We start from the raw sequence: 72,089 nt of genomic DNA, 5'->3' as shown, positions 1-72,089 counted from the left end.
TATAGGGTATTTCTATATTCAGGCTTTTTCTTTTTTTCTTAAATTAATATTCAAATTTTGGGGGGGTCCTCTTAATACGGTAATTAAATGCCCTGGAGTCCATACAAAATACTCTTTTAATGTAGCAATACACACTACATAGTAATCAATATTAAAAAAAAAAACATCTTTTCACACTGCTAAAATAATTTATTGCAACGGTAATTGCTTCATTGTTACAAGTAATGAAAGAATTTCTTTTATATATATATATATATATATATATATATATATTTTACAATAAGTATATAGTAGTAGATTAAAAGGCACACAAAGTATTTGTCTAACTCATTTTACTTATTTATATTGATTTTTTAAATTTTATTATAATGCAAGCAGCAAAAAAACATTTATAGTAAAGTGCAACAATGACAAGCATTTAATAGAGCACACATGCAAGAAACATACTTTTGCTATAAGTAGGAAGACTCTTTAATGAAATTTTAAATGTAAATTATGTTATGCCAATATTGCCTCGCACAGAAGCACTGGTACTAAGGTGAGGAGATAGAGAGACTGGATAAAGGTCTCTAAAGAGGGGAAGAGATGGAGAAGGAGAAGTAAGAGTGAGTATATATATGTATGTGTTAGACCATGTGGGTGTGTTAGGGTAAGGTGTAAGCATGCGTGTTAAGCTTGAGTTTGTCTGCGTGAGAATACAGTGTTAGGGGTGGAGCCTAGGGATAAGTAGCCCACGTAAGGAGACAGAAGGTTTGTGTAAGTGTATGGTCCTAAAAGTAATGTTGACAATTAACTTTCTGCATACATTTAAAACTGAGAAGACTTTACAACATTATCTAAATTGTAATATAAGGAAAAATGCAACCTGTATAAGGCACAGTAATACAATACTCTTCAGTGTTTCTGATGTCCAACATTGTATTGCTACAAAGCATGCTGCAGCAAAGGCCTCATTGATTTTACAGCTCCCAGAGAATCTCTGAAACTGAGCCATGATCCCTGGACAGTGAGGCAGCTATCTGGAACCGAGTCCAAAAATCAGTACTCTCCTGCTAAATTGAGGGCTGATGCAAGGTATGTATTTGAGCATTAATTTAAGTACCCCTATCTATCCATGGCGTACAAAATATTTATATGTAAAACACTTCAGGACTGGGGACGTACTAAACAGCATATTGGGGATGATGGGATGATGGGATGATTGGCTGCAATATTCAGCACTATCAATAGGTGTCAGTATACTTTTTACACTCATGGTAAATCACAGTATGTTCTTTTTGGTAGTTCTTGATACTAAGTTGCAACGAATACATTGCAAAAAGAAGCTGCAAATGTTTAACTATTTATTTGCTGAAATATATACAGTTTAATAACGGAATCATGGTAAATTCTATAGAAATAATAGAAACATTTTAAGTAATCAACATATTGATATAATATGGTACATGTATGTGCAAACACCATATTTTACCTGTTTTGATTGGCACAATATGGGAATATATATTATTATTATTTTTATATGGGGATTATGGGTGGAATATTATAGTTACACATGCCAAGGAACATTTGACCCATTTCTGATAAGAATATGGGAATATTATTATTTTTGCATGGGGAATATGGGTGGAATATTATAGTTACACATGCTAAGGAACACATTTGACCTTTTTCTGAAAGGAATATGGGAGTATTATTTTTATATGGGGATTATGGGTGGAATATTATAGTTACACATGTTAAGGAACATATTTGACCCATTTCTGATAAGAATATCGGTATAATTATTTTTTTACATGGGGAATATGGGTGGAATATTATAGTTACAAATGCTAAGTAACATATTTGACCCATTTCTGATAAGAATATGGGTATAATTATTTTTTTTACATGGGGATTATGGGTGGAATATTATAGTTACACATGCTAAGGAACATATTTGACCCATTTCTGATAAGAATATGGGTATAATTATTTTTTTACATGGGGATTATGGGTGGAATATTATAGTTACAAATGCTAAGTAACATATTTGACCCATTTCTGATAAGAATATGGGTATAATTATTTTTTTTACATGGGGATTATGGGTGGAATATTATAGTTACACATGCTAAGGAACATATTTGACCCATTTCTGATAAGAATATGGGTATAATTATTTTTTTACATGGGGATTATGGGTGGAATATTATAGTTACAAATGCTAAGTAACATATTTGACCCATTTCTGATAAGAATATGGGTATAATTATTTTTTTTACATGGGGATTATGGGTGGAATATTATAGTTACACATGCTAAGGAACATATTTGACCTGTTTTTGATAAGAATATGGCTATAAATATTTTTTACATGGGGAATATGGGTGGAATATTATAGATACACATGCTAAGGAACATATTTGACCTGTTTTTGATAAGAATATGGCTATAAATATTTTTTACATGGGGAATATGGGTGGAATATTATAGTTACAAATGCTAAGTAACATATTTGACCTATTTCTGATAAGAATATGGGTATAATTATTTTTTTTACATGGGGATTATGGGTGGAATATTATAGTTACACATGCTAAGGAACAAATTTGACCCGTTTCTGATAAGAATATGGGAATATTATTATTTTTGCATGGGGAATATGGGTGGAATATTATAGTTACACATGCCAAGGAACAAATTTGACCTTTTTCTGAAAGCAATATGGGAGTATTATTATTTTTATATGGGGATTATGGGTGGAATATTAAAGTTACACATGCTAAGGAACATATTTGACCCATTTCTGATAAGAATATGGGTATAATTATTTTTTTACATGGGGATAATGTGTGGAATATTATAGTTACACATGCTAAGGAACACATTTGACCTGTTTTTGATAAGAATATGGCTATAAATATTTTTTTACATGGGAATATGGGTGGAATATTATAGTTACACATGCTAAGGAACATATTTAACCTGTTTTTGATAAGAATATGGCTATAAATATTTTTTTACATGGGGAATATGGGTGGAATATTATAGTTACACATGCTAAGGAACATATTTGACCCATTTCTGATAAGAATATGGGAGTATTATTATTTTTACATGGGGATTATGGGTTGAATATCATAAATACAGATGCCAAGGAACAAATTTGACCTTTTTCTAATAGGAATATGGGAGTATTTTTATTTTTACATGGGGATTATGGGTGGAATATTATAGTTACACATGCTAAGGAACATATTTGACCCGTTTCTGATAAGAATATGGGTATAATTATTTTTTTACATGGGGATTATGGGTGGAATATTATAGTTACACATGCTAAGGAACACATTTGACCTGTTTTTTATAAGAATATGGCTATAAATATTTTTTACATGGGGAATATGGGTGGAATATTATAGTTACACATGCTAAGGAACATATTTCACCCATTTCTGATAAGAATATGGGTATACTCATTTTTTTACATGGGGATTATGGGTGGAATATTATAGTTACACATGCTAACTAACACATTTTACCCATTTCTGATAAGAATATGGGTATAATATTTTTTACATGGGGATTATGGGTGGAATATCATGGTTGCAGATGCCAAGGAACAAATTTGACCCATTTTTGATAAGAATATGGGCATTTTATTATTTTTACATGGGGATTATGGGTGGAATATTATAGTTACACATGCTAAAGAGCATATTTGACCCATTTCTGATAAGAATATGGGTATAATCTTTTTTTAAATGGCGATTATGGGTGGAATATTATAGTTAAATATGCTAAGGAACACATCTGACCTTGTTCTCATAAGAATATGGGGGGGTATATGGGGATGATGGGTGGAATATTATGGTTATAGATGCCAAGGAACATATTGGATCTGTTTCTGATAAGAATATGGCAATTATTTTTCTACATGGGGATTATGGGTGCAATATCAAGGTTACACATGCCAAGGAACATAATTGACCTCTTTCTGATAAGAATATGAGTATACTCATTTTCTATATGGGGATTATGGATGGAATATTATGGTTACACATGCCTAGTAATGTATTTCACTTGTTTCTGATTAGAAAATGTGTATGGTAATTTTTTTAATAGGGATTATTGATGGAATGATATGATTGCATGTAACATATTTGATCTATTTCTGTTAATAAAATGTGTATAAATGTTTTTCTAAATGGGGATTATGGGTGAAATGTCATGGTTACACACCCCTAGTAACATTTGACACTTGTCTTAATAGAATGTTGGTATATATATATATATATATATATATATTTATTTTTTATTATTATTTTTTTTAATTTATCTCAACAAATTTTGACCACTGAACATGAATATAAATACCTTTTACAAGGTAATTTAGCTGCTATTATTTAGATAATTTAATCTGTTTTTTTACTAAAATTGACGGTACCATTGACACATACTTTATTGAATTTAAATTTGAATAATTGCAAATTGAAATATTTTGTGTTTTCTGATGATAAAGCTTCACATTTTGAATGAACTTTTATAGGTCTTTACTAGGTATAATCTGTGCTCATTGCAACTCTTTGCTGGCCGATCAATTTTGATGATTTAGCTACTGGGTTTTTTTTGTTTTTTTTTACGAATATTCTTATAAGGCGATTTAGCTATCACTATTTAAAAATTAATAACTTCACTTTGAACAAGCGGAAACTGAAAAGTTTTGTGTTTTTTGATGATTAAGCTTTAGATTTTTAAAGAATTAGCTTTTTTTTTTTTTAATTAATTTTGACCACTGAACACAAACATAAATATTTTTATAAGGTGATTCAGTCCTTATATAGACAGTGTATTTTCTATTCACTGAAAATTTGATAGAATTTATACATGATTAATTTCACTCTAATTAATTTGAAATTGAAACTCTGTTTTTTGATGATCTCATTTTTACTTACTAAAACTTTGGTGTCATTGACATATAGTTTATTGAATTTAAACACGGATAATGTATTAATTGGATTAAAAACTGTTTGTAGATGGTCACCTTTTAGATTTTGAATGAATTTTTAGAAGTTCCTCATCAGGTATAATTAATGTTTATCATAGGATACTATATAGATAAACTATGAATGTCATATGTATGTCATATGAATGTCATATTTATAGCCATATTCTTATTAAAAAAACAGGTCAAATATGTTCCTTAGCATGTGTAACTATAATATTCCACCCATAATCCCCATATAAAAATAATAATACTCCCATATTCTTATCAAAAATGGGTCAAATATGTTCCTTAGCATGTGTAACTATAATATTCCCCCATAATCCCCATGTAAAAAAATATTTATAGCCATATTCTTATCAGAAATGGGTTAAATATGTTCCTTAGCATGTGTAACTATAATATTCCACCCATAATCCCCATGTAAAAAAATAATTATACCCATATTCTTATCAGAAATGGGTCAAATGTGTTCCTTAGCATGTGTAACTATAATATTCCACCCATAATCCCCATGTAAAAAAATAATTATACACATATTGTTATCAGAAATGGGTCAAATGTGTTCCTTAGCATGTGAAACTATAATATTCCATCCATAATCCCCATATAAAAATAATAATACTCCCATATTCTTGTCAGAAATGGGTCAAATATGTTCATTAGCATGTGTAACTATAATATTCCACCCATATTCCCCATGTAAAAAAATATTTATAGCCATATTCTTATCAGAAATGGGTCAAATATGTTCCTTAGCATGTGTAACTATAATATTCCACACATAATCCCCATGTAAAAAAATATTTATAGCCATATTCTTATCAGAAATGTGTCAAATGTGTTCCTTAGCATGTGAAACTATAATATTCCACCCATAATCCCCATATAAAAATAATAATACTCCCATATTCTTGTCAGAAATGGGTCAAATATGTTCCTTAGCATGTGTAACTATAATATTCCACCCATAATCCCCATGTAAAAAAATATTTATAGCCATATTCTTATCAGAAATGGGTCAAATGTGTTCCTTAGTATGTGTAACTATAATATTCTACCCATAATCCCCATGTAAAAAAATAATTATACCCATATTCTTATCAGAAATGGGTCAAATAGGTTCCTTAGCATGTGTAACTATAATATTCCACCCATAATCCCCATGTAAAAAAATAATTATACCCATATTGTTATCAGAAATGGGTCAAATGTGTTCCTTAGCATGTGAAACTATAATATTCCACCCATAATCCCCATGTAAAAAAATATTTATAGCCATATTCTTGTCAGAAATGGGTCAAATGTGTTCCTTAGCATGTGTAACTATAATATTCCACCCATAATCCCCATGTAAAAAAATAATTATACCCATATTCTTATCAGAAATGGGTCAAATATGTTCCTTAGCATGTGTAACTATAATATTCCACCCATAATCCCCATGTAAAAAAATAATTATACCCATATTCTTATCAAAAACAGGTCAAATGTGTTCCTTAGCATGTGTAACTATAATATTCCACCCATAATCCCCATATAAAAATAATACACCCATATTCTTGTCAGAAATGGGTCAAATATGTTCATTAGCATGTGTAACTATAATATTCCACCCATATTCCCCATGTAAAAAAATATTTATAGCCATATTCTCATCAGAAATGGGTCAAATGTGTTCCTTAGCATGTGTAACTATAATATTCCACCCATAATCCCCATGTAAAAAAATAATTATACCCATATTGTTAGCAGAAATGGGTCAAATGTGTTCCTTAGCATGTGTAACTATAATATTCCACCCATAATCCCCATATAAAAATAATAATACTCCCATATTCTTATCAGAAATGGGTCAAATATGTTCCTTAGCATGTGTAACTATAATATTCCACCCATAATCCCCATGTAAAAAAATATTTATAGCCATATTCTTGTCAGAAATGGGTCAAATATGTTCCTTAGCATGTGTAACTATAATATTCCACCCATAATCCCCATGTAAAAAATATTTATAGCCATGTTTTTATCAGAAATGGGTCAAATATGTTCCTTAGCATGTGTAACTATAATATTCCACCCATATTCCCCATGTAAAAAAATATTTATAGCCATATTCTTATCAGAAATGGGTCAAATGTGTTCCTTAGCATGTGTAACTATAATATTCCACCCATAATCCCCATGTAAAAAAATAATTAGAGCCATATTTTATCAGAAATGGGTTAAATGTGTTCCTTAGCATGTGTAACTATAATATTCCACCCATAATCCCCATGTAAAAAAATATTTATAGCCTTATTCTTATCAGAAATGGGTCAAATATGTTCCTTAGCATGTGTAACTATAATATTCCACCCATATTCCCCATGTAAAAAAATAACTATACCCATATTCTTATCAGAAATGGGTCAAATATGTTCCTTAGCATGTGTAACTATAATATTCCACCCATAATCCCCATATAAAAATAATAATAATATATATTCCCATATTGTGCCAATCAAAACAGGTAAAATATGGTGTTTGCACATACATGTACCATATTATATCAATATGTTGATTACTTAAAATGTTTCTATTATTTCTATAGAATTTACCATGATTCCTTTATAAAACTGTATATATTTCAGCAAATAAATAGTTAAACATTTGCAGCTTCTTTTTGCAATGTATTCGTTGCAACTTAGTATCAAGAACTACCAAAAAGAACATACTGTGATTTACCATGAGTGTAAAAAGTATACTGACACCTATTGATAGTGCTGAATATTGCAGCCAATCATCCCATCATCCCATCATCCCCAATATGCTGTTTAGAACGTCCCCAGGACTGTCAAACTCCTCACCTTTCTATGTGTACATTAGTCTATCTACCAAACAAATGCCTAAAATAAAAAAATACAAATGTTTAAAAGATATATTTAAGTTGCTGGTAAGTATTTACCTTTAGTAGACGATGTAGAGTGCTTTCCTCTCTGTAGGCCCAGAGAAGCAGCCTATTAGCGGAAGGGAAGTGCTGCAACTAACATAGAAGCACTGTTAATGTTATACTCATCACCATCCTAGGGACTCTTGCATGAGCCAGAGGTGGGTAGCAATGAGTATAACACACATGTGCTTTGGGAAGCAAGAGATGTGCTCAGGCAAGCCTATTAGCTGTGATGGGGTGGGGGGGCAAGGAAAGATGAAAATTATATTTTAAATGGGACATTCATATTATATGCATTAAAGTGAATATGGTGCCTAGCGTGTCCCTTTAAGAGGCTAAAACAGGAAAGGCAAAGCTGTGATGAGAGAGATGCACCATGGTACATGGTTATTTTTAAATATAGGGTGTCAGAAACTGATTACCATAACTCTGCCAGTAAGTTTCCCTTTAAGAGGTCGCTCTGGCGTTGAACTCCTCTCCACAGCTTGCTGTCTTCATTTGTTCATTTGTGTCTGTATTTTATGTGCCTTTGCCATCTTTCCCTTATACATCTGAGGATCTCAGCTCACTCCATCCCCTGAATTCCTTGCCTTGTTCCCTGTCCTTTGTGGCATCCTGTACCATGTTTGTATTATCTGGCTATGTATACAATCAATGTTCTGTGTATTTATGTTCAGCTGTGTATTTATGTTCAGCTGTGTTTTGTTATACCATTACCCTGCCTCCCTCACCTGAAGCCTACACAACTCGCACCTGATCTAATGAACAGGCTTTATATCCCTGCCTCCCAGTAACAGAGGTGTGAGTTCATTAAGTTCTTTGGAGCCATAGTTCATGCCAGACGCTGGATTTACCTGCCTGCCTGTTACCTCTTTGACCCGGACTGCCTTTTGGATTTACCCTTTTGCCAGCCTGCTACCTGTTTGACCCGGACTGCCTACTGGATTTCTCCTTTTTGCTTGTACCTGTCCCAGACCCTTTTGAATACTTACCCTCATACTCCCCAGCAGTCTGTATACATGATATGCCTCCTACTCTGCTGCTTCTGGTGAGATGTCTTGCTTTGTGTAATATAACCTATAACCAAACATTCCACTTGTGTCATTTGTGAAGTTTGTTTCAATCACTGCATTTTACACTCCTGCGCTCTGGACTCCAACATCTAATTAAGGGCTGCAATATGAGCCTGACATCTATTTACTGGTGAAAGACTGCTGTAGCTATTATCCTCAAGTGCTAGAGTCCAACATTACTGTTTTGAAAAATCATAGACATATGGGGTACTGTATGTATTTGTATTGCTCCTTCACTTAAAGATTACACTTTGAATAAGAATTAAGAAAAGCCTGTCTTAAAATGAAAACTGATTACATTGATCTTCAAGGAAAAGAAAAAATGTCGGTGCGCTAAGCTAGTCACAGGCTCAAATAATACAAATGTATAATACGAGGTCTACCAAACAGGTGTAAGCATGCTGCAAAAACATGTTTTTGCAGCATGCTTACACCTGTTTGGTAGGCCTCGTATTATACATTTGTATTATTTGAGCCTGTGACTAGCTTAGCGCACCGACATTTTTTCTTTTCCCTGTTTGCACATATTTGAGGTTGTTGGCTCCTCATTAGTCTGGTTGCAGCTTGCTGTCCAGGGGTTAATAGGGAGGAGGTTTAATTGCACCTCCCCCAACACATTAATAAGGTTTTGGTAGCAGTATAAACTGCTTTGTGTGCCCACTATGTAGGAGGTGAGAGTAGGTTCTCACCCTATTGAGAGTGTGCCTTGACGTGGCGGGTGAGCTTAATTATGCTTTGGCCAATTCATATAACCAAAACCTCTCATTTATATTATGTTTATATATTTGTTGCCAACTTTATTAGGGTAAGAAGCGCAGACAGTTTTTGCTTTTTGTATACATTGATCTTCAAAACAGAAATACTTTTTTTAAATGTAGCTTGTGTATACATATTAAAGAAATGAACAGAGCCATTTTTCAATTCATACGTAAACTTGACTAACGCTTCTAATCATGACATGACTATGTTCTGATAATAAGGTAATATTGTATCACTATAATTCTGTCCTAAGGAAATGCTGTCCAATAGATAATAAATATACCGTATTGGCTCGAATATAGGTCGCACCCTTAAAGTTTGGTGCTATTTTAAAGAAAAATATTTTTTTAAAAATACACATTATTGTAATGTAACAGTATTTTATCTAACTAACAGGAATACATGTATTAACATTTTTGGTATCTATTATACAGTTTGTCAGCATATGTTACATACAAACAGAAAACCAATAGTGATTTTAAGGCCCCCCCCTTAATTCATAATGCACCTTACTTAATTCAGAAATGCCCACCTGCCCAACAGATATGCTTTATGCCCCCTAGAAGTGCCACCCCCCCACTTACCAATGCACCCCCAGACTCCCAGGTGTCTAGTGGGGCCAGCCAGTGGACGTCTGTGCGATGTGCGCAGACAACCTCAGCTGCCGGCACTTCCACTGCGGCTTCTAGGACGGAAAAGCACCGGTGTAAGTGCCAGCAGTAGAGGTTGTCTACTCGCATCGCGACAACCGGTGAAGTCTGCCCGATGCACTTAGACCTCCGCTGCCGGCACTTCCATCGCGCAGACGTCCACGGCTGCCGGAGAGGTGGATCCAGCAGGGCTAAATGAAAAAAAGAAAAAAAAAACCATGCGCCCGGAACTGCATGTCCCAGGCGTCGGGCGACGAACTGCGCATTCCTGCGCTAAACCTTAAATATAGGCCACACCCCCACGTTAAAGACCTTAAGTGTGTGTATGTGGGGTGGTGCGGCATATATTCAGGCCAATACGGTATTAGTTTACTTGTGCATTAAAATGGCACTAGATCTGATGCTGTATAAAAACTCAATATAATGATAATCCAGCATACTCAGATATTTCCCATGAATCCTGATTTAAATAAATTTGTCATAAACAGACTATTCTTAAAGGAATTAAACAAAAATATAGACTTCAATAAAGGTATATACCACAGAATACATGGGTATATTTATCAAAGTACTAAGACATTATTTCATAAATACTATGCCTCTTCTAGTCTCCAAACAATTGTGATTGGCCTATCAAGGGTCCTTCAGTTGTGGCATCTAGATAGGTTCAAGATGAATAGACAGTTAAATTAAAGTGGTTAATCCTAGTTTGTAAACATTTTTAAATCATTTTATCCTAAAAGCACTCCCTCCAATATTTTTTTTTTTTAATCTGTTTATTAATGTTGACATTGGCACAGTGGATGGATAGAGACAAAGGTACAGCCGGTCACAGAACAAATTGCAGAGCACATGCAAAATATGTAAAGGCTGTCAGAGAAGGTGACGCTAATCATTGTACAGAAATAAAAGATTACATACAGAGATGACTGGTACAGTATGTATGTTAACAGTATGTGGAACAGCTGATCAAACAGTAATCGACAGTGTTTTTGTTTTCTTGATTGCTTATAGATAGTGTATGCAGTGGTGTATTGACAGGGTTGCCGCCGATTGGCAACAACCAACAGGGGCTGGGGGGGGGATAAGAGGGGGACAAAGGACTGAAAGAAATTGGGGAAGGAGAGAAGAAAAGAGAGAGAGAGAGAGAGAGAGAGAGAGAGAGAGAGAGAGAGAGAGAGAAAAAATATAAAGTATTTCCCAGTAGGGTAGATCTCCATGGGGGCGTTGGTTCAGAGAGAAACTAATGGCAGTACTGCGCTCCCTCGGGAAAAGGCAACGATCAGTGTGCAATAACCTTGTAGGATCCCTTATGACCGTGTTAAAAGTGAGTCGGTGTGTGTTAGTCGCTGCCTTGCACCAAACATCGTCTTCAAAGGTTTGTTGTAAGGCTTCATGCCAGCAGGCTCTGTATGATAGGGGAGAACCGTATGTCTTGACCATGAGATGCGAATAATGTAAAGAGATAGAGCTTTCCAATCTGCAGCGGGTAAGGAACCTCTGTTCGAAGAGGGTCAACTCGGAGACACCTACGTCCCGTATCAGGGTTTGCACAAAGTGTCTAATCTGAAGATATCAAAATCTCTCGCTTTGGGGGATATGCTTGTGATGTAGTAGCTCTTCGAAAGTATCTGTCCTCTCCATACTAATGTGCCTAATCTGCTCAGCCACGCCTCAATCCACCACCCAAATCGTTGAGTATCCATGCCCTCCGGGAAGAGGGGGTTGAAGAAGATTGGAGTCAGTTGGGACACTCGTCCCTGCAACTGGTACTTAAGTCTGGACTTCTTCCAGAGAGAGCAGGACACCTGTATAGTGGAAAGAAGTGGGGAGCCCGGCAAACGATCGTGACCGTGCCATAAGCGTAACTGTAGCTGGTGGTTAGGAATACAACTGCGTTCAATGTCAACCCATGGCAATGTGCCGGCTGGAAAAGACCAGGATTTCATCTGTGAAAGTCTAGAGGATACATAATAAAGGTGAAGGCATGGCACTGCCAGACCGCCCCGCTCCTTAGGCATGTACATTGTCTGTCGGTTGATTCTGGCCCTCTTGCCATTCCAGATGAATTGGTATATGCTTGATTGAAAGGATTCAATGTCGCGGGTGTTGACAGCAATTGGTAGGGCACGAAATAAGTACAGCAGACGTGGTAGAGTGTTCATTTTTGCCGCATAGGTTCGGCCCATCCAGGAGATGTAGTTCTGAGATCACGTCAGAGTAGTGTCAGAAAAGGGGGATAGTTAGCAGCATAAAGTGTCTGAGTGTTGTTGGTAATGTTGATGCCCAAATATTTAAGCGATGAAGATTTCCATTGGAATGGGAAAGTGGCTGCAACAGTCTGTTATGTCCTAGCATCAAGGCTGACATTCAAGGCTTCACATTTGGCGGTGTTAATCTTGTAACCAGAGATCTGGGAGAACTCATTCAGGACTGTGTATAGGTTAAGCAGAGAGACGAGGGGCTGAGACAGAGTCAGTAGGATATCATCCGCGAAGAGCCTCAATTTGTATTGGTGGTCCTGGACCGTGACTCCGGCAATATCGGGATGTTTGCTGGATGGCTATCGCCAGGGGTTCCAAACATAGAGCAAATAATAGGGGAGAGAGCGGGTACCCCTGTCTCGAAGGACCGGGATTCACAACCCATCAGTGCAACCGAGGCCGTCGGATTGTCATAGAGAGCGCGGATACCTTGCACAATATTGCCGCGGAAGCCAAACCAGTTCGGGGTCTCCCACATGTAAGCCCAATCAATTCTGGCAAACGCCTTTTCGGCGTCGAGCACTAGCAACATAGTCGGTTGGTGGGTGAGCGTTGCCAATTCAAGTAAGTCAATCGTGTGTCTGATATTATCTGGCGCTTCCCGGTGTGGAATAAAGCTGACTTGATCAGGGTAGACTATGGAGGAGATGATTTTGCCCAAGCGGGTAGCCAGTATTTTAGCGTAGAGCTTTATTTCCACGTTAATAAGCGAGATTGGCCTATAGCTGCCGCACCTAGAGGGATCCTTTCCGTCCTTGTGGATGACAATAATTTTGGTCTGCATCATTTCAGGTTTGGGGACAGAGCCCTCCAGGAAGCTATTGAAAAGGCGCAGTAATTGTGGCTGCAGCTGATCTTTGAATTTCTTGTAATAGGATCCTGGGAGCCCATCCGGCCAGGTGCTTTGGCTGGTCTGACACTGGAGATGGCTGCGAGTAGTTCCTCTTCCGAAATCTCTTGATTCAAGGAATCAGCTTGTTGGTCAGTGAGTCTCGTGGTGGGTAGAGAGTCTAGGAATTGGTGAATATGGTCTCCCCTAAGTCGGTTCCTGGGGCCTTGTTGCCGTCATATAGAGTGCTATAGAAGATCGCAAATTGTTGAGCAATGTCCTTGGGGGATTGTTGTTATTAGAGTCAATGATCTTATGGATATTCTGTGACTTCCTTTGAGAATCTGCGCGCCAACATAGCATCAGGTTTATTAGTGGACTCGAAGAGTTTTTGTTTGGTATGATTCAAGGAGTGCAGAACGTCGTTGAAAAGGACGTTTAATTTGCCTCGTAGTTGGATGATGTCTCGAAGAGTAGTGGGGTCCAGTGTTTGCTTGTGAATCTGTTCCAGTGAGGAGAGTTTAGCAGTGAGAGAGTCGATAGCTCGGCGCCGCAACTTTTTCCTCCTAGCCACTATTCGGAGGAACGAGCCACGGATGAAAGCCTTGTGTGTAACATTAATTTAATGTGTGTAAAAATGACAGCCATAAAACTTTATATAATTTATTGGATCTTTTGCTTCAAGCTTTTTTTAATTACATTTTAGACTAAGATACACTATATAGACAAAAATATTGGGACTCCTGAACGTTACAGCAGCAGGGACATTACATTCGAAATACGTAGATTATTATGTAGTTAGTCCCCCTTTTGGAGCTACAACAGCTTCCACTCTTCTGGGAAGGCTTTCCACAAGATTTTGGAGATTCATCCAGTAGGGCATTTGTGAGGCCAGGCACTGATGTTGGATGAGAAGACCTGGCTTGCAATGTCATGCTGGAATAGAGAAGTGCCTTCCTCAAACTGTTTTCACAAAATTGGAAGCATAGCATTGTCCAAAATGTCTTGGTATTTTGAAGTGGACATACCAAGATATTTTGGACAATGCTGTGCTTCCAATTTTGCGAGAACAGTTTGGTGAAGGCCCTTATCTATTCCAGCATGACTGTACCCCAGTGCACAAAGCAAAGGCCATAAAAGACATGGTGCACGGAGCCCTGACCTCAACCCCATTGAATAACTGTGGGATGAACTGGAACAGACATAGCAAGCCAGGCCTTCTCATCCAACATCAGTGGCTGACCTCATAAATCATCTACTGGATGAATGGGCAAAAATTCCTACAGAAACACTCCAAGATCTTGTGAAAAGCCTTTCCAGAAAAATAGAAGCTGTTCTAGTTGCAAAGGGGGAGCGAGCTACATATCAGTGTCTATGTATTTAGAATGCAATGTAATACAAGTCCCTGTTGGTGTAATGGTCAGTTGTCCCAATATTATTGACCAAACAGTAGACATCTATTTCTCAAATCAGTAGCTCTAGGCTTGTTTTAATTCAAGGAATTCATGTGTCAGAAGACCAAACTCCTCTTTCTGGATGAAACAGAAAAGGTTTCTGAGGATGCTATGTCCTATTATGTTACTGTGACACAATAAAAAAGGCTTTTAAAGTATGGTTTCTTTGTTATCTGTGTAAACCAATCATGCCTTTGCGTGACTGGTATATCTCATTCTAAAAAAGTGGTCTCTTATTTCATTATCGTTGGACTCCTCCTTGCTAAGCCAGATAACTTTGCTATTTGTAATATCTTCTTTTAATTTCCTTTTAGAAACAGACACTGTGCCAAAGTTCTCCGTTGTTTTAGGTCCAGTCAGTAAGACGTAGCAAGCATGCCGACTTTTCTCGAACAAAAAGGCTTGAGGAAATATAATAATAAACAGTGATTAGCTGCATTTGAATTTTACATCACATTGACTGCTGAAAGTAGCAGATGCTTGAAGCACACATCTCAAAGCAATAGAGTTCTTCAAATGACAGGTCTAGAGATTAAGCAGAATTAGACTCCATAGTTACCTAATTAACATACTAAAATGTGTAATATGTCTCCGGTCTGCAGTCTCAAATAGAACATTATTTCAAATGGGTTATATAGTTAGAGCTATTCTGGTGCATAGTGGTAAAAGTGGAGAAATTGGCAGAAAAATTTTAAGAGTTGCCACTTTTAAAGCAACATTTTCTTCCATTGTCTTGGGCTCTCCCGCTCTTTATAGATACATACGTCCACACTGAAAGTACACTGGATAAAATACATGTAGAATACAAAATAGGTACACATGTCATTTACACAAGTACTTACCATCAAACAGAACTATGTTTTCCGTATGATTGTTCAGCTGAAGAAGAACTGTTGGGTATGAAGGATGAAACATGTACAGTATTTCTTTCCTCTCCATCTAGTGAAAGTAATAAAAGTATATTTTTAGCATGTTTTTTAAACTTTGTTCAACAATACTTTAAAATATCGGTGCCTGTATTATGATGATGACATCTGCCTTTTGGGAGCTTCCAATAGTAACGTTTTCAATGCAGTGGTTATGCTAAAGCTTAGTAAATATATTTCATACACCCATTTACTGAGCCCTTGAAGTTATTAGGTCAGTTCTCTTTTGAGCGCTAACCGCAAGGGTGCACTAAGGTAATTAGTAGGAGTTAGCAGGTAAGAAAAAACAGGGCTAATATATTGAATAAGTCTAACACAACTAAGCAGTCATGCCAGTTAGATGCCATACACCAACACAGAATTTCACAAAGTAAATTTTTACGGACAGTATTTCTTATCCATGAGTATAAATACAGATGCATAGTATAATACTATAACTACATACGGAAGATTTATTTTGTCCATTCTTATAGTTTTAAACTGTTGATTTGATTACATTTTTAGTGAAGTCTTTAGAGCAGAAAATTAAGATGAAATATGCTTACTGAATTATTGAATTCAAGAGTATGTTCCCCCCAAAACAGGAAGATAGAGCGGTGATCCCCTGTATTAAGCGTGACAGGACTTGGATTGGTAATTCCCAAATTCATTTTCACTTCCCACTGCACGGTTCCGCTGTTGCTGTCAACAATTATTACCTAACAATAAAAACAGAACAAATAATTCAATATTCTTTCAGAGATCTCCTTGGTACACAACAACAAATATTTAGCCACTACAAGAAACCCACAAACCGTGGCATGCTACGTGAAGCAGTATAATTCCCTTAATTTACTGAGTTTTGTTAGAGCAGAGGTAAATCAATTTTTACAATAGACTCTAATAATGAGTTTTAAATGTGTTAATTAACCAAAATTACAGACTTTCTTCATTTTCAAATGTATTTTATAATCATACTAAACCTTTTTTCTTCCATTTCTGATCCCAAGCTCCATCATTATGGATAATACATCTTTCTTGAAGTAACCCAATGCTGGTTTGCTATAAAGACATTTTTGGTTAAGTAGTATAAGGAGAAGAGGACACAAGCAGCAAAGTACAAGACTAGTTCAATAATGTAAAAAATGTATTTGTAGATTTGCAACAAAACACAAATATTCATCATGTTGAGTGCCCAAGCACGGACACACACACACCAACATGACAGTACCAACTCAGAATGTAGTGCATATTAGTTTGACAAGTTTGGAAACTTAACAAAAGTTAAGAATGTTGCATGCAAAAAAGTTCTCCAGCTTGGTAGCACAGATTTAAATTGCCAAAGTATTTTATTTCTTTACATTTACCTTACGATGTTTGTTGTATTTACCGACCACAATGAGTTAAACTTTTGTCCGTCTAGCAACTCAGAAACCTCTGATTTCACAACCAGTATATTGTCATAATATTTTCCAGGAACTTTCATCAAAAAGCGGACATCACCAGAACTGTAATGAAATACATAAAAGACAGATTTCAAATAAATCTATTAACAGAAACATTGGACAGAAGTCTATTAGCCATTTACTTCTTACTTAGTGTTAACGGTGATTGAAAATCAATAGTTTGCAATGCAACTACATGTCTAAAAAGAAGTTCGCAATCATACAGTTTAGTATGCAACACTTTAACCCCTGAAGGATAGAGGTGTTTTTTAACCCCTTAACATCCATTGCCGGGTCAGGCACGTCATGCAAAACGGTCACTTAACGACCTATGACGTGTCTGACACGTCATGAGTCTTAAACAAGCTTAGAAATTGATCGCTTAAACGTGTTGCTGTAATGCCTCGATGTCGAGGCATTCAGCAACACCGAGATCAGCATCATGGGCACAGACTGACCAAAATGGGGGGGGGGGGAGTGCACTTCCAAAATGTGGCATTTTAACCCCAAACACCAGACAAACCCATGCATGTGGGGTATGACTGTACTCGGAAGGTGTTGCTCACCACACATTGGGGTGTTGTTTGATAGTGACGTATTCCTGGAGCTATAAATTTATACCCAAAGAACAATTTGTGTGAAAAAAAATACTACCACAAAGTGTGACAAAGGCTGGTGGTAGAATCTCATGCATGGAAAGGGTTAAATACTACCATTTTAAATACCTTTTTTGAAAATATTTTCAAAAATATATGGTTTGATGGGGTAAATTGTAGTGGCCGGCTCAAAGATAGAGCACAGGCACAGACTGACCAAAATAGGGAAAAAAAAGCACACTTCCCAAATGTGGCCTTTTAACCCCAAACAGCAGTCTAACCCATGCATGGGTGGTATCACTGTACTCGAGAGATGTTGTTGAACACATATTGGGGTGTTGTTTGATAGTGACGTATACCTGGAGCTATACATTTATACCCAAAGTACAATTTGTGTGAAAAAAAATACCAAAAAAATGGCAAAGGTTGGTGGTAGAATCTCATGCATGGAAAGGGTTAAAATACTAGCATTTGAAATACCCTGGGTTGTCTCGTTTTCAAAAATATATGATTTGATGGGGTACATTGCGTTGGACGGCTTCAAAGATACCCGAAATGGCACATGGGGGGGGGAGAATTACCATATTTCGAAAAAATGGTTTTGAAATAGCAAAACGCTACTTGTACTTATTGCTCCATAACGTGCAGAAAAAAGCAAAAAAAAACATAGAAACATTGGGTATTTCTAAACTCAGGACAAATAGTAGAATCTAATTAGTAGGTTTTTTCATTAGCTTTTTTGGATGAGTAAAATATTTTTTGGGTCAGAAAATGTGGCGTTTTTTTTACATTTTTCATCATATTTTATTATTTTTTATGGGGAATTAGATATGATCAAAACTATGGTATCTGAAGAAAGTCCTTCTTGTCCTGAAAAAAAATATATAATTTGTGTGGGTTCACTAAATGAGTGAGGAGAAAATTACATCTAAACATGAGTGCTGCAAAAGTGTTAAAACAGCCTCGGTCCCAATGGTACAAAAGGTAAAACACAGCCTGGTCCTTAAGGGGTTACTTTTTTTATACCCTTTGTGACAATGTTTTCACATTTCTGAGGTGCTCATGGTTAGCTGTAATTTTCTTCTCCCTCATTTAGTTTACCCACACAAATTATAAACTGTTTTTGTTTGGGACAAGAGGAATAGATACCGCTATTTTGATCATATCTAATTTATTCTAAAAATATAAAATATGGTGAAAAACTTCTTAATTTTGACAAATATTTTGCTCATCTACAAAAGCTAATGAAACCACCTGCTAAATAGATTTAAGTATTTGTCCTGAGTTTATCCAATATTTTTTGCAAGCTATGGGGCAATAAGTACAAGTAGCATATTGCCATTTCAAAACTGGTGATTCCATCCCCATGTGCTATTTGGGACATCTTTGACCCTGGCAGATTCAATTTACTTAATAAAACCATATATTTTTGAAAACTAGACACCCCTGGGTATAGTTCCTGGTGTTCCTACTGTCAAACACCACCACAATAATGTGCTCAGCAACATCCCATGAGTACAGTGATACCAATCATGCATAGGTGTGTTTGGTTGTTTTGGGAGATGCGCATAAAATAAATGATATCTGGTCAGTTTGTGCCTATGCCCTATTTGTGACATCTTTGAAACCGGCCAATTAAAATTTACCCCATCAAACCATATATTTTACTCTAGGGTATTTCAAATGTTTTTTAACTTGTTCCATGCCAGGATTTTTGGGAAGACACAGCCCCAATTTTAAGACTGCCTAATAAAATTAATTCATTTTCAGGGCATTTTTTTATGCCGACATGCAGCACCCAGGAGACTGCAAACCATTTGGATGCTGCAATCAGAGCTACAGATTACCCTGTCTGTTCTCTTAATTATAAAATCCCCTACCACAGCCTGCCTGGGCTTCCTTTCCTTCTGTATTCTCTGTACACTGGATGGGCTGCTTTCCCAGATTTAGGGAGAACAGCTTTTTCCAGAAATCCCACTTCTAAGTCTGCCTCCCCAACATCCTCACTTAAATGGGCAAATTTGTTGGGATAGAAAAACTCTGGACTGGCTTCCCTCTTCCTGTTCCCCCCCACACTGCAACCGTGTCTAACTGTCATTCAGCTATGAGGAATAAGGTGGCTGCTTCGGTGGAGGTGGGTAGGCCCTTGGCTGGTATGAAGTGGGCCATTTTGGTAAACTGATCCACCACCAAGATGGTTGTGTAACCTTGTGAGGCAGGTAAGTCGACTATAAAATCCATCGAAATACCAGTCCATGGCTGGTCAGGCACTGACAGAGGCTGAAGAAGAGCGGTGGGTCGTTGTTGTGAGGTCTTGGAGGTGGCACACAACTGGCAGGCTGAAACATACGCGATGATCTCCTTACGCATAGACGGCCGCCAAAAGAGGCGTAGGATTTGCTCCTCCGTCTTTCGTGCACCTCCGTGTCCTGCGGCCAACGTAGAGTGGAGAAGTCAGAGTATCTCGTGACGTACAGGAAGAGGCACATATATCTTGCCGCGGAGGTAGAGCAACCCATACTTTCGTGTACAAAAACGAGGAACAGGAATTCTCTCAAGGGCGCTGTGATATTGGAGTCTCTCCCACATAGACGGAAAGGATGCTAAAAAATGGCCTGTGTGTAAGATGATCTCGTCGATTGTACTCTCGGATCCTCCAGCTGTGCGTGACAAGGCATCAGCTTTGCCATTCCTTGACCCTGGACGATATGTGATATTGAGGTGAAACCGACTAAAAAACAAGGCCAAACGAGCTTGACGAGGTTTAAGCCGTTTTGCGGTACGGAGGTACTCCAGGTTTTCGATGATCTCCACTCTTCCAGGGAAGGCAAGTAATTTGCGGTCACCGACATTGTAATTCTTTTCGGGAGGAGTCTCTTAGAGAAAAAGGCAACCGGCTTTGTGATTTTAGGCTCTAATATTGCAGCATCTACGTAAGGGAACTTTGGGCTTTGCAGGGATGATTTTTTGGGGGGGCCAGGTGTATGGCCTGAGTACTGGCAATGTTTGTCCAAAATTCGTTTTACCAAGGGCTTTTTGGAGACACTTGTATCCCGCTTCCCTTTTCTACACTTGCTAGTGGAAAATTGAGACCGTAAATGAAATACATGCCTTAATTGGTGGAAACGTTGACATAATCCTACCACGTTCCTATTATTTATCTCATTGCTTCAGAATTAATTTTCAGTTCCTGTGTTTTCAGGTAAGATGTCTGGATAAAGTCACAGAGAGTAATGGGGAGTCACACAGCTTTCAATGAATACGTATAGTTTGATACTCACTGTATGTTGCCTTAAAACGAAGAGAAGTGAATGAGAAAACTGGAGCCTTTATATGTACCTAAATCAATTACTGAGGCACGGATTTACAAAAATTATGGTTAGGCATATTTCTTTTACATATATTCTGGAAACAGTGTTGTGTTAATAGGAAATTACCTGGAAATTGGAAGAATTGATATGTAACCTACAGAAAGGTTACTCTGTGCCTCCCAGTCAGGATCTATCCTGTATTGTGCAGGTTTGTTTTCATCGCCTTTAATCTTAGAACACAAATCTCTGACGGAATACCCTTCAACAGAACCTCCTGTGCAAGCAAGATGTGAGATTGAGAGTCTAAAAATGTATTCAAGTTAATGATGAATGGTATAAATGAAATATTCTGATACAAAACAGACAGATTCTATGTTAACAAAGGAATATAAATGTTTTTAGGTTTTTATATCAAATTAAATTAAGTGCATTTAACTTACACTACTGTAGTTTGCTTATTTGAAAATAAAAAGTTCATATTTGCATTAGCCATTAAATATACATGCTCATTAGTGTGTTTCTAATAATATTGTGATCTGTAGGTTACCGTATTTGCTCGATTATAAGACGACCCCCTAAAATCTGAATATTAATTTAGGAAAAAAGGAAAAGCTTGAATATAAGACTACCCTACAGGAAAAAAAGTTTTACTAGTAAATATTAGCTCACATGTAAACTATTTTTCATATTTAATTAAAACGATGATTGAGAAAAATGCATTTTTGCCACACTGCCCCCCAGATATGCCTTTTAACCCCCCTATGTGCCACTCTGGCCCCCATATATGCCTTTTAACCCCCTATATGCCACTGCCTCCAGAAAGCCATTATACCCCCATATGCAACTCTCACCCTCCCCTGACTCACCTGTGCTTCCCTAGAGTTGTCCCCTGTGCTTCAGATTCCTTGGTGTCTAGTGGGGCAGCCAGCGGAGTTCTGCGCAATGTGCGTAGACAACAGCTGCTGCTGGCACTTCCACCAGGGCTTCTATGGTGGAGCCCCGGAAGGTCATGTGATGCCGGCGCTCCATCATAGAAGCCCCAGAGGAAGTGCCAGCAGCAGCGGAGGTTGTCTGCACGCATCGCACAGACATCCACCGGCTGCCAGAGAGGAGGATCCGGGTCCCCGCAGCGCTGCGGGGGATCTGGATCTTAGTCTTGTAGTCAGACCTCTATTTGAGGTCTGATTAGAAGACAACCTCGAATATAAGACGATTGTTATTTTTCAGAGCATTTGCTTTGAAAAAAACCTTGTCTTATAATCGAGCAAATACAGTAGTATTACCAATAACGACACTATATAAGATGGTGGGGCTGGGGTTACATATGTTTTCTCATCTACTATAAGTGAAACTTAAATATTCTCTTTTGAGTCAAAATTAGTTCAAACATACAATTACCTACAGTGGCAATAAAAAGTTTGGGATTACCTTGTGTTCTGCATTTATTGTTCATAAAGTGTGATCTGATCTAAATCCAAGTCACATGTATAGACAAAGAACATACTTAAGTTACTAACACATAAACTATGATAGTCATTCATGTCTTTATTGAACTTACCCATTAAGCATTGACAGTGCTGGTATAAAAAAAGTAAGTGAACCCTTGGATTTATTAACCAGTCAAACGTTGTTCAAACCGAATACCAATAAACAAATATGGCGGCAGATAAACGTACTCTGTTTCTTCGTATCCGCCATTTCTTGAAAAGGGAGGAGGGGCATTGTTTGAGTGAGCTGATCTTCGTTTGTCCAATCAGCTCACTCTTGTGATATCTTGCATTTAATAAAACCTATTAAATTTAAAATTAAATAATAGATCTTTAACCAATTTGGTGCACTGTTACTATCCTTAACCTTACATTAACCCTATAACTCTAAGTCTAGCCTTAATTTTGAGTTTTTGACTCACCTTCTTCCGTAGGCATACCTGCCAAAAGTCCTGAATTGCTCAGGACAGTTCCATTTTTCAGTTCTATCCCAAATCCGTGTAAAGTAGGTATGCAAATACAGGTAGAATAAATATAAATTAAATAACTAATAATACAATAAGAAATTAACCCCTTATTTTTAACAATAACTATTACATTTGAAATTATTTCCTGGGACAGCCCCGTTTTTTTCAGTCCTGTACCGTCAAATTTGGATTGTAGGTAAGTATACCATTGTAGGCAAGCTGCAAATGTTTTGCAAGTATGTAAAATTGGTCTCAAATTCCCTATTCAACTTCTATGCTTTCATTTATTGATTTCATCACCGTTTCACTGCATCTCCATTGGCACTCGGCAGAAAATGAACAAGCAGCAGCTTTCTTTATTGTGTCCTGCCATAGGCTCCATGCCTATTCAATGTTCTGCAATTGCTAGATTCGTGATCAGAGATGTTAACCAGTTCCAATGATTCCTTTAGAGTTTAACAGTTACTCTAGGGTTCTTTTTTTTTTACCTCATAGAGGATTCCGCATTGTGCCCTTGGAGTCACCATGGTTCATTTCAGCAGATGTTTCTTGAGAATAAACTCCAGATGTCTGTTTTTTATTGTCAGAGCAGCTCTAAAACACACCTCCAATCCTGTCTATTGGACTCCAGGCTTGCTAGTTCACATAATTTTTCTAACCCACACTGTGAATGTTTTAATGATGTATTCAATATGAACAGAAACAATACAGTCATTTGTGTGTTATTAGTTAAAACTAGGGCTGAAACAACTAATCGATAAAATCGATAATAATCGATAATGAAAATCGTTGTCAACAATTTTCATTATCGATGAGTCGAATCGATTTTTATCGATTATAAAAAGAGTTTTTTTTCCAGAGCAAATGCTCTGAAAAACTCCTCTCCTTATATAATCCAACCTCAAACAGAGATCGGATTATAACACTAGAATCCAGATCCCCCCGCAACGCTGCAGGGGACCTGGATTCCCCTCAATGTCAGCCGGTGGGTGTCCGTGCAATGCGCACAGACAACTTCCGCCTCTCCCCTCCACTTCCATACACCCCTCTGACTCCTCCCCCCTCCCATACACCGCTCTGCCTCTCTCCCGACTCCCTGGTGCATTGTGAACCTCCGTTGCTGACAGGCACTTTCACTGCAGCTTCATAGAAGCCTCAGCGTAAGTGAAGGGCAGTAACGGAGGCTCTCTGTGCGCATCGCGCAGACCCCCACCGGCTGACAGAGAATCATCCTCTCTGTCAGCCGGTGGGGGTCTGAATCGCACAGACAGCCTCCGTTACTGCCCTTCACTTACGCTGAGGCTTCTATGAAGCTGCAGTGAAAGTGCCTGTCAGCAACGGAGTCGGGAGACAGGCAGAGCGGTGTATGGGAGGGGGGAGGAGTCAGAGGGGTGTATGGGAGCCACCCTCCCATACACCACTCTGGCTCCTCCCCCTCCCATACACCATTCTGCCGCTCACTGTAAGGGGCTTGCATTTTCTAAGTGACTTGCTTTCTGTAAGTGACCAGTTTGTGCACCACAGCAGCGGCAGAGAAGTGGTATTATAAGTATACCAACAGTGGGTTTGTATCTCAACCAGCAACAAGAGGGTTGAAGGGTTTGTGGTAAAAAAAAAAAAAAAAAAAAAAAAACTGTGTGTTTTGCATTAACTGTTTGGTTTTTTTTTTTCTCTCCCATTTTCTATAGTGTAATTAGTTAAGGGTGGGGTTTATAATCAATTAACTGTGTTGCTCTGTATATAAGGAAGTGGTTAAACTCACAGAGCTTGCTCACTGTAAGGGGCTTGCATTTTCTAAGTGACTTGCTTTCTGTAAGTGACCAGTTTGTGCACCACAGCAGTTAGTGCAACACAAGAGTGCAAGAGCAAGGAGGGTAAGTGACATAAAGCAATTGTTTAAATTCTATACTCGCGTCCCTTTATAAAGAATGAGCAAGCTTGGAGATTTCACTCAGTGCACATCATGCCATATGTATGCATGCTTGGAACAGCAGTTCCTGGGTCCATATCGCTGTGGTAAGTGTGATCAATTGGTCTCTCTGGAAGCTGAGGTTGGTGCTCTGAAGAGGCACATTGAAACACTGAGAGAGATTGACAACCTTGAGAGGAGTCTGTTGCTCACTGAGCAAAGTTTAGATGGGGCCCCTAGCAATGAGGGAGGAGATCAGTCAGAAGGGAGTCAGGCACATAGCTGGGTGACAGTAAGACGTGGTTGCAGTGGGGAAGGGAAGAGGAAGAGGCAAGCCAGCCCAGAGTCTCTCCCTCCCAACAAATTTGCCCTTTTAAGTGAGCATGTTGGGGAGGCAGACTCAGAGGTAGGCTTTGCGGAAAAAGCTGTTCTCCCTAACAGACGGGAGAGCAGCTCATCCAATGTGCAGGGGATCCGAAAGGAAGGAAAGCCCAGGCAGGTTGTGGTGGTAGGGGATTCAATAATCAGGAAAACAGACAGGGTAATCTGTAGCTCTGATCGCAGCAATGTTGCATGTTGCGGACAGAGTGGATAGATTATTGGGAGGGGCTGGTGAGGATCCAGCTCTCTTGGTGCACATTGGCACCAATGACATAGTAAGAGGAAGATGGAGTGTCCTAAAAGATAATTTTAGGGACTTGGGTAGTAAGATTAAGAAAAGGACCTCCAAGGTAGTGTTCTCAGAGATACTACCTGTGCCATGCGCTACACCAGAAAGGCAGCGGGAGATTAGGCAGCTAAATGCATGGCTGAAGTCTTGGTGTAAGAAGGAGGGCTTTGGGTTCTTAGAGCACTGGGCTGATTTTGCTTTGGGGTACAATCTCTATAGTCGTGATGGATTGCACCTAAATGCAAGAGGGTCCAATGTGCTTGGGGAGAGAATGGTTAGACGGTTGGAGGAGATTTTAAACTAGGAATGGGGGGGGAGGGAATAAATACCGGGTTAGACAGTATAGAAAGGGAAGGCGATTTACTTAGTAACCAGGTGGGTGGATCTGGGGGCTTGTTCTATAAAGATAATAGGGAGAAGCATATGTTTTGCCCCCCAAAGCAAGGACAGAAAGTGATTGCAGCATCGGTGTTAAATGACAAGCTAAAGGTCATGTCTACAAATGCTCGCAGTTTAGGGAATAAGATCCATGAACTTGTAACAGTTGTGGCAACTGAGAATGTTGATATAGTGGCTGTTACTGAGACATGGTATAATGAGAAAAATGACTGGGACATATCAATACCGGGGTACTCTTTATATAGAAAAGATAGAAAGGGCAGGAAAGGGGGAGGGGTGGCCCTATATGTGAAAAATAACATAAAATCTAACTTAATACAAGTTGGTGAAGAGAACTTAGAGTCGGTTTGGGTTACAGTACAATTTGGCAAAAGTAAAGTAACTCGCATAGGTGTGATTTATAGACGCCCAGGACAAGTAGAAGAACTCGATAATCTACTAGTGGAGGAAATAGCTAAAATGACAGTGAAGGGGGATGTTATAATCATGGGTGACTTTAATCTCCCTGATGTGATCTGGAAAACGAAAGTAGCTGGTTGTACCAGGAGTGCAGATATTCTAAACTCCTTATTGGGATTATCTTTAAAACAGGTGGTTGAGGAACCAACTCGTAAGGAGGCCACATTGGATTTAGTGTTCACAAATGGAGATTTGTTAACAGATATTTCTGTAGGTGAAAGTTTGGGATCTAGTGATCATCAGTCTGTGTGGTTTAATATACGAACAGTCACACCACACAAAAACAAAAGTTTTAGATTTTAGAAAAGCTGACTTTTCTAAAATGAGAAAATGTATAGAGGAGTCATTATCAGACTGGCACAATTTAAATGGTGTTCAGGAGAAATGGGATTTTGTAAAAGCTGTTTTATCGAAGATAACAGAAAATTGTATTAGGTTGGTCAGTAAGAGTAAAAAATTAAGGAAACCGCTGTGGTACTCTGCAGAAGTGGCCAAAATCGTGAAAGACAAGAAGTTAGCCTTTAGTAGATACAAAAATACCCAAAGTGAGGAAGATAGACAGATCTATAAAATTAGGCAGAAAGAGGCAAAGAAAGTTATAAAAACTGCCAAATCACAGGCAGAAGAGCGAATTGCCCTATCAGTAAAAAATGGAGATAAAACATTTTTTAGATATATAAATGAGAAAAGGAAAGTTAAACAAGGATTAGTTAGACTAAAAACAAAAGGCATATATGTAGAAGAGGATAAAGGTTTAGCTGACTGCCTCAATGAATATTTCTGTTCAGTTTTTACAGATGAGAATGATGGAATGGGACCTCAGTTGGGAAAAAAGACTGAATCATTTGAAATATGTGAGTTTATCGAGGCGGAGGTTTTACTTCAGTTGTCTAAGGTAAAGACAAGTAAGTCGATGGGGCCTGATGGGATACACCCCAAGTTATTAAAAGAGCTTGGGGGTGTACTAGCAAAACTGTTAACTGATATATTTAACGAATCATTGGTAACGGGAGTTGTCCCTGGGGATTGGAAAGTAGCGAATGTTGTGCCTATACACAAAAAAGGCAGTAGGGAGGAGTCGGGCAACTACAGGCCAGTTAGTCTTACATCTGTAGTGGGAAAATTAATGGAAACAATGTTAAAGGAAAGGATTGTTGAACATCTGAAGTCAAATGGCTTTCAAGATCAAAAACAACATGGGTTTTCCTCAGGAAGATCTTGCCAAACAAATCTTATTGATTTTTTTGATTGGGTGACTAAAGTAATTGATCAAGGTGGTGCAGTAGACATTGCGTATCTGGATTTCAGTAAGGCCTTTGACACTGTCCCACATAGAAGACTTATAAATAAACTGCAATCTCTGGGTTTAGATCCCAATGTTGTTGAATGGATTAAGGAGTGGCTGAGTGACAGAAAACAGAGGGTTGTAGTCTATGGCGTATATTCAGAACAAGGTCTTGTTACCAGTGGGATACCTCAGGGATCTGTACTTGGACCCATTCTCTTTAATATTTTCATTAGTGATATTGCAGATGGTGTTGATGGAAAGGTATGTTTATTTGCCGACGACACAAAAATTTGCAACAGGGTTGATGTTCCTGGAGGAAGAAGCCAAATGGCAAACGATCTAGGTAAGCTGGAAAAATGGTCAGAGCTGTGGCAATTGGCATTTAACGTGGATAAATGCAAAGTTATGCACCTGGGGCATAAAAACCCAAGGGCAGAGTATAGACTATTTGGTACTGTCCTAACCTCAACGTGTGAGGAAAGGGATTTAGGGGTAATTATTTCTGAGGATTTAAAGGTAGGTAGACAATGCAGTAGAGCAGCAGGTAATGCTAGCAGAATGCTTGGTTGTATAGGGAGAGGTATTAGCAGTAGGAAGAGGGAAGTGCTCATGCCGCTGTACAGATCACTGGTGAGACCTCACTTGGAGTATTGTGTACAGTACTGGAGACCATATCTCCAGAAGGATATAGATATGTTGGAGAAAGTGCAGAGAAGGGCTACTAAAATGGTTTATGGATTACAAAATAAACCTTACCAGGACAGGTTAAAGGATCTTAACCTATATAGCCTGGAAAAAAGACGGGACAGGGGGGATATGATAGAAACATTTAAATACTTAAAGGGAATCAACAAAGTAAAGGAAGAAAGTTTATTTAAAAGAAGAAATAAAACCGCAACAAGAGGACACAAGCATAAACTAGAGGGGCAAAGGTTTAATGGTAACATCAGAAAATATTACTTTACGGAAATAGCCTCCCAGTGGAAGTGGTAGATGTTAATACAGTAAAGTCATTTAAGCAAGCATGGGATAGGCATAATGCCAAGCTAGATATAGGATAAGGGCAAGTACTAAAGGAGAGTACTCAGAGGTTGGGCAGACTGGATGGGCCTTCTGGCTCTTATCTGCCGTCACTTTCTATGTTTCTATGTTACCCGGCTCCCTGGTGTCTTCTGAACCTCCGTTGCTGACAGGAGGCAGAGTGGAGTATGGGAGCGGGGATGAGGCAGAGTGGAGTATGGGAGGGGGGATGAGGCAGAGTGGAGTATGGGAGGGGGAATGAGGCAGAGTGGTGTATGGGAGGGGGAGGAGGCAAAGTGGTGTATGGGAGGGGGAGGAGGCAAAGTGGAGTATGGGAGGGGGAGGAGCCAAAGTGGTGTATGGGAGGGGGAGGAGGCAGAGTGGTATCTGGGAGGGGGAGGAGCCAGAGGAGTATGGGAGGGGGAGGAGCCAGAGTGGCATATGGGAGGGGGAGGAGCCAGAGCGGTGTATGGGTGAGTTATAGTTGTGTATGGGGGTATAATGAATTTCAGGGCATATAGGGGGTATACGGCATATCGATATTAGGCATATCAGGGGGGCATAAAACATATCTGGGGGTAAAAGGTATATCAGGGGGCTCAGTTGCATATCACTGGCATATAAGGAGTATAAGGCATATCGGGGGCACAGTGGCATATCAGGGGGCACAGTGGAATCTCTGGCATATAGGCGGTATAAGGCATATATGGGGGCAGAGTGGCAAGCTGGGGGTTAGATGTGCATAACTGGGGGCAGTTTGGTAAATAAAAGAAAATAAAAACAATGCTTTTTTCTCATAGTTTTTATTAAATATGAAAAATAGTTAACATATGAATTAATATTTACTAATTACTTTGTATTAAAACCTAGTTTGAGAAACACTGTGTTTGGGTTCTTGTAGCTTTTATTATTATGTCAGTACTGTAGTTTGGGGTAGCCGTATTAGTCCAGTGTATACAAATGCAAAAAACAGAATGTTGCAGAATCTTGAAATACCTTTTTTATTGGACTAACAGTATTAAAAATAATAGACGAGCTTTCGGGAGTCCTCCCTTTATCAAGTCAAAAGCATTTCTGACCAAGCAAGTGAAAAACACAGTTTAAAACTGACCAGTACATGTTCTGATACAGGGTTAAAACAGGGGTTAAAACAACAAGGTAGAGAATGTGCAGACAAAAAACTAAGAGGGTCGTAAATAGTAAATGGTGGCATATACTGCACAGATAAGGCAAGGGGGGAGCAGGGGGGAGCATGTAGGAGAGAGAGAAGAAAAAAAACACAGGTTATAGGAAGTTTTGATAGTGTGCTAAGAAGCTCAAATCCACATTAAGTCCTCTGTTTTTACAATCATAAAAATGTATCATTTTGGCTTCAAATGTCTTTCTTTCTTGGGTGTTTTTGAAATGACCTCTCAGTGTTTTGATTTTAAGGTCATGTATGGAGTGACCGGTTTGGGTAAAGTGGTGCCCAACTGGGGTGCAAAAGTTTTCTTCATCATGATGGTTGATGGAGTATCTGTGCAGATTCATCCTTTTATTAAGTTGCTGGCAGGTTTCACCGATGTAACACCCTATTGTACATTTGGTGCATTGAATCATGTATACAACATTCTGTGAAGTGCATGAGTATGATCCTTTAATATTGTATGTCTTGTTGTTGTGGGTGGCTGTGTTGCTGGTACAGATGTGTTGGCAAAGTTTGCATCTAGCTTTGTTGCATGGTTTGCTTCCATTATCTGTGTGTGTTGTTTCAGTATGTAGTTTGCTACTCACCAGCTTTTGTTTGAGATTAGCTGGTTGCCTGAAGGCCAAGATGGGGGGTTCAGGGAAAATTGGCTGCAGATCCTTGATGATTTTTCGGATTTCTTCTAGGGCAGGATTGTATGTGGCTACCAAAGGTATGCGTGAGGATGTTTGTTTGTCTCTGTATTGCAACAGGTGTTGGCGTGGTGTTTGTAGCGCAGAGTTAATTTTCTTATTGATGATCCTGGGTTTGTATCCCTTTTGTTTGAATGTCTGAGACACAGATACTCCATCAACCATCATGATGAAGAAAACTTTTGCACCCCAGTTGGGCACCACTTTACCCAAACCGGTCACTCCATACATGACCTTAAAATCAAAACACTGAGAGGTCATTTCAAAAACACCCAAGAAAGAAAGACATTTGAAGCCAAAATGATACATTTGTATGATTGTAAAAACAGAGGACTTAATGTGGATTTGAGCTTCTTAGCACACTATCAAAACTTCCTATAACCTGTGTTTTTTTTCTTCTCTCTCTCTCGTACATGCTCACCCCTGCTCCCCCCTTGCCTTATCTGTGCAGTATATGCCACGTTTACTATTTACGACCCTCTTAGTTTTTTGTCTGCAAATTCTCTACCTTGTTGTTTTAACCCCGTTTTAACCCTGTATCAGAACATGTACTGGTCAGTTTTAAACTGTGTTTTTCACTTGCTTGGTCAGAAATGCTTTTGACTTGATAAAGGGAGGACTCCCGAAAGCTCGTCTATTATTTTTAATACTGTTAGTCCAATAAAAAAGGTATTTCAAGATTCTGCAACATTCTGTTTTTTGCATTCATTATTATGTCAGTAAAATAAGAAGGTGAATAGATAGAGGCCATTACAATAAAGAGATGAAAGTGTAAATTGTACGTTTTTTATTACATTATTTTAAATTTTAAAAAATTGCATTTTTTTATCCGATTAATCGAAAAAATAATCGGCCAACTAATCGATTATTAAAATAATCGTTAGTTGCAGCCCTAGTTAAAACAGATTGTGTTTGATCATTATTGTAACTCAGATGAAGATCATATATTTTAAGAAAAATTTGTAATTAGATGTTGGTAATTCCAAAGGGTTCACTTACTTTTTCTTGCCACTGTATATGAATTATGTTTGTTCACACTGATGTGTCTATTTGTAGGATTTTTCCATCAAACGTTTTCATTTTATTAACCTGCTGTTTGTTTACCTGCATACAGAAGGACATATTGAGACCCAGATGCTGTTAAATGAATATAGTGACCTTCTTTCTTAGCAATACCAATACTTCTGTTCTGCCCAATACGGTCACCATTCTTTCCTGAGATGATAACAGTTTGTAGCTAAAAAAGGAAAAATAAAGAAACCAAAACAAAAAACATATGAAATATCAGATCACAACCTGAAGCAATATATGCAAGCTGTACAAGAAAATGCAGAAAAAGCTAAAGTTTTATTTTCCAGGCGCCCAGGGTTTGTCGATCCTTGCTATACACTATTACACATTTACACACTAACAGCACACTCTAATAACACACATTAACATCTTATTAGGGCTGCAACAAGTAATCGATAAAATCGATAATGAAAATCGTTGCCAGCAAATTTCATTATCGATTAGTTGAATCGATTTTTATCGATTATAAAATGGGGGTTTTTTCAGAGCAAACGCTCTGAAAAATACCCCTCATTATATAATCCGTTTCATTGACTCACAGCAGCAGTTCCTACTTACCAGTCCCTCCCTGTAATCACTGTGACAACTGACCCCGTCCCTTCCTTCTCCCAGAACCACATGCCAGTGACACTCATCTAAGTATAAAATTAATATTTGGGCTGCTGAAAGTTAGGGGAGGGGGGTTAATTTAGGGGCAGCTGTGGTTAATGGGGTGTTTAGGGTTAATTTAGGGGCAGTTGTGGTTAATGTTGTGTTTAGGGTTAATTTAGGGGTGGTTGTGGTTTATGGGGTCTTTATGGTTAATTTAGGGGATGCTGTGGTTAATGGGGTCTTTAGGGTTAATTTAGGGGATGCTGTGGTTAATGGGGTGTTTAGGGTCAATTTAGGGTAGTTGTGGATGATGGGGAATTTAGGGTTAATTTAGGGGTAGTTATGGTTAATGGGGCGTTTAGGGTTTATTTAACGAGGACTGAGGGTTCATTTAATTAATTTCATAAAGTGCAGTTAGAGGTAAAGGGGGGCAAACTAAGGGGAATCTAAATCCTGGGGGCAGTGAAGATTAACCCAGTACTTATGGGTGTCAGTGTGATGCGAACGGGTCTGTGACTCTATGAGGGGGCTATGAGATATCTGGCAGGGCTCGACAAATCCCAGGCGCCAGGTCACCATGGCGCCTAGGTGTTTGTCAGCCTTTGATCGCGGGGGCGCTGCTGCTGCTGTCTGCCCAGGAGTCTGGGCAGACAGCACAGCCACTCAGAGCTGCCCCCCCAGCCCGAGATCACTCCCACGGAGTGATTCTGTAGGCTGAAACTGTGATTGCAGGAAAACCTGCAATTGCGTTTTCAGCTGCCACAGGAAGTTTCAGGAAAGGGGGTTGAGTGTTGATTGGGTCCTCACACAAGTGTGGGGACCTGACACAACATCCCCCTACTGCCTGATCACTCCATGAGCGCGAAAGTACAGTGTTAACCCCTTCAATGCCGCGGCATTTAGGGGTTAATTCCCGTTTTGTACAGGGCTCTGCTGCTGGTGGTCTGCCCCCACAAGCCCTGTGATGACATCTGTAGGCATGGAAGCCTACAGCAATCATCAGAGACCCCCCCCCCCCCCCGCAATGGCTGGTCTATAGATTGCAATTGCGTCCCAGAGGCAGCTTCAGGGACAGGGGGAGAGGGTTCTTTGGTCTCCATATGAGTGTGGAGTCCAGCCCCAACACCCACCTGCTGCCTGATCGCTCCATGAGAGCGACAGTGCAGCGTTAACCCCTTCAATTCCACAATTGTGTATAACACATTCGTGGCATTGCAGGGGTTAACATTTGTCCCCACAAGCTTGTGGGGACTAAATATCAGTCAATGCTGTGCTCCAATGGAATAAAAAAAAAATTTAAAAGAAAAAACAACAAAAACCAGCACTGACCTGAAAGTCCAGGGTGCCTTCAAGTCAAATGCTGTGAGTTTAGTAAGTGGGCTAATGATGATCAGATCACTCCTAACCAACTGTTAGTTTAAAAAAAAATCCTGGCTCCTAACTTTTTTAGCTGGCGCCTAGATTCACAACAAATTTGTCAAGCCCTGGTATAAGGCATATCTGGGGAGGACGGAGTGACATATCTGGGGGTATAAGGCATATAGGGTATATAAGGCATATGTGGGGAGGGCAGTGTGGCATGTCTGGGGAGGACGGAGTGGTGTATCAGGGTGTATAAGGCATATCTGGGGGTAGAGTGGAATGGCATATCTGGGGGTAGAGTGGAGTGGCATATGTGGGGAGGGCAGCGTGGCATGTCTGGGGAGGATGGAGTGGTGTATCAGGGGGTATAAGGCATATCAGGGGCCACAGTGGCATATGTGAGGGTTCTGCTGTTTGTATTTAACATCGTTTATTAAATTATTTTAAATAAATGAAAAATTTGCATTATTTTTTTTTTATCCGATTAATCGAAAAAATAATCGGCCAACTAATCGATTATGAAAATAATCGTTAGTTGCAGCCCTACATCTTATGCCCACAAACACTAACATATACTAATGCACACATTGTAACACAATATGCTGACATACACATTCATGCTAATGCCATACTGTAACAAACACTATACACGCTAGCCCAACACTCTTATACACACACACACAGGCTAACACTATACGTATATTAACTTACATGCTCTAACACTATGAACACATAAGCACTGAATTTGCTATAAATATACATTTACACATACTGACTCCAGTATTATATATAAATATACACACTATACTTACTTTACATATACACACTGACACTACAGTATACACTGTGTGCACAATTATTAGGCAAGTTGTGTTTTTGTGGATTAATTTTATTATTGAACAACTACAGTGCTCTCTGTCGATCCAAAATGTTAAGAAACCTTAGACCTGAATATTTAGGAAAGTAAAAGTGAAGTTTTGGCTTTCTTAGGAGAATATCTATGTGTACACAATTATTGAATATAACAAACAAAACGCCAGCTCAGACCACATAAATAGAAAGCAAGGCGAAAGCAGCTATCCCTCATGGGTACTCTAGCGAGAAGGAGCTTCCACTCCAACACAGAAATCAATCAAATAAAGGAACACAGACACTCCATGAAGATAGAAGTATAAAAAAAAATGTATTTTATGGTATGATAGCCATTGTATTTTTTTTGTTACTTTTCTTGCATGATATTGGACATTATTTTTTTTTTATACATATGGGATCAAGCTTCCGAATAAGACATTTTATTTTATGCTTGTGCACAATTATTGGGCAACTATTAGTGTGCAGAATTATCATGCAACTAAATGAACAATGATAATTTCCCCATCTTACGTGTTTATTTTCATCTATTAAAGTGAGACACTAAACAAACAACTCAATTTACAAATAAACATTTTTGGCATTTCCAAAAAAAACAGAGACCAATATAGCCACCCTTCTTTCCAGTCATAAGCCTTCCATTCATTGAGTCTGTCAGTTTCTTGATCTGTTGACGATCAACTTTTTGTGCAGCAGCCTCCCAGACACTGTTCAGAGAGCTGTACTGTGAAAGTCCCACAATTTTTAATAGGGTTTAGGTCAGTGAGGAAGGGGGCCATGTCATTATTTTTTCATCTTTAAGGCAGCAGAGTACTTCGATGCATGCGATGGAGCAATGTCCTGCATAAAAACCATGGTCTTCTTGAAAGATGCAGACTTTTTCCTGTACCACTGCTTGAAAAAAGCATCTTCTAAAAAGTGGCAGTAGGTTTGGGAGTTGAGTTTGAGTCCATCTTCAACCCAAAAGCTCTAACACGCTCGTCTTTGATAACACCAGCCCATACCAGTACCCCTCCTCCACCTTGCTGGCATCTGAGTCGAAGCGGAGCTCTGTGCTTGTTACTGATCCAGCCACGGGCCCATCCATCTAGACCGTCAAGAGTCACTCATCTCATCAGTCTATAAAACCTTTGAAAAATCTTCTTGTATGTCTGGACACTCTAGGTTACAGTTCTGGAATATGACAGCACTGAAGGATAATGGGTTCCTGGTAGCTTCATGTTTGATTCTTCTCAAATCTCTCGCAGTTAATTTGGATCTTTTATTCTCAACACGTTTCTTGCGATCCTGATGACTATTTGTAACAAAATGTTTGATGGTTCTGTGATTATGCCCCAATATCTTAGCAATTTCAAGAGTGCTGCATCCCTCTGAAAGACTTTTTACAATTTTTGTTCATCTCCTTAGGCCACATCCTCCCTTATTACACAAATACACATCACTTGATGTGCTTAAATCCAATAAGCATTCAAGTTTATGCAGCTTGGAGCAGGAAAATATGCATAAGCATGATGATATGGTCAAAATACTCACTTGCCTAATAATTGTGCACACAGTGTATTAATACACACTCACAGATAATAATATACATATACACACACTGACTGACACTACAGTATACACATACACACAACTCCAGCACTTTCCATTCACATGGACTTACATGCATTACATGTATGTGCTTTCCTATATGTGGTATCTTATATTTGAGTCTTGCAACCCATGAAACAAAGGGCTAACTTTTGGCAAGATATTCCTATGTTGACCTTGACCAGTTTATAAAACAATGATAGCTCCAACTCTTCCAAAATTTTGGTTTGTAAATGTAAAACCTCTGTTCTATAACATCCTCTCTTTACTTTTGTAAGTACTAATATTCGCTTATGATATTTATTCCTACCATTGACACAATTTTGCTGGATCCTTACTAGTATCATTATTACCTTTCATTTATATCGTACCAACATTTTACGCGAGCTTCTTACAACATATATCTTGAAGGAAACGGCAAGAGTAGATTAGACTGACTAAGATAAACAGATACAATAGGTAAAAAGGGCCCTGCTCGCAATCTTATGATCTGGAGGGTTAAAAAAATCCATCACATGTCGTGCAAATAAGGGGTTCAAATTTCACAACTAATCAATATGAATACTTTACCATCCAAATAAAATCAACCAAAAAACATATTAATCTGCATCTGTGACTACTTAAGCAATACTAACTTATAAAGGTTTAAATTCAGGCAAATACAAGTTAGAAGGTATTTTGTGAAATGTCTACTTCACACTCATGTTTGCGATTCTTTCTACCCAGCCCATCCAATGCCCATTCAGTGATCATGGCTATCAGTATACTGCACACAAATGAATATGTAGGTACAGCCATGATATTAAACATTGCAATATACCGCATTTGCTTGATTATAAGACGAGGCTTTTTCCAGGGCAAATATAACCATCGTCTTATATTCGAGGTTGTCTTCTAATCAGACCTCAAATAGAGGTCTGAGTACAAGACTAAGATCCAGATCCCTTGCAGCACTGAAGAGGACCTGGATCCTCCTCTCCGGCAGCCGGTGGAGGTCTGTGCAATGCGTGCAGACAACCTCCGCTGCAGCCGGCACTTCTTCCAGGGCTTCTATGACGGAGCGCCAGTGTCACATGACCTTCCGGTGTCACATTCATAGAAGCCCCGTGGAAGTACCGGCAGCAGCAGCGGAGGTTGTCTGCACGCCTCGCGCCCACCTCCACCGGCTGCCACCACTAAACACCAAGGAATATGAAGCACAGAGAGAAGTCTAGGGATGCACTGGTAAGTTGGGGACGGTAAGAGTGGCATATGGGGGGTAAAAGAGCTTTCTGGAGGCAGAGTGGCATATAGGGGGTTAAAAGGAATATCAGGGGGCAGAGTGGTATTTAGGGGTATAAGGCATATCTGGGGGCATATGTGTATAACTGGGGGCAGGTTGGCAAATAAAATGATAAAAACTAAAAAATGCAATTCTCAATCATAGTTATTATTAAATATGAAAAAGTTGTTTACATGTGAATTAATATTTACCAGTACATAGTTACATACATAGTTCATAAGGTTGAAAAAAGACTGAAGTCCATCAAGTTCAACCCTTCTACCTAACCTAGGAAGGTTAGGTAGAAGGGTTGAACTTGATGGACTTAAGTCTTTTTTCAAGAATAGGAATTCTTGATCCAAAAGAAGGCAAAAAAACGAATTAAGCTACTAAGAATTCTGCCATCAGGGGAAAAAAATTCCTTCTCGACTCCAAGAGGCAATCAGATTTCTCCTTGGATCAAGAAGCTCTAAAATATTACTGTTACTCAATTTATTTATTTATGTATGTCATGACCACTGAATTCCATACCTTTACTGTCCTTACTGTAAAGCATCCCTTCCTTTGTTGTCTATGAATTCTCCGCCCTTCCAGTCTCAGAGAATGACCTCTTGTTCTTTGTACATTTCTGCTAATGAACAGGTCACTGAAGAGCTCTTTATACTGGCCCTGCATATGTCTCTCTTCATAACTAGTATCTCCCAATCCCCTTATTATCCATAATGTCCTTTTTAAGGCGCAGTGCCCAGAATTGTACCGCGTATTCAAGGTGAGGTCTTAGCATTGACCTGTAAAGAGGCAAGATAATATCCTCCTCCAATGAATCAATACCTCTTTTTATGCATGCCAAAACCTTATTGGCCCTTGCAGCTGCTTGCTGGCACTGCGCACTGTTGTCAAGTCTGTTGTCTACCATTATTCCTAAATCCTTCTCATTGGTAGTTTTCCCCAAGGATATTCCATTTTAAGAATAGGTTGCATTTTTATTTTTACCATAATGCATAACTTTGCATTTCTCTATATTGAACCTCTTCTGCCACTTGCACACCCAGTCCCCAACTCTGTCTAAATCATCCTGCAAAGAAGAAACATCCAGATTAGTCTGAATTACCTTGCCTAATTTTGTGTCATCAGCAAAAACCGTGACATGGCTCTCAATGCAGCTTGGGAGATCATTTATAAATAAATTAAAAAGAAGAGGACCCCTGAGGCACTCCACTTAATACCTGCGTACAGTCTGAGAAACATCCGTTCACAACTCTCTGCATTCTATCTTTTAGCCAATTTCCGATCCAAATACAGACATTTGCCCCTAAGCCTATTTCTGTTAATTTGTAGAGTAGCCTTTTATGTGGAACTGTTTCAAATGCCTTAGCAAAGTCCAGATAAATCACATCTACAGCCACACCCAGGTGTATATGTTTACTAACTTCTTCATAGAATGCGAATAGGTTGGTTTGACAGGACCGGACTTTCACAAATCCATGTTGACTTCTACTAATTGGATTATGGATCCACCCTTCAAATAAATTCCCCACTACCGACGTTATGCCTACTGGCCGGTAATTGCCCAGTTCAGATTTTGATCCATTTTTAATTATGGGCACATCATCTGCTTTGCGCCAATCTAATGGAACTATGACGTGCCTGACACGTCATGAGACTTAAACAAGCTTAAAAAGTGATCAACGATCACTTTCTAAGCTTAAACGGTGTTGCTGTAATGAATCCATGTCGAGGCATTCAGCAACACCGAGATCGGCATGATGGGCCATTTCTGGCCCCTCCCCGGGACGTCAACATCCGCCATACAGTGTATGGCGGCGGACGCCCGTTTTAAAAGCGTTTAGGAGGCGATCAACGATCACCTCCTAAACTTCAATGGTGTCGCTGGAATGCCTCTATCAGGAGGCATCCAGCGACACCAAATACTTACCCCAGGGCGGGCTGCGACCGCTCCGGAGAGCGGTCAAGGCCGCAGCTGCACGCAGTCTTCGCCATCCGCAAGATGGCGGCGGCCTGGGAAAAAAAATAATAAAGTTGAAAAGGTTTGCTAGACGGTCTCCAGACCCTCTAGAGAACTCTGGCTCCACTTGCAGGTTGAATACAGATACTGCATTCAACCATACAAGTCAATGGAGCCCAGCTTTGTAATCACTTTGTGATTAGTAAAATATAAAAAAAAAAAATGTTAAAAAAAAGGAAAAAAAGAAAAAGCTTAAAAAAAACATTTAAAAATGATTATGCTTTAGAGGAACTATCCAGTTCCAGCAAAATGTAAAAAAAAAAGTCCAAAAAGAGTAAAATAAATAAAATAAAAAAATAAAGTTTATTATTATGAGCAAGTGCTAAAATTAGAGCTGTATCTTCCCAAAAATCCTGACATGGAAAAATTTAAATAAAAGCATTTCAAATACCCAAGGGGTGTCTAATTTAAAAAAATGAATGGTTTGATGGGGTAAATTGGAGTGGCCAGGCTCAAAGATAGGGCATAGGCACAGACTGACCGAAATGGGGAAAAAAAGCGCACTTCCAAAATGTGGCATTTTAACCCCAAACACCAGACAAACCCATACATGTGGGGTATGACTGAACTCGGGAGATGTTCCTGAACACATATTAGGGTGTTGTTTGATAGTGACGTATATCTGGAGCTATAAATTTATACCCAAAGTACAATTTGTGTGAAAAAAATACAAAAATAAATACTACCACAAAGTGTGGCAAAGGCTGGTGGTAGAATCTGATGCATGGAAAGGGTTAAATACTACCATTTTAAGTACCGTGGGGTGTCTAGTTTTTAAAAATATATGGTTTTATGAGGTAAATTGTAGTGGCCAGGCTCAAAGATAGGGCATAGGAACAGACTGACCAAAATAGGGAAAAAAAAAGCGCACTTCCCAAATGTGGCCTTTTAACCCCAAACAGCAGTCAAACCCATGCATGGGTGGTATCACTGTACTCGAGAGATGTTTTTGAACACATATTAGGGTGTTGTTTGATAGTGACGTATACCTGGAGCTATAAATGTATACCCAAAGTACAATTTGTGTAAAAAAAAATACCAAAAAAACACAAAGTGTGGCAAAGGCTGGTGGTAGAATCTCATGCATGGAAAGGGTTAAAATACTAGCATTTGAAATACCTTGGGGTGTCTAGTTTTCATAAATATATGGTTTGATGGGGTAAATTGAATTAGCCGGCTTCAAAGATGGTCCTATTAGGACATGGGGGCAGAATGACCAGATGTAAAAGTTCCAAGTTAAAAAAATGTGCACTTCCTAAATGTGGCGTTTTACCTCCCAAACAACCCGACAAACCCATGCATGGGGGGTATGACTGTACTCGGGAGATGTTGCTGAACACATATTGGGGTGTTGTTTGAAAGTGATGTATACCAGGAGCTGTAAATCCATACCTGAAGAGCAATTTTAGCGATAAAAAACAAAATAAATTACTACCACAAAGTTTGACAAAGACTGGTGGTAGAATTAGTGCATGGAAAGAGTTAAAATTCTAGCATTTGAAATACCTTGGGGTGTCTAGTTTTCAAAAATATATGATTTGATGGGGTAAATTGCATTGGCCGGCTTCAAAGAGACCCGAAATGGCACATGGGGGGAAGAATTACCAGATTTGGAAAAAATGGTTTTGAAATAGCAAAACGCTACTTGTACTTAATGCTCCATAACGTGCAGAAAAAAGCAAAAAAACATAAAAACATTGGGCAGGGCTCGACAAATCCCAGGCGCCAGGTCGCCATGGCGACTCAGAATTTTGTCCTGGCGCCTAGGTGTTTGTCAGCCTCTTACATCCACAAAAAAATGCCCCCGTGTCACCAGGCGGGGGCGCTGCTGCTGCTGTCTGCCCAGGAGTCTGGGCAGACAGCACAGCCACTCAGAGCCCACCCCCGAGTCTGAGATCACTCCCACAGAGTGATTCTGTAGGCTGAAACCGCGATTGCAGGAAAACCTGCAATAGCGTTTTCAGCTGTCAGAGGCAGCTTCAGGGCCAGGGGGAGAGGGTTCTTCGGTCTCCACATGAGTGTGGAGACCAGCCCCAACACCCCCCTGCTGCCTGATCGCTCCCTGAGAGCGACAGTGCAGCGTTAACCCCTTCAATGCCGCGATCGCGGCATTTAGGGGTTAATTCCCGTTTTGTAAGGGGCTCTGCTGCTGGTGGTCTGCAACAGCAAAAACGAGCCCCCACAAGCCCTTTGATGATTCCTGTAGGCATGGAAGCCTACAGCAGTCATCAGAAACTCCCCCCTGCAATGGCTGGTCTATAGACCAGCAATTGCGTCCCAGCTGCCAGAGGCAGCTTCAGGGACAGGGGGAGAGGGTTCTTCGGTCTCCACATGAGTGTGGAGACCAGCCCCAACCCTCCCCTGCTGCTTGTGGGGACTAAATATCAGTCAATGCCGTGCTCCAATGGAACATCAGCATTGAAAGCGTTAAAAAAAATATATATATATCAAAAAATAAAATAAAAAAAAAAAACCAACAAAAACCAGCACTGACCTGAAAGTCCAGGGTGCTTCCAAGTCAAATGCTGTGAGTTTAGTAAGTGGGCTGATGATGATCAGATCACTCCTAACCAACTGTTAGTTTAAAAAAAAATCCTGGCTCCTAACCTTTTTAGCTGGCGCCTAGATTCACAACAAATTTGTCAAGTCCTGACATTGGGTATTTCAAAACTCAGGACAAATAGTAGAATATATTTAGTAGGTTTTTTCATTAGCTTTTTTGGATGAGTAAAAGATTTTTTGGGTAAAAGTCAGAAAATGTGGGTTTTTTTTACATTTTTCATCATATTTTATTATTTTTTTATGGGAAATTAGATAATATGATTAAAACAATGGTATTGTCCTGAAAAAAACAACATATAATTTGTGTGGGTTCACTAAATGAGTGAAGAGAAAATTGCATCTAAACACGAACACCGCAAAAGTGTTAAAACAGCCTCGGTACAAAAGGTAAAACACAGCCTGTCCTTAAGGGGTTAATACTGGGCTTTAGTTTAGGGTTTGCATTTAAACAAATCCTTCCCTCTTTTCTATTTACTCTGTCCCTACTTAAAAGTGAGTATCCTTGTAAATTTACTGACCAGTCATGCGTATCATCCCACCACGTTTCCGTGATACTGATCAAGTCGTATTGTTCATCACTTACCGATATTTCCAGCTCACCCACTTTGTTTGCCAAGCTTCTCACATTTGCTAAAAGATATTTAAAGTTACTACCCATTTCTGGTTTACAAATAATTCTTGACTGCAGGTTTTGTACTATGCAGCTCCATATTGCCTCTGCTAACCCCCACCACTGCTCTCACCCCCTTTTACCATAGCTAGACCCCCTTCCCAGTCAACTCTGGCTAGCACTTCATTTTTGTCTTTATCCTCCCCCAGAACCTAGTTTAAAAGATCCTCGATTCCTTTAGCCATCCTCTCCCCTAGCACCGCAGCCCCTTCTTCATTGAGGTGCAGTCCATCCCTGCTGTAGAGTCTGTAGCCGACTGCAAAAACTGCCCAGTTCTCCAAAAACCCAAATCCATCTTTCTTACACCACACCCTAAGCCATGCATCGATCTCCCTAAAGCTCCTGCTGTGTCCCTGATGTGGCGTGTGGTACTGGTAATATTCCAAAGAATATTACCTTGGAGGTCCTTTGCCTAAGTTTCTGCCTAGTGCCCTAAAATAATTTTTAAAAAGACCCCCCCACCTGCCCTTAACTTTGTCGTTCGTACCAACGTGTACTACGACCGCTGTATCATCTCCAGCCCCTCCCAACAATCTGTCTACTCGGTCCGCAATATGTCGAACCTGAGCACCCGGGAGGCAGCATACTGTTCGGCATTCGGGGTCCTGGCGACAGATTACCCTATCACCCTTCCTTACAATTGAATCCCCTACCACCAGCACCTGTCTAGCCTTCCTAACCTTCTGCCTCCCCACTCTGCTGGAGAGGCTACTCTCCTGGCTGCTAGGAGAGTCAGCTTGCCCCAGAAATGTGTCAGGTCCCCACTGCGGTACTCACCGTCTTCCTGCGCCACGTCCTCCTTCCAACACGCGCCACCAACGTGGCGACGCACGAAGAGGGGTCCGGCGTGGTAGACCCACTCATTCCCAGGTGTTGGCAGTGCCGCGATCTCCTTCCCGGCACCGCAGTCCTCAGGACGGCCGGAACACAAACGCAGGGCCGTCCCTACAGAGACGGAGAACACGTTCCCTCTAGTGGCGCGCACATACCAGACAACTTCTTAAAAGGCACAGTAGGCGGCATTCCCAGGTATATTAAATTATGTTCATCTTGACATCAGAGGGAGTACCCCTCCCTCTTTCCTATAAATCCGTGTCCTTTTGTATACTCACTGCTCATATATACTGTGCTTTCTGTGAATACACTTCAGTGCTTCCTTGCTTTTGACTCATCCTGACTTCGTCTATGCCTCATCTCTATCGGTACCTCGCTTTTGATTCACCAATGTCTCCAGTCTTGCATACTGGGCTCCAACTACTAAACCCGACAAAATGCTTCCTCTGAGCTGGTCTCAACAGCATCTTCGCACAAACTGGCAAACATGTTGGAGTGATCTAACCCAGAACAAGCCTCCCCTACCTCTCCGGCCCCTGCTGCCCCTTACACAACTAACCCAGCTCTCTGCCCTAAAGAGCTCTTCTTCCCCATCTCCAGTCCCCCCTCTGCACTGGCCCGAGCCAATGCCTGCTCTGTAAGCAGTAAGCTCCTCTCATGTTGTCTATGTCCCTCAGTGTTGCCAGTTGCCTCTTTAGATCTAGTACAGTACATTCCAAAGAAGCAGCCTGCTCACACTTGCAACAGCGGTATGGCTTATTTAAGGCTTTTTTTTCCTAAATTAATATTCAAATTTTGGGGTGTCTTCTTACAATCAGAGTCATCTTATAATCGAGCAAATACGGTATCTGAAGAGGCATGAGCTTACAATATATAAATAGAGGCCATTGGAGGTGATAACAGGGACTGAAAAGTCTGGTTGTTGGATAAATTTAAAGTAACTGCACATCTGCATTATCGTTTGTGCAGGCATTCATATTGGTTGTACTGGAAATTTCATACCTCATCTTCCACTGAAAATATAAACATAAGATCTTTTACACCATCACCGTTCACATCTTCAATTGTAATGACAGGGTTTCTGGCAACACCGTTCGGTGGAAATTGAGAAGTTTTCTGCCACACGATATTCCCTGGAATATAAAGAGTTGTAATACGTATTAATATTCCAAAACCATACAGCTTGCATTATAAGGTAGAGGCACAATCTTGGTTATATTATACTCACATTGAATATTTCAGTTGTTAATTTTTGTAATGACCACGGGGTTTGCTCAATTCTAGGAAATAACTGCATATATAAAAGGACTAACAACAGAGCTTTTTGCTTAAATACAATAAATACAAGGCAGTTATTACACTCAGGAGAATTGACCTGTCAGTAAAAAAAGGGAGATAAAACCCTTTTTAGATTTATAAATGACAAAAGTAAAGTAAAACAAGGAGTGGTAAGACTAAAAACAAAAGAAGCAGTGGATAAAGGTCTAGCTGACTGCCTCAACAAATACTTCCGTTTAGTTTTTACAGATGAAAATGAAGGAAAGGGACCTCAGTTAGGAAAAAAAAACTGAGTCATTAGATATATGTGGGTTTATCAAGGCAGAGGGTCTAATTCAGTTGTCTAAGGTAAAGACAAATAAGTCGATGGGGCCTGATGGGATACACTGCAAGTTATTAAAAGAGCTTGGTGGTGTACTAGCAAAACCGTTAACTGAATTATTTAACAAATCTTTGGTAATGGGAGTCGCCCCAGGGAATTGGAAATTAGCGAATGTTGTGCCCATTCACAAAAAAGGCAGTAGGGGGGAGTCTGGCAACTACAGGCCAATCTTACATCTGTAGTGAGGAAATTAATGAAAACCATGTTAAAGGACAAGATTGTTGAACATCTGAAGTCACATGGGTTTCAAGATCAAAAACAACATGTGTTTACCTCAGGAAGATCATGCCAAGTTAATCTTTTTTTTGATTGGGTGACTAAAGTAATGGATCAAGGTGGTGCAGTAGACATTGCGTATCTTGATTTCAGTAAGGCCTCTGACACTGTCCCACAAGGCTGTAGGAAGGGTGAGGCAAGACTCGCTTCGGGCGCAGCTGTGATGGGGTGCACAGCCACCCGATCAGCAGCTGTAGCCTTCAGGACTGGTTGGGGAGATCACAGACCTCTCTAACCAGCCCAACATTAAGGTTGCCATGCAAATGCATTAGGCACACTGGGCAGTTGCCTAGGGGCCCAGCGTTCTAAATGCCCCATGGTAAATCACAGTGCTGCCAGCAATGTGATTCACCACGAAGCGTCTTTTACCTTCTACCATTAACCCTTTCAATCCCCTACGGACGTACCGGTACGTCCGAAAAACGCATTCCAAAAATCCCCTATGGACGTCCAGCCCTTCTTGCAGCGTCAGGGACACATGCCTGCCATTGCACAGGAGATCAGACCGTCGTTTGACAGCCTGGACTCCCCCGACAGAAGAAGCCGGCATCGCTGGCTTTCTGCTGTCTGATCTGATGTAACAGCTTCCGGCATGAAAGCCGTTACATTTTAAACCGCACGATCGGGCATTCCCTTCCGGGTTGCGTCACTGCTCACGTAACCTGCAGGGGATATCTCTATACACGTCAGTGAGGACCTGCATAGAGATCACAGTGTGATCGGTGCAGGGGGATCGCGGGGAGGGGAGTGAGAAACCATGTCTCTCACTCCCCCTCCCGTCTTGAAACAGAGAAGCAGGGAAAAAATATGGTTAGTCATTTAAAAAATAAAATAATAATATAAATAATAATAAAAAAATAATAAAGTGAGCTAATTGTGACATCACTGGCATTAATAACATGTTCAGGAGGTCCCTAAGATGAGCTCTAACCATTTAAAAAAAAAATTATATTATATAAAATACAAAAAAAATAAAAAATATATATAAAAGAGATAATAATAAAAAAAAAATTAAAACCCTTACATCCCATTGCCCTAGCATAACCCTCCTGCCCCTGTTCACAACCCCCAAATCCGTTAAGCCATAAGCATAAAAATTCTACAAAAAATGTACACCTTATAGTATGTTCAATGGTGCTGGGAAAGTATAGAAAATCTATATAAAATTAGGTATTTCTGAAATCAGGACACCTGAATTGATAAACTTGGAGGGGATTTTCCATCACTTTACTTAATTTTGTGAGGATTCAGAGGGAAAAATTAAAAAATAGGTGTTTTTTTTCTAATTTTCGCTAGTTTTTACTAAATTTCTCATTCTAAATTTTCAGCTAATCATCCAACTATGGTATCAAAAGAAAGCTCTATCTCTCCTTGAAAAAAACAATATATAGTTTACATGGGTACACTATTCACAGGAAAAGAGAATAATCGTTGAACTGAACAAAAATGGCAAAATTGCTCTGGGACTTGAGGTACCAAAAACCCCTGGGATTGAAGGAGTTAAAATTGTAGACCGATCATGTCTGTCTGTGGGCAAACGTACAAAATCAGCAGGGGGATCAATTTTTTTTCCTTCACTGTATTAAAAGGTGATTGAACAGTACTGACTGGCATTTTCAAAGCTTTGGATACCTTTTTATATTCTTTTCCATCTTTAGAATTATTTTCTGCTCCCCGTGGCTCAGCATCTAGCCTGCTCAGTGCATCCACGGGAGAGCTAACAAACTAACTGACTATTTATACACAAACATTAAAAGGAAGCACATTTTTCCATTATACAGATATTAACAACAAATTATACTGCAACCTGCATTTCTGCGAAATTTTTGTAATGGAAATACCGAAAAATAACCATCGTCTTATATTCGAGGTCGTCTTCTAATTGCAATTTAAGATGCCACATGCGTGGGGAATTTGCCAGTGTAACTTGTGTTATCTTGCGTGTCTGTAACAAGGCCAAACATACAAGGATATGTAAACTTTTGATCACCATGTGGGTGATATCAAACAACTATGTGATAATAAATTACTTCATGTGATCACAAACCTTAAATAAGAGTTAATTTTGGGTTTTTTTTGCATGAACAGTCATTTTAAAATTTTAAAAATCAATGCCAACATTTAACCATTTCTGCCAGGGTATTTATGCTTTCGAACTATAAAACTTTTCCATTCAAATTTTGTGTGACATTTTGTTGGAACTGGAGGGTTCCCCTGATGGTGACATCAGTGAGGAATTATTTTTACATGTTACCTATTTTACTAATCACATTGTGTCTGGAGACGCTCTTCGAAACTTATTTTTTAAAGGACGCCGTCATCTTGTGAAAGGCAAAATTTCTCGCAGTGTCGCTTGTGACCGTTCTCCGGAGCAGTCACAGTGTATCCTGGGGTTTTGCCGTCACTGTATGCCTCGCTATCGAGGTGACCGTTGATCACCTCCTAAGCTCTTTTAATTAACGTTAAAGTCATGATGTGCCAGGCACGTCAACTGTTTCCTTGACGTGTCTGGCACATCAATTGTCGTGAGGGGGTTGATAAATAAATCTTAACTATGCATAGCTCAATGGAATAAATAGGAATTAGAGGTCAAAACATGTTAATTAAAGAAACCAATCATGCAAAATGTTTTTTCTAAATTTCATAGCAAGTGTGAAAAAATGCAAAGCCATCCATTTTTTTTTTCTCATCGAAAAACCTAAAAAGAGAAAAAATGCCTCCCAAGTATTGATCTGTTAAATTAACTTGACCTCTGCAAAATGAATTAAGGAAAGTAAGTAAACTAAAAGCTATTTCACCTGTTTCAGTGTTTATTGCCAAAAGAGAATCTGGATTTCCAATGATGATGCAACCAGAGACCTGCGTGCCACCAAGATTACTTATACCACACTCCACTAACTGCACATGTTCTGCAACAGGTCTGGTCCACAAAGCGCTCCCATTAGTCCCTGATAAAGCAGTTATGAAGGTGCAAGGGAACTGAAATCCTAAAAGAGAAGCGAGAAAAGAGATTTGAAATGAATAAATTAAATTGAGTGATACCTTCAATAGAGAAGACAATAATGGATTATGTAAGACTAACATTTTAAAAGTTATTGTCTCTTACATATTTACAAGTGCTTATACAATTAGCATATTGTAAATCACTGTTAATAGCTATTTTCCACGTTTTGTTAAAGTATACTATAAGATACACTATTTAAATTAAACCATATTTGTGTGAAAGGTCCAAAATACATCTGGGGAGGTATTTCAGCTAGCTTGACTCCACTAGCTAATATGCACAGAAGAGAACGCAATTGCAGTTTTTTATGAATACAATAAAACTTCTGGATGCGCTACAAAACGCAGAGCCTTGTCATCGACGTGGCAGTGATGTGAAAGAAAAGAAACCGTAACAGAGGTGCAGAATACAGACATGTCCCATTAAAAGGAAGCACATTTTTCCATTATACAGATATTAACAACAAATTATACTGCAACCTGCATTTCTGCGAAATTTTTGTAATGGAAATACCGAAAAATAACCATCGTCTTATATTCGAGGTCGTCTTCTAATTAGACCTCAAATAGAAGTCTGACTACAAGACTAAGATCCAGATCCCCCGCAGCGCTGCAGGGGACCCGGATCCTCCTCTCCGTGGGCGTCTGCAACATCCATTTCTGTCAGGGCTTCTATGATATCACATGACCTTCCGGTGCTCATTCATAGAAGCTCTGGGGGAAGTGCAGGCAGCAGCAGCTCCTCCACTGGCTGCCCCACTAGACACCAAGGAATCTGGAGCACGGGGAGAAGTCTAAAGAAGCACTGGTAAGTCGGGGGAGGGTAAGAGTGGCATATGGGGGGGCTTTAAAAAGCTTTCTGGAGGCAGAGTAGCATATAGGGGGTTAAAAGAAATATCAGGGACGCAGAGTGGCATATAGGGGGTTAAAAGGAATATCAGGGAGGAAGAGTACCATATAGGGGGTTAAAATGAATTTCAGGGAGGCAGACTGGTATATAGGGAGTATAAGGCACCTCTGGGGGCAGAGTGGCATATAAGGGGGTATAAGGCATATTGGGGAGGCAGATGTGCATAACTGGGGGCAGGTTGGCAAATAAAAGGAAATAAACAAAAAATTCATTTTTCTCAATCATAGTTTTTGTTAAATATGAAAAAATTGTTTACATGTGAATATTTACTAGTAAAAAAATTTCTTATAGGGTAGTCTTATATTACAGGCTTTTTCATTTTTTCCTAAATTATTATTCTAATTTTGGGGGGTCGTCTTATAATCGAGCACATACAGTATATATGTGGAAGAATGCTAAATGGTGAAATAACCCTCATCTTTCTGATGATGCAGATTTAAAAACATAACAGAAACAATAGAATCATGACTGCGAAACAGGTTCAGTGATTCATTCTGACGAATGGCTTGCATATGGAAATCTAAATGCCATCGGTTACCGCCATTTAACGGGGAACCATCAATGAAATTATGTTGATCCAGGGACAGGAGTAAACAGGTAAGCGATTGAACTGTCATGGTTGGATACCAAAATATACATTTTCAAGAAGTCATTCGCAATGAGCTGTTTCAATCCCAACTTGATTGCATTTGCTGACAAGTGCTAACAAAGGATGCAAAAGATTTGTTTTTTGGCATTTTTGAAGGACACATGGCTTGTATATTGTTTTAAGTACTGAAAAATAAATACATTTGTATGTCATAATATTAAATATAAATGATAAAATGAAATATAAAGAAATATTGCTCATTGTTATTTTTATGATAGTAGGGCTGCAACTAACTTGCCACTCTGCCCCCCGGATATGCCTTATACCCCCAGATATGCCACTGTGCCCTCTAATATGCCTTTTACCCCCTGATAATATGCTGTATACCCCTAGATAAGTCAATCCACCCTCCGCAGATATGCCTTATACCCCTTATATGCCTTATACTCCCCCCATATGCCACTGTGCCCCCTGATATGCCTTATACCCCCAGATATACCACTTCGTCCTTCCCAGATATGCTTTATATCCCCTATATGCCTTATACCCCATGATATGCCACTCTGCCCCCCCAGATATGCCTTATACCCCTATATGCCATAGTGCCCTTTGATATGCCTTATACCCCCTGATATGCCACTCTGCCCCCTAGACATGCTTTATGCCTACCCCAGATATGCCACTCTGCCCACCCCAAATATGCCTTATACCCCCACATATGCCCCTCTGCCCACCCCAGATATCCCACTGTGCCCTCCCCAGATATGCCTTATACCCCCTATATCCCATAGTGCCCTCGGATATGCCTTATACCTCCAGATATGCCACTGTGCCCTCTCATATGCCTTATATCCCAGATTTGCAACTGTGCCCCCCAGATATGCCTTGTAACCACCTATATGCCACTGTGCCCCTAACACAGCGCTGCGGAATCGGCTGGCGCTTTATAAATAAATGTAATGTAACATGCCTTATACCCCCCCAGATAGGCCAAAGACTTACCCCCCGTGCTCCAGACTCCTTGATATCTAGTCGGGGCAGCTGGTGAACGTCTGCACAACGCACGTAGAGAACCTCTGCTGCTGGCCTGCACTTTAGCTGGAGCTTCAATGACTGAGCACCGGAAGGTCATGTGACACCGGTGCTCCATCATAGAAGCCCGAGTGGAAGTGCTGGCAGTAGAGGAGGTTGTCTGTGCACATCGCGCAGACATTCACCGGCTGCCAGAGAGGAGGATCCAAATGCCCTGCGGCGGATCCTCTTCTCTGGCAGCCGGCGAACGTTGCGTAATGCACGCAGACAACTTCTGCTGCTGCTGGCCAATACTTCTGCCGGGGTATCTATGGTGGAGCACCAGAAGGTCATGTCACGCTGGTGCTTCATCATAGAAGCTCTGGCGGAAGACGAGGGCAGTAGCGGAGGATGTCTGCCTGCATCGCACAGGCGTGCATCGGCTGCCAAAGAGGAGGATACAGGTCCCCTGCAGCGCCGCGGAGGATCTGGATCTTAGTGTTATTATGCGACCTCTGTTTGAGTTTGGATTATAAAACGATTGGTAGCACATCATCTGTTTTTCACATCACCTAATGACATAATATGAGGGAAAAACAACCGAACAAATCAATTTAAGATGTCTGCCTGCATCGCACAGGCATTCATCGGCTGCCAAAGAGGAGGATACAGGTCCCCTGCAGCGCCGCGGAGGATCCGGATCTTAGTGTTATTATGCGACCTCTATTTGAGTTTTGATTATAACACGATTGGTAGCACATCATCTGTTTTTCACATCACCTAATGACATAATATGAGGGAAAAACAACCGAACAAATCAATTTAAGAGGCTCCTTTTTTGTTGTGTGTGACAGGGATGTTTGTGGTTTTTGAAACGTTTATAATATTACCTGATTGCAAGCTAGCGCGCAGGGCCCTCTCCACCTAATGTATCTGTTTGTCTTAGTCTGTCAATTCTTCTTCTTCTCATACCTCTTGAATATATGTATCGTGAGACGTGCTGTGCAACATGTTGGCGTTATATAGGTAAAAAATAATAACAATTACAATTTTTAAATAAACACTATACCTCCATCTTCACAGGAAACATTGAGCTTACTATTGTCTTCCACTTGAAAAAGGAAAATAACATCTTTCACTTTATCCTGGTTCACATCTTCGGCAGCTAAAAATGTGTAAGTCACTATTTAAATGAAAAAAAAAACAACATGTAAATGCAAATGAACTGATACTGGATTGTGTTAAACTTGTTAGACAAATATATGGACATAAAGATACAAACAGTAAGTCTGCTGTTATGCAAAATTATGTCTATGTACGATCACCCACCAGGCAATGCAAGCTCTGTGTTCTATGAAGGAGCTAACTTGGGTATTTGCGGATAAGTGTCATGGGGAAAAAACTACAGACTAGGATTTTATTTAACTTTATATTTGCTAGCAATATCTCTAGGCAAAATGTTATATAAGTGACAAATCTTTTTATTCACATATACATGGTTATATATATACCCCGATATATATATGGCAGGGCTTGACAAATTTGTTGTGAATCTAGGCGCCAGGTAAAAAAGTTAGGAGCCAGGATTTTTTTAAACTAACAGTTGGTCAGGAGTGATCTGATCATCATCAGCCCACTTACTAAACTCACAGCGTTTGACCTGGAAGCACCCTGGACTTTCAGGTCAGTGCTGTTTTTTTTTTTTTTAAATACATTTTTTTAACTCATTCGATGCTGATGTTCCATTGGAGCACAGCATTGACAGATATTTAGTCCCCACAAGCTTGTGGGGACAAATGTTAACCCCTGCAATGCCACGAATGTGTCATACACAATTGTGGCATTGAACGGGTTAACGCTGCACCGTCGCTCTCAGGAGTGATCAGGCAGCAGGGGGGTGTTGGGGCTGGTCTCCACACTCATGGCGAGACCAAAGAACCCTCTCACCCTGTCCCTGAAGCTGCCTCTGGCAGCTGGGAAGCAATTGCTGGTCTATAGACCAGCCACTGCCAGGGGGGAGTCTATGATGACTGCTGTAGGCTTCTATGCCTACAGGAATCATCAAAGGGCTTGTGGGGGCTCGTTTTTTTGCTGTTGCTGGTCTGCCTGGGCTTCCAGGCAGACCACCGGCAGCAGAGCCCCTTACAAAACGGGAGTTAACCCCTAAAACGCCGCGATCGCGGCATTGAAGGGGTTAACACTGCACTGTCGCTCTCAGGGAGCGATCAGGCAGCGGAGGGGGGTGTTGGGGCTGGTCTCCACACTCATGTGGAGACCGAAGAACCCTCTCCCCTGTCCCTGAAGCTGCCTCTGGCAGCTGGGACTCAATTGCTGGTCTATGGACCAGCCATTGCAGAGGGAGTCTCTTTGATGACTGCTGTAGGCTTCCATACCTACAGGAGTTATCAAAGGGCTTGTGAGGGCTCGTTTTTGCTGTTGCTGGTCTGCCTGGGCTTCCAGGCAGACCACCAGCAGCAAAGCCCCCAAAACGGGAATTAACCCCTAAATGCCGCGATCGCGGCATTGAAGGGGTTAACGCTGCGCTGTCGCTCCCATGGAGTGATCAGGCAGCTGTGGGGTGTTGGGTGAGGTCCCCAGACTTGTGTGGGGACCCAATCAACACACAAACCCCTTCCCTGAGGCTGCCTGTGGCAGCTGAAAACACGAGTGCTGCTTTTCCAGCAACCGCGTTTTCAGCCTACAGGCTCACTCCGTGGGAGTGATCACAGGCTCGGGGGCGGGCTCGGAGTGGCTGTGCTGTCTGCCCAGACTTCTGGGCAGACAGCAACAGCGCCCCCATGTGGTGACTCAGCCTCTTACATCCACAATTTTTTCTGGATGTAAGAGGCTGACAAAACCTAGGCGCCAGGACAAAATTCTCTGTCGCCATGGCGACCTGGCGCCTGGGATTTGTCGAGCCCTGATATATGGTTATATCATATACCCTGATTATAAGACGACCCCCCCAAAATCTAATTAATTAATGAAAAAAAGAAAAAGCCTGACTATAAGACGACCCTATAGGAAAAAAGTTTTACCAGTAAATGTTAATTCATGTAAACTATGTGAACAATTTTTTTTAATAAAAGCTTGCCCCAGAAATGCCTTATACCCCCTATATGCCACTGTGCCCCCATGATATGCCTTTTAACCCTCTAAATGCCACTGTGCCCCATGATATGCCTTTTTTACCCCCTATGTGCCACTCTGCCTCCAGAATTGCCTTATACCCCTATATGCCACTCTGGCATTTAGGGGGTTAAAAAGCATATTATGGGGCAGAGTGGCATATAGGGAGGTATAAGGCATTTAAGGAGGCAGGGTGGCGTATAGAGGGTTAAAAGGCATTTAAGGAGGCAGGGTGGCGTATAGAGGGTTAAAAGGCATTTCTGGAGGCAGAGTGGCATTAAGGGGGTTAAAAGGCATTTCACAGAGCACTCTGCCTCCAGAAATGCCTTATGCCTCCATTTAACACTCCCTCCCCCTCCCCCCTCCAAACTTACTGGAGCTTCTGAGTCCCCGGTGCGTAGTCCGGCCAGCGTGTAGAGCTCTACGCGATTCGCGTAGACAACTTCCGCTGCAGCCGGGAGGAGGTGCGTCCATCGCGCAGACCTTCCCCGGCTGTCAGAGATCACGGGGAACTCTGATCTCTGACAGCCGGGGAAGGTCTGCGCATATACATACTATAAGGTGTAAATCAGGGCTCGACAAATCCCAGGCGCCAGGGCGCCTAGGTGTTTGTCAGCCTCTTACATCCACAAAAAATTGTCCCCACATCACCACGCGGGGGCGCTGCTGCTGTCTGCCCAGGAGTCTGGGGAGACCAGCACAGCCACTCCGAGCCCGCTCCCGAGCTTGTGATCACTCCCACGGAGTGATCCTGTAGGCTGAAAACGCGGTTGCAGGAAAACCAGCAATGGTGTTTTCAGCTGCCACAGGCAGCTTCAGGGAAGGGGGTTGTGTGTTGATTAGGTTCCCACACTTGACCCAACACCCCGCAGCTGCCTGATCGCTCCATGAGAGCGACAGTCCAGCGTTAACCCCTTCAATGCTTCAATTGTGTATGACACATTTGTGGCATTGCAGGGGTTAACATTTGCCCCAAGCTTGTGGGGACTAAATATCAGTCAATGCTGTGCTCCAATGGAACATCAGCATTGAAAGAGTTAAAAAAAAAAAAACATTAAATAATTTAAAAAAAAAAAACTGCACCGACCTGAAAGTCCAGGGTGCTTCCAGGTCAAACGCTGTGAGTTTAGTAAGTGGGCTGATGATGATCAGATCGCTCCTGACCAACTGTTAGTTTAAAGAAAATCCTGGCTCCTACTTTTTTAGCTGGCGCCTAGATTCACAACAAATTTGTCAAGCCCTGGTGTAAATTATTCATAGAATTTTTATGCTTATGGCTTAACGGGTTTGAGGGTCGTGAACGGGGCGCAGGAGGGGTATACTTTTTAGATGTTGTGTTAGGGCAATGGAATGTAAGGGTTATTTTCTTTTTTATTATTATTATCTGTTTTATATATATATATTTGTTTGTATTTTTTTGCAGTATGGTTAGAGGTCCTCTTAGGGACCTCTTGAACATGGTTTCCAGTGCCAGTGATGTCACAATGACAGAAAGCTCACTTTATTTTTTTAAATTATTTATTGTATTATTTTAGTGATTTTTTTTTTTTTAAATCACCAACAATTCGTTTTTTCTTTGTTTCGTTTTTCAGCTTGGGAGATCCCCCTGCAGTCCCCACAGATCACAGTGTCTGTGCCTCATCGGAGTGATCAGATATCCCAGCAGGGTCTGGACAGACCCTGCAGGGGATATCCTGTCCTACGGTGACCTTCCGGGTGACGTCAGCAGTGACAGTTTTCCAGCGATGTTGGCTTCTGGTGACAAGGGGGAGTCCAGGCAGATATCCCATGACAGCCTGATCTCCCTGTAGTGGCAGGGATGTGCCCCTGCCGTTGCAAGAAGGTCAAGACGTACCGCTACGTCCATAGGGGTTTCTTTAGATTAGTTTTTTGGACGTACTGGAAGGGGTTAAGCTGACCCGCTGTAATGTTTACCACAGGCAGCATGATAAAGTCAGGAAGATTGGGCTAGGGTAACAGAGCCATATACAAATGGCTTATACGCGAATACCTGTAAGATTATATAATGCAAAAACTACAACTGTTTGAAAAAAGAAAAAAAGCACATATGTCGGAAAACATATTTTCTGATACTAGTAATAAAAATTGGAGAGTTCCTCTTTAATCTTACTTGCTCTGGTGTATTGTGTACTCCATGTTCTTTGGGAAAAAGGCCTCAATGGACACGGGATAATAAAGGAAAAGGCAAACACTACTGTAAGGCACAGAAATAATGATGCAAAAAAGGCACCAGTCCGGCAGCTTGATAGCCAACTATGTTTCTTGATGCCCTCTCTTATATCTGTGTCAGTTTCATTGTTTTTCAACACTTTTTCATCATTTTTCAGAGGGTGAATTTCTGCATCAACATCCTTATTATCCATGATGGTACTGCGTGCGACAATACAAAGTATCTCTGTAAGAAGAAAGGGGCAAATTACACAATATATTCAAGATGTTCACATACAGTATTGTTAATGAAATATCTGATCCTTTCTTAGAAATAAGACAAAGTCAATATGTAATATAGCATATAAGGGAAGACACAGGATTTCTTAGCAAAGCATACATTACTATATGAAAATGTGGGATAAAAATAAAACCATGAAAAATATGACTCCAGATTATCAGTTAAAACATGTTTCCTCATTTGAAGCAAATTAAGAAGCAACATTTGCGAAGACTCAATTTATATTTTTAGGATCAACACAGAATATTGGGAAATCATGAGTTTTGTTAAGTTTACATGTTTGACAAACACCATATCATGTCAAATCAGATACGTTTTCCATACTTAAATGCTTTAAGTACACTACAATGCATATACTTATTTTGTACATAAAAATATATTACACTGCAGCAGAAAATCTCAACTAGTAGTCACACTAGAACACCTGATCAGCTCTTTTGGGAAGATACCCCAGGCATCTTTATTTCTTGTACGTTCAACTTCATATTTGTCCAATAGCACAAAGTGGTTATCTTTATGACAAACCACGAAAATGGGAGCACAGTCATATTCATAGTAAATAATTTCACAATTTTGCTGCACATTAAAAATAAAATGTTTGTTACTGACTCTCTGAAGAATGAAGAGATGCATAAATTGGGTGTAAAGAAGTCAATAGAATTGTCAGAGCATTTAGAAATTGTCGATACTGGAATTTAGTCCTTAACTCATTCTTCTGGGATTGACAAACAAAACCGCTATACTGCTTAAAGGGACAGTTCGGGTGTCCTGATTTCAGAAACACTTAATTTATATTGAAATTCCGTACTTTCCCAGCACTTATAGGAAGCTCGCTTTAAATGTCCTGCCGACGCGCTTGTTGTAACCCCATAAGGACCAGGCTGTTTTTTTTATTTTTTTGTACACTTCGTAACCAACACTTTACCTCATCAAACCATATATTTTTAAAAACTAGACACCCAAGAGTATTTCAGTTAATAGTGGTATTTTAACTCTTTCCATGTGCTAATTCTACCACCAGCCTTTGTCATGTTTTGTGGTAGTCATTTTTTGCGTTTCCCACACACACACACATTGTTGTTAAGATATGAATTTACAGATTGCTTTCTAAGCTTCGTTAACGCCATGACGTGCCTGGCACGTCACTGGTCGTTAAGCCTCTGCTGTCAGTCTTTAACCCCTTCAGTCCCCTATAGACGCACCGGTATGTCCTGCCTTTCTTGCATCAGCAGGGACACATCCTTGCTGCTACACAGGAGATCAGCCTGGACGCCCCCCTGTCCCCCCTGCTGGCCAATCACATGTAACAGCTTCTGGCGCCAACGCCAGAAAACCGTTACATTTTTAAATGCCCGATTCCCTTCAGGGTCACATCACTGCTGACGTCACCCGGAAGGCCCTGCTGGGATATCCGATCTCTCCGATGAGGCGCAGATCACAGACACTGTGATCTCTATGCAAGTCCCTGCGGTGCAGGGGATCACAGGGAGGAGAGTGAGAAACCATGTTTCTCACTCTCCTCACATGCTGAAAGACAAATCAACACAATAAAAACACAAATAGAATAAATAATAATTGAAAAAACAAACAAAAGTGAGCTACGTAATGTCATTGTGACATCACTGGCAATAACAACATGTTCAAAAGGTCCCTAAGAGGACCTCTAACCATACTGCACTAGCAGTGCATTTAAAATACAAAAAAAAGAAAAAATCCTTACATCCCATTGTCTAAAAAGTATAACCTCCTGCCCCTGTTTACAACCCCCAAACCCGTTAAACCATAAGTATAAAAAATACTACCCTATAGGGTACTATATGTAAGGGATAAATATGGCCCTCTAAAAAGAAAAAAACAAAGGATGTGGGATATCTCCAGGAGATGCAGCTAAACAAGGTTGGCCGGTTTTCTCTGTCATAACACTTACCCTGTGCAAAAAAATCTAAGCAACACATAAGTGTTGGCGAAAAAAAGCGCAGGTAATCATTTCTGCTGCCACCTTTGACAGTTATTGGTAGCCAAATAGCTGCGTGAAGAATGCCCAAATACCTCTGATACGATACTCTGGGTTGTCTGCTTTACAGAAATGTATACTTTTGAGGGTATTTTTGGCTTATTTGGTTAAAATTGCAATCCCATCATTCCTAATGTAAAAATTCTACGAATAATGTACATAGTTACATAGTTATATAGGCTGAAAAAAGACATGCGTCCATCAAGTTCAGCCTTTCCTATATCTGTTAATTTGTTGCTGCTGATCCAAAAGAAGGCAAAAAACCCCGGTTTCGCTCTTTCCAATTTTGCACTAACCAGGGAAAAAAATTGCTTCTCATTTGTCGTTACCCCTAATTCACTACCGTTTAGGGTGTAGGTTGCTTGTGCATTCGCTACCCCAAAGTGCATAACTTTACATTTGTCTACATTGAATTTCATCTGCCATTTGTGTGCCCAGTCCCCTAGTCTATCTAGATCCCTCTGCAACACAGTAATATCCTGCTCGCCCTGTATAACTTTACCTAGTTTAGTGTCATCTGCAAACACAGAAACATGACTTTCAATGCCTACTGCCAGGTCATTTATAAATATGTTAAATAAAATTGGTCCCAGAACAGAACCCTGAGGGACACCACTTACCACTTTTGAGCAGCTTGAAAATTTACCATTTATAACAACTCTCTGTTCTCTATCTCTAAGCCAATGTTCTACCCAAGAACAAGAATTTGCATCTAGGCCAATTTCTTTCAGTTTGAATACTAACCTATTGTGTGGAACCGTGTCAAACGCCTTGGCAAAATCCAAGTAGATTACATCCACTGCAACACCCTGATCGACACTTCTACTGCATTCTATTGCATTCGTAGAATGCAATTAAATTAGTTTGACAGGACCTATGTTTCATAAAACCATGCTGATTTATGCTAATAATACTATTCTTCCCAAGGAATTCTTGGGCAAAATCCAAGTAGATTACATCCACTGCAACACCCTGATCGACACTTCTACTGCATTCTATTGCATTCGTAGAATTCAATTAAATTAGTTTGACAGGACCTATGTTTCATAAAACCATGCTGATTTATGCTAATAATACTATTCTTCCCAAGGAATTCTTGAATATTATCCCTAAACAGCCCTTCAAATACTTTCCCAGCAACGGAAGTTAGGCTCACAGGTCTATAATTTCCAGCCACAGAGTTGGAACCCTTTTTGAAAATAGGAACCACATCTGCCTTCCTCCAATCCTCTGGTACAATTCCTGAAAGAAAAGAATCCCGAAAGATTAGAAACAGAGGTTCACTTTTTTCCTGACACAGCTCCTTAAGTACTCGTGGGTGAATACCGTCAGGCCCCGGAGCCTTGTTAACATTAATTTTCTTTAGTTGCTGCAGCACCTTGTCCTGGGCCATCCACTCACAGTTTGACTGAAAATTTTTCTCAGTGGTCCTATGTATCTCCATTGCCATAGGTTCCTCCTTAACATATACTGAGGAAAAATAGTTATTTAAAGTTTCTGCTTTTTCCTGTTCCTCCTTAACCAACACTCCCCTCTCTGTTATTAATGAACCTACGTTTTTATTCTTTGTTTTTTTTAGAATTTATGTACTTAAAATAATTTTTTGGGGTTAGTTTTGCTCTCTTTGGCAATCACCCTCTCATTTTCTAGTTTAGCCCATCTAATCACCTTTTTGCATGCTTTATTGGCTTCCTTATATCTTATATAGGATGCCTCTGATTCGTCTGATTTAAATGCTGTAAAAGCCATTTTCTTATTTTTAATTTCCTGCTTAACGACCCCACTAAGCCACATTGGTTTCAATTTGTTTCTTTTATATTTGTTTCCTAGTGGTACATACTGAGAAGTGTACCCTGCTAATATTTGTTTGAAAATACTCCATTTTTCCTCAGTATTTTTATCCTTGAAGAGTTTTTGCCAGTCAATAAGTTGCAAAGCTGCCCTTATCTTATTGAAATTGGCCTTCTTAAAATTATACGCAATTTCTTTTTTGAGTTTATTTCAAAAGAGACCATATTGTGATCACTATTACCCAAGTGCTCCCCCACCTGAATGTTAGACACAAGATCAACATTGTTTGTTATCACCAGATCCAAACAAGTATCCTTTCTAGTTGGTGCTTGTACCAGTTGTGACATGAAGGTGTCATTTAATGGGTTCAAAAACCTGAATCCCCTTGCAGAGCTACTAGTCCCTCTATCCCAATTTATGTCCGGGTAATTAAAATCTCCAATAATTAACGTGTTACCCAGATGTGCAGCTTTCTCAATTAGTTCTAACAGCTCCTCTTCCTCATCATTATTAACATTAGGTGGTTTATAACATATCCCAACCAGTAGTAGTTTTTTTGCCCCAAGTGTTCTGCCCACATGTAATATGTTCCCTACAAGTGCTGGGAAAGTATGGAAAATCTAAAACTTGGAGCGTATTTTCCATCACTCTACCTAATTTTGTGAGGATTCAGAGGGAAAGTATACTAAATTTCTCATCCTAAATTTTCAGCTAATTATCTAACTAAGATATCAAAAGAAAGACCTCTCTCTCTCTTTGAAAAAACAATATATAGTTTACATGTGTACACTATTTGTAGGAAAGGAGAATAATCACTGAACCAACATATCACAAAAATGGCAAAATTGGTCTTGGCTTTGAGGTACCAAAAACTCCTGGGACTGAAAGGGTTAAAGTTCCTGTTTATAATCCAGTTAATTTTGTATGGGCCAAAAATTTTAAATTGGTTGAGGATAATTTACAGTTTGCAGTTAAGAAAGTTCAGAATAACTGCAGGACCTTTGTCCCCTTTAGGCCTAGTTCCCCAAAAATGCACTGCGGGGGATCTGGATCTTAACCCTGCTGCCTGCCCGGCATGCAGTTCCGGGCGTCGGGCGATACGAATTGTACATTCCCTGCGCTAAACTCCGATTATCCTGGCGCCTAGGTCTGGGGCGTCCAACGTGTGGCCCGCATGAGCAAGGCCAGACTGGCATGATAGGAGTAATGAGAGTGAGTTGTGATAGGTGTTCTGGAAGTGAGGTTCAACAATGTACAAGAGAGAGCTTTACTAGGGCTGCAACCAATGATTTTTTTCATAATCGATTAGTTGGCCGATTATGTTTTTTTTCCCCCGATTAATCAGATAAAGAAAATGGTTTTTTTTGTTTATTTAAAATAATTTAATGAATAAATTAGGTGAAAAAGAGCAGAATAAAAAAAACTTAAAATTGATTTCTTGTTTTTCTGCACATCGGAGCCCAAGCTTGCCACACTGCCTCCCAGATATGCCACTCTGCCCCCCCAGATATGCCTTATACCAGGGCTCGACAAATCCCAGGCGCCAGATCGCCATGACGACTGAGAATTTTGTCCCGGCGCCTAGGTCAGGGGCGTCCAGGGTGCGGCCCGCCAAACTTCAAAGTGCGGCCCGTGTGAGCAAGGCCGGACTGGCCCTGATCACGGTGCAGCCCGGTGCGTGCAAGCAGGCCGCCTAATAAAATTAAAGCGGCCAGCGTGCACACACGACGGTCTTACTATCTCACCTCGTGTCCGCACCACGTGAACGTTGGTCTGCCGGCCCATGGACCGGCCCACCGGGTGGGCTGGCAGACCAACGTTCACGTGGTGCGGCCACAAGGTGAGGTGGTAAGACTGCCGTGTGTGCACGCTGGCCGCTTTAACTTTTTTAGGCGTTAGGCACTTGGCTTGCACACACCGTGCTGCTGAGTGGCAGTGCCTCAGTGAGGCTCAAGGGGGCGGGGCTCACAGAAGAGTTCCTTGTGACGGGGGAGAGGATCGTAACGTTGGAGGAGAGCGGGGGGGAAAAAGAAAAGCGAAAATGTAAGTAGGGCTGCAACTAACGATTATTTTAATAATCGATTAGTTGGCCGATTACTTTTTCGATTAATCGGATAAAAAAAAAATGCTATTTTTTTTAATTTAAAATAATGTAATAAAAAACGTACAATTTGCCCTTTCATCTCTTTATCGCAATGGCCTCTCTCTCTCTCTATTCACCTTTGTATTTTACTGACATAATAATAAAAGCTACAAGAACCCAAACACAGTGTTTCTCAAACTAGGTTTTAATACAAAGTTATTAGTAAATATTAATTCATATGTTAACTATTTTTCATTTTTAATAAAAACTATGAGAAAAAAGCCTTGTTTATATTTTCTTTTATTTACCAAACTGCCCCCCTGCACATCTGACCCCCAGCTTGCCACTCTGCCCCACATATACCTTATACCTCCTATATGCCAGAGATTCCACTGTGCCCTCTGATATGCCACTGTGCCCCCGATATGCCTTATACTCCTTATATGTCAGTGATATGCAACTGATGTCTTATGCCCCCCTGATATGCCCAATATCGATATGCCTTATACCCCCTATATGCCACTGTGCCCCCTGATATGCCTTATAACTTCCAATATGCCACTCGCCCCCAATTATGCCTTATACCTCCCTATATCCCACTCCGCCCCCCATAAATGCCCTGCATCACCCTTTGAAATTCATTATACTCCCTGATTCACCACTCTGCCTCCCCAGATATTCCACTCTGAAATTCATTATACCCCATACACCACTCTAACTCCCCCAAATATGCCATTCTGCCTCCCTGAAATTCATTACATCCCCATACACCACTCTGCTACCCTGAAATTCATTATACCCCCCATACACCACTCTGCCTCCTCCCCCCTCCCATACACCACTCTGCCTCCTTCTCCCTCCCATTCACCACTCTGCCTCCTTCCCCCTCCCATACACCACTCTGCCTCCTTCCCCCTCCCATACACCACTCTGCCTCCTCCCCCCTCCCATACACCACTCTGCCTCCTCCCATACACCACTCTGCCTCCTCCCCCCTCCCATACACCACTCTGCCTCCTCCCCCCTCCCATACACCACTCTGCCTCCTTCCCCTTCCCATACACCACTCTGCCTCCTCCCCTCTTCCATACACCACTCTGCCTCCTGTCAGCAACAGAGGTCACAAGACACCAGGGAGCCGGGTAGAGAGGCAGAGTGGTGTATGGGAGGGGGAGGAGCCAGAGTGGTGTATGGGAGGATGGCTCCCATACACCCCTCTGACTCCTCCCCCCTGCCATACACCACTCTGCCTCTCTCCCGACTCCCTGGTGTCTTGTGAACCTCCGTTGTTGACAGATGTTTTGTGAACCTCCGTTACTGACAGGCACTTTCACTGCAGCTTCATAGAAGCCTCAGCGTAAGTGAAGGGCAGTAATGGAGGCTGTCTGTGCGCATCGTGCAGACCCCCACCAGCTGACAGAGAGGATGATCCTCTGCAGGAGACCTCGATTCTCTGTCAGCCGGTGGGGGTCTGCACGATGTGCACAGACAGCCTCCGTTACTCACCTTGACTTCCGCTGGGGCTTCTACTTCATGCGATGCTGCCACTGCATCGTAGGAGCGGAAGTGGAGGGGAGAGGTGTAAGTTGTCTGTGCGCATCGCACGGACACCCACCGGCTGACAGTGAGGGGAATCCAGGTCCCCTGCATCGTTGCGGGGGATCTGGATTCTAGTTTAATAATCCGATCTCTGTTTGAGGTTGGATTATACAAGGAGAGGAGTTTTTCAGAGCATTTGCTCTGAAAAAAACCTCTTTTTATAATCGATAAAACTCGATAGTTAGGGGTTCGAGGAATGTGGACCTATATTTAAGGGCGGGGGGAATTCCCTTGAGACAACATTAATTTTTGTCGTTGAAAATAAAACTTTGTTAGTTTATAAAAAAAATCCTGGCTCCTAACTTTTTTAGCTGGCTCCTAGATTAAAAACAAATTTATCAAGCCCTGTGTTAGTTAGAATACTGTTTTACTATTCCACCAATGTGTGAAATTTTTCTTTTCACTTGCCGCCGATAAATCCAGAATGCTTTAACTCTTTGGTTTTTCAATTAAATTGAAAGTTCAACTTTGACAAATGTTTACCTATGGGTTGCTCGTTATGTTTTTATTTTGAGATTTTTGCTGTGTGTTTAAATTTACTATGTGAATTCTGTTAAATAGATTTTGGAACTCCTTTGGCTAAAGAGAAAACTGTTCTCCCAACAACTTGCTTACAATTTTTAAGTATAAATTATAGCGTCTAAGAATATGGAATACAGATTACCAGTTGATAAAATAAACAAATTAAGGTGCATGTTATTAAAAGTACAAGGAGTTAAGAAAGTGACAGTTAAAGATTTACATAAATTGCTAGGTCTTTTGGCCTTCACATCAAGAATAATCCCAATGGGCAGGGTTTTCACAAGAAAAATGTCACTAGCAATGTCTGGAGTTAATTAAGAAATTAACAAAGATATTGTGGTATGGATAGAACTCAAAGTATTTTCTCATTTTGTGCACCCACACACATTATATATTGTTTTTTCAGGACAAACAGGGCTTTCTTTTATCATATCATCTAATTTACTACAAAAAATGACAAAAAGTGGTAATTTTTTGTTAAAAAATGACTTTTTCTCACTTTTCTTTGAAAAATCTTTTACTCATCTGCACAAACTAATGAAAAAAACATGCTAAGTAGATTCTACTATTTGTCCTGAGTTTAGAAATACCCAATGTTTTTATGTTTTTTTGCTTTTTCTGCAAGTTATTAGGCAATAAATACAAGTAGCATTTTGCCATTTTAAAACCGTTTTTTTCCAAAGCTGGTCATTCTCATGTGCTATTTTGGGAATCTTTGAAACTGGCCAATGTAATTTACCCCATCAAACCATGTATTTTTGGAAACTAGACACCTCAAGATATTTCAAATGCTGTTTTTTTTTTTTTTTAACCCTTTCCATGCACTAATTCTACTACCAACCTTTGTCAAACTTTGTGGTAGTAATTTATTTTGTGTTTTTGTTTTTTTTAACTAAAATGGCGCTTCAAGTATGGATTTACAGTATGTATGTGTTCAGCAATATCTCCCGAGTACAGTGATACCCCCCCATGCATGTGCATGGGTTTGTCGAGTTGTTTGGGAGGTAAAACGCCGCAGATATGCCTTATGCCGATATGCCACTCTGCCCCCTAGATATGCCACTCTGCCCACCCCAAATATGCCTTATACCTCCAGATATGCCCCTCTGCCCTCCCCAAATATGCCTTATACCCCCTATATGCCATAGTGCCCTTGGATATGCCTTTTACCCCCTGATATGCCTTATATACCCTATATCCCTTATACCCCCTGATATGCCTTATACCCCCAGATATGCCTTATACCCTCAGATATGCCACTCTGCCCCCCCAGATATGCCTTATACCCCCATATTCCATAGTGCCCTCTGATATGCCTTATACCCCAGATATGCCACTCTGCCCTCCCCACATATGCTTTATATACCCTATATCCCTTATACCCCCTGATATGCCTTATACCCCCAGATATGCCTTATACCCCCATATGCCATAGTGCCCTCTGATATGCCACACTGCGCCCCCCAATATGCCACTCTGCCCTCCCATATGCCTTATAACCCCCCTATTTACTACTGTACCGTTGATATGCCCCACCAGATATGTCCCTCTGCCCCCCCAAATATGCCTTATACCCCCCAAATATGCCACTGTGCCCCCAAAATATGCCATATAACCCCCTATATACCATTGTGCCCTTGATATGGCCCCCCAGACTTACCCCCCGTGATCCAGACTCCTTGGTGTCTAGTAGGGCCAGCCGGTGAGCATCTGCACGATGTGCGTAGACAACCTCTGCTTCTGGCTGGCACTTTCGCTGGAGCTTCTATGACTGAGCACCGGAAGGTCACGTGACCCCTGTGCTCATCGCACAGACATCCCCCCCACCGGCTGTCAGATAGGAGGATCCGGGTCGCCTGCAGCGCTGTGGGGGATCTGGATCTTACTGTTATTACCCAACCTCTATTTGAGGTTGGATTATAAAACAAGGGGTATGTTTCAGAGCATTTGCTCTGAAAAAACCCTCATCTTATATTCGATAAAATAGATTCAACTAATTGATAATGAAATTCTTTGGCAACTATTTTCATTATCGATTATTATCGATTACAGCCCTATTGTGTCGACCACCAAAAGTAGAAAATGAGCCAATGCAAGTGTCTTCACACGTATGGGAAATTGCTTTTGGCTTCTGCGGTCCGGGCTACCTGCCTTAATTAAAGGCTTGGCAGATTTGGTTAAATTTTGCTGCAGGTTAACCCTTAAACTATGAGTTTAGAAACAGTAACTTGCTTTGTTTTACAACCAATACAGAATAAATTGTCTAAATCCTTACTACAAAAGATAAGCAGAATCAATTTTTGTTTAATGCTACTGGGTGGTAAGCCAGTACTGAATTATTTTATTATAAAACAATTGCTTAACGGTTATGCTAGAAGAAAGAAGGTCAAGGATTTAAAGGAAGCCTATTTCTTTTCAGCTTCTTAAGTAGTTGATTAATAAATGAATGGTATTAGTTTCTAAATTAATGGTGTTATTTTTTTAGCATTTGTTAAGGTTGAGCGAACTAGTATCCACACATTGTTTTTTTCAGGACAAGAGGGGATTTCTTTTGATGTCATTGTTTTGATTGTGTCATATTATTTACTATATAAAAAAAAAAGTATAAAATATGGTGAAGGACTTTTTCTAACTTTTACTTGAACAATATTTTACTCCTCTATAAAAGCTAATGAAAAAACCTGCTAAATAGATTCTACTATGTGTCCTGAGATTAGAAAACCCCAATGTTTTTATGTTGTTTTGCTTTTTTCTGCACGTTACTGGGAAAAAAGTACATGTAGCATTTCGCTATTTCAAAACAATTTTTTCCAAATCTGGTAATTCTTCCCCCCATGTGCTATTTCAGGTACCTTTGAAGCCGGCCAATGCAATTTACCCCATCAAACCATGCATTTTTGAAGACTAGACACCCCAGGGTATTTCAACTCTTTCCATAAACTAATTCTACTACCAGTCTTTGTCAAGCTTTGTGGTAGTCATTTTACTTCAGGTATGAATTAACAGGTCCTGGTATAAGTCACTGTCATAAAACAACATCTCCTGAGTACAGTGATACCTCACATGAATGGGCTTGCCTGGCTGTTTGGGGGGCAAAAGGGCCACATTTGGGGCATGAGCATTTTTCAGTGTTAAACTTTGACATTTGGTAATCCACTGCCCATGCCTTTTTGGTACACCTTACCTTTGAGCTTGGCCATTTTAGTGTGCCCTATAAAACCATTTTTTTTAAAAACTAGACACCCCATGGTATTTCAAATGCTGATATTTTAACTCTTTACATGTAACACTTTACCCCCCAGCATTTTTTCAAAGTAGTGGTATTTTGTTGTGTGTATTTTCCCCTACACACCTACTTTATGTATGAATTTACAGCCCCTGGTATATGTCACAAAACACGCCAATATGTGTTCAGTAACATCTCCTGAGTACAGTGATACCCCCACATGCATGTGTTTGTTGGGTTTTTGGGGGGCTAAAAGGCTACATTCGGGATGTGTGCATTTTTTCAAATCGGAAATTGGACGTGTGGTCATCCTTCCCCCTATGTTAATTGGGACACTGTTGAACCTGGCCAATTCAATTTACCCCATCAAATCATAATTTTTTTTTTAACATGCCAGTATTTTAACTCTTTTAAGCTAAAGCGCTAAGTTTAGGACTTGCTTATAAAAATATATTTTATATATATATATTTTTTTTTTTTGCCTATTTATTTTATACATTTTTTTGGAACTTGAAGGTTCCCCTGATGGTGACATCAGTGGGAAATTATTTTTACATTTTACTATTTTTTTTTTTTTTAAACTATTTTTTTTTCTTATTATTTGTTTTAATTTATTTTACTAATCGCATTGTGATTAGAAAGCTGGGCTCCATTGACTTGCATGGTTGAATGCAGCACCTGTATTCAATCCTGCAAGTGGAGCCAGAGTTCTCAGGAGGGTCTGGAGAGACACTCTGGGAAACTTGTTTAAACTTTATTCTTTTTACAGGATGCGCAGTGGCGTATGTGACCGCTCTCAGAAGGTGATGGGCCAGTGCGTTTGGTGTCGTTGAATACCTCGCTTTCCAGCAACACCATTGAAGTACAGGAGGCGATCCTTGACTAAACAAACTCTTTTAACCCCTTCGAGACTGGGACGTACCTGGTACGCCATTGTTACATGATAGCTGCAGACTGGGACGTACCAGGTATGTAATCTCAAAAAAAATACCACCACTTTGTCATAACCATGGTGATCCCACATAGTGATTTTGTCGGCTCAAAATAAGTTTTTCATAAAATGTGGCGATCGCTGCATTGAAGGGGTTAACGCTGCACTGACGCTCTCATGGATCTAACCGGCAGCTTCAGGGAAGTGTGGGGGCCTGGCACAACATTCCCCCGCTGCCTGATTGCTCCATGAGAGCGTCAGTGCAGCATTAACCCCTTCAATGCTGTGATCTCAGCATTTTAGGGGTTAATACCCGTTTGGTACGGGGCTCTGCTGCTCTGGCAGACCAGCAACCACAAAAACGAGCCCCCACAAGCCCTTTGATCACTCCTACAGGAGTGATCAAATTGACTCCTCCTGCGATCTCCGGTCTAACAGAGAGTGTGTCCTTCAGGGACAGGGAGAAAGGGTTCTTCAGTCTCCACATGAGTGTGTAGACTAGCCCCCCCCCCGCTTGCTCAATGAACCCCTTCAATGCAGCGATTGTGTATGACCACATTGCAGCATTGCAGGGGTTAATATTAGTCCCCACAAGCTTGTCAGGACTAAATATCAGTCAATGTTGTGCTTCAATGGAGCATCAGCATTGAAAGAGTTAAAAAAAAATTGTTTAAAAAAAATAACAGCACTGACTTGAAAGTCTAGGATCCTTCCTGGTCAAATGCTGTGAGTTTAATAACTGCTGCAGAAAATACCAGGCATATCAGGTGTTTCCAAAAACAGGACAAATACCTAAAGACACAAGGAGTTTTTTTTCCCCCATTTGCACAGGTTTTTTGTGAAAATATTTCCTTTTTTTCCTAATTTTCCCCCACATTTTTAGATATTTTTCATAGTTAATGACGGTTTATATATATTATTATTTCAAAGGAAAGCCCTTCTTGTGCTGAAAAAAACCAATATATAATTTGTGTGGGTGCACTAATTGAAAAGAGAGAATTTACTTTTTAAGAAAGACATAGCAAAAACAAAGACTGCTCTGGTCTTTTAGCGCAAACGTAGCAACAAAAATCTGGTCCTGAAGGGGTTAAACGCCCCTGGGAGGGGCCACACATGGCCCCTGATGCAGATCATGGTGTTGCTTAATGACTCAATGTCGAGGCATTACAGCAGCACCCTTTGGGTGCAGAAAGCGATCTTAGATCGCGTTCTGCGCCCATTTGAAGTCATGACGGTCCTGGCACGTCAATTGTCGTTAACCCTTTGTTTTCAGGTGACATGCCCGGAGCGTCAATCGTCATTGAGGGGTTAATATTCAAATTTTGGTGGGTCGTCTTATAATTGAGCAAACACAGTAATTATTATTTCAAAAGAAAGCTATACTTGTGCTTAAAAAAAACAATACATAAAATAAAGTCACAGCAAAAGCACAAAAACTGCTCTGGTCCCTGCAAACATGGTAACAAAAAACCCTGGTGCTGAAGGGGTTAATAAAGCTACAGCCATTATTATCTAACAAACTGTGTCTTAGTTTTATGTTCAAAATTATTATAGTGCTAAGGTATTAACAGGAAATGGACATAGGTTTATGTTTAGTTTTAAGTTAAGGCATGGACGTGAACATAGCTCTAACAGCAGCTATGCATCATAAGCTGCTCTAGTTAAAACAAAGTTAAAGGAACCATATTTTTGTTGTATTTCAAATACAAATAAATGACATCCAGATTTAGCCATATGATTCTATTGGAAGTCCAGACTTCTAGATATCTGATTTTCTCATCTCTACTTTAGAGAAAACAGAAAAAGTAAATGTACAAACCACTGCCACGTGATTTTGTTTTGTGTATGCTGCAATGTGGCACACGTATTTGTTTTGTAACCAAATATCAATTACTTAACCTTTGCTGAATATAGATATTTCTACTAAAATAATATCAAATGCAAGTTTAAACACGAACACAGTAAGAAAACATAATTGTTGATATAAAGCCAAATTCTTGTATAATGTTATATACATACCAATGTGTCATTGAACCACCAATCATAAGCTACTTCCGGGAATCATACCAAACAACAACGTTGGTTCACAAAAGAAAGACAAAAATTTCGGCTAGTTCCCACCCGGTAGAAAGACTCTTGTGACGTCAGAGGATCATGTGACTGTTTGGTCACATGGTACAATGTACTACAGGAAGCAGCAAAAGGGGAAATGCACATTATAGGAAATGGTAGCGGCTACTTCCTACCCAGTAGAAGAACTCTGGTGATGTCAGCAGACCATGTGACTGTTTGGTCACATAGTACAAAGAATTACAGGAAGAAGCAGCAGCAGCAGCAGCAGCAGCAGCAGCAGCGCGGGAATTACAAATGGGCTGTGCTGGGCTGCTGTTTCTTTTTCAACAACGTGGGATGCAAGGATGAAGCTTTAACAGAACTACTGAAAATACAGAATATTATGGAGGCAGAAGAAAACTTGAATCTGTGAGATACTTCAAAGTGACTCTCTGTCTCTCTAAGTGCGTGCGTCTCACTCTGTCTCTGTTCCAGTGCGTGCGTCTCGCTCTGTGCCATTGCGTGCGTCTCGCCCTTTCGCTCTGTGCCAGTGCGTGCGTCTCTCTCTCTGTGCCAGTGCGTGCGTCTCTCTCTCTGTGCCAGTGCGTGCGTCTCTCTCTCTGTGCCAGTGCGTGCGTCTCTCTCTCTGTGCCAGTGCGTGCGTCTCTCTCTCTGTGCCAGTGCGTGCGTCGGGCTCTGTGCCAGTGCGTGCGTCGGGCTCTGTGCCAGTGCGTGCGTCGGGCTCTGTGCCAGTGCGTGCGTCTCGCTCTGTGCCAGTGCGTGCGTCTCGCTCTGTGCCAGTGCGTGCGTCTCGCTCTGTGCCAGTGCGTGCGTCTCTCTCTGTGCCAGTGCGTGCGTCTCTCTCTGTGCCAGTGAGTGCGTGTCTCTCTCTGAGCCAGTGAGTGTGTGTGTGTCTCTCTCTCTCTCTCTCAACCCTTCTAACTAACCTTCATATTCTTGATCCAAAAGAAGGCCAAAAAAAAACCCTAATTAAGCTACTTTGAATTCTGCCATCGTTGTACTTGTCGTTATCTGTATAATTTTCATCATGTACAGCACTGTGGAATCTGTCGGCGCTTTATAAATCAAGTATAATAATATATGTGTATTTGTGTTTATTCATCCTTTTAGGATGTGAACAAATCCTAAAATTAGCAGTATATCTTCACAAAAATTGACAGTGACGTGTACCAGGAGCTGTAAATCG

The 72,089-nt window shown here is 40.4% G+C and overlaps 1 protein-coding gene across 2 annotated transcripts; it reads right to left on the bottom strand.

Annotated features, from left to right (window-relative positions):
• Positions 1-15,106: 15,106 nt before the first annotated feature.
• Positions 15,107-70,996, bottom strand: FAM234A (family with sequence similarity 234 member A). Of its 2 annotated transcripts, none has more exons than XM_053472108.1 (12): positions 70,952-70,996; positions 56,326-56,610; positions 52,135-52,248; positions 48,351-48,539; positions 44,619-44,749; positions 31,884-32,016; positions 21,329-21,476; positions 17,218-17,358; positions 16,834-16,912; positions 16,417-16,569; positions 15,788-15,884; positions 15,107-15,346 (listed from the first exon to the last, which is right to left on the bottom strand). In XM_053472108.1, the coding sequence occupies exons 2-12, from the start codon at positions 56,576-56,578 to the stop codon at positions 15,132-15,134; spliced, it is 1,653 nt and encodes a 550-aa protein (XP_053328083.1). In that variant the 5' UTR covers positions 56,579-56,610; positions 70,952-70,996; the 3' UTR covers positions 15,107-15,131. The 2 variants fall into 2 exon arrangements, with proteins under 2 accessions (XP_053328083.1, XP_053328082.1); XM_053472107.1 differs by having other exon boundaries at positions 70,850-70,981.
• Between the last annotated feature and the right edge of the window lie 1,093 nt (positions 70,997-72,089).

The sequence above is a fragment of the Spea bombifrons genome, chromosome 7 (genome assembly GCF_027358695.1).
Source record: "Spea bombifrons isolate aSpeBom1 chromosome 7, aSpeBom1.2.pri, whole genome shotgun sequence".
NCBI classification, from domain to species: Eukaryota; Metazoa; Chordata; class Amphibia; order Anura; family Pelobatidae; genus Spea; species Spea bombifrons.
Note: the sequence above shows the minus strand (reverse complement) of the source record. Positions and strands in the feature narration are given on the sequence as shown.

What these genes read in the sequence shown, in the direction of transcription:
- FAM234A (XM_053472108.1), bottom strand. Translation starts at nt 56,578, where the DNA reads ATGGATAATAAGGATGTTGATGCAGAAATTCACCCTCTGAAAAATGAT. An exon ending in GGCAATAAACACTGAAACAG is followed by an intron (nt 44,750 to 48,350) that starts GTGAAATAGCTT and finishes TTTATATTCCAG; the next exon opens with GGAATATCGTGTGGCAGAAA. An exon ending in ATATGTCCTTCTGTATGCAG is followed by an intron (nt 21,477 to 31,883) that starts GTAAACAAACAG and finishes TTGCTTGCACAG; the next exon opens with GAGGTTCTGTTGAAGGGTAT.